General features: G+C 41.0%; 7 protein-coding genes across 8 annotated transcripts in view; 4 read left to right on the plus strand and 3 right to left on the minus strand.

The window, feature by feature from the left end:
• The first annotated feature begins 11,207 nt into the window (after positions 1 to 11,207).
• Positions 11,208 to 12,313, plus strand: LOC121983070. Its single transcript, XM_042536050.1, has 2 exons — positions 11,208 to 11,653; positions 11,741 to 12,313. The coding sequence occupies exons 1-2, from the start codon at positions 11,475 to 11,477 to the stop codon at positions 12,024 to 12,026; spliced, it is 465 nt and encodes a 154-aa protein (XP_042391984.1). The 5' UTR covers positions 11,208 to 11,474; the 3' UTR covers positions 12,027 to 12,313.
• An 8,272-nt stretch (positions 12,314 to 20,585) lies between these two features.
• On the plus strand, positions 20,586 to 23,351 carry LOC121981232 (syntaxin-71-like). The gene is made up of 9 exons (XM_042533655.1): positions 20,586 to 20,892; positions 20,970 to 21,095; positions 21,475 to 21,640; positions 21,962 to 22,047; positions 22,331 to 22,399; positions 22,478 to 22,522; positions 22,613 to 22,675; positions 22,771 to 22,847; positions 23,078 to 23,351. The coding sequence occupies exons 1-9, from the start codon at positions 20,737 to 20,739 to the stop codon at positions 23,091 to 23,093; spliced, it is 804 nt and encodes a 267-aa protein (XP_042389589.1). The 5' UTR covers positions 20,586 to 20,736; the 3' UTR covers positions 23,094 to 23,351.
• A 319-nt stretch (positions 23,352 to 23,670) lies between these two features.
• LOC121981231 (UDP-glucose 4-epimerase GEPI48-like) lies at positions 23,671 to 30,964 on the minus strand. Its single transcript, XM_042533654.1, has 9 exons — positions 30,699 to 30,964; positions 29,945 to 29,994; positions 27,621 to 27,756; positions 25,999 to 26,100; positions 25,687 to 25,914; positions 24,852 to 24,933; positions 24,136 to 24,218; positions 23,853 to 23,944; positions 23,671 to 23,766 (listed from the first exon to the last, which is right to left on the minus strand). Exons 1-9 carry the CDS (start codon positions 30,879 to 30,881, stop codon positions 23,673 to 23,675), a joined length of 1,050 nt encoding a protein of 349 aa, XP_042389588.1. The 5' UTR covers positions 30,882 to 30,964; the 3' UTR covers positions 23,671 to 23,672.
• Positions 30,965 to 31,954: 990 nt separating this feature from the next.
• LOC121981233 (60S ribosomal protein L37a-1) lies at positions 31,955 to 34,861 on the plus strand. Its single transcript, XM_042533656.1, has 5 exons — positions 31,955 to 32,075; positions 33,430 to 33,469; positions 33,567 to 33,655; positions 34,450 to 34,532; positions 34,622 to 34,861. The coding sequence occupies exons 1-5, from the start codon at positions 32,073 to 32,075 to the stop codon at positions 34,683 to 34,685; spliced, it is 279 nt and encodes a 92-aa protein (XP_042389590.1). The 5' UTR covers positions 31,955 to 32,072; the 3' UTR covers positions 34,686 to 34,861.
• A 3,004-nt stretch (positions 34,862 to 37,865) lies between these two features.
• Positions 37,866 to 42,914, minus strand: LOC121981234 (putative ubiquitin-conjugating enzyme E2 38). 2 transcript variants are annotated; one of them, XM_042533658.1, is made up of 8 exons: positions 42,645 to 42,914; positions 42,457 to 42,562; positions 41,123 to 41,257; positions 40,629 to 41,033; positions 40,005 to 40,068; positions 39,101 to 39,240; positions 38,704 to 39,015; positions 37,866 to 38,349 (listed from the first exon to the last, which is right to left on the minus strand). In XM_042533658.1, exons 1-8 carry the CDS (start codon positions 42,689 to 42,691, stop codon positions 38,059 to 38,061), a joined length of 1,500 nt encoding a protein of 499 aa, XP_042389592.1. In that variant the 5' UTR covers positions 42,692 to 42,914; the 3' UTR covers positions 37,866 to 38,058. The 2 variants fall into 2 exon arrangements, with proteins under 2 accessions (XP_042389592.1, XP_042389593.1); XM_042533659.1 differs by having other exon boundaries at positions 42,457 to 42,545; positions 42,645 to 42,835.
• An 8,227-nt stretch (positions 42,915 to 51,141) lies between these two features.
• LOC121979846 (zinc finger BED domain-containing protein RICESLEEPER 2-like) lies at positions 51,142 to 52,401 on the plus strand. Its single transcript, XM_042531834.1, has one exon. The coding sequence runs from the start codon at positions 51,142 to 51,144 to the stop codon at positions 52,399 to 52,401; it is 1,260 nt and encodes a 419-aa protein (XP_042387768.1).
• A 13,777-nt stretch (positions 52,402 to 66,178) lies between these two features.
• Positions 66,179 to 69,914, minus strand: part of LOC121981235 (putative ubiquitin-conjugating enzyme E2 38) — a 5,053-nt gene continuing 1,317 nt past the window's right edge. The window contains exons 3-8 of the mRNA XM_042533660.1: positions 69,515 to 69,649; positions 69,016 to 69,426; positions 68,391 to 68,454; positions 67,384 to 67,523; positions 66,991 to 67,302; positions 66,179 to 66,679 (exon numbers count right to left, since the gene is read on the minus strand). Coding sequence (XP_042389594.1) covers positions 66,389 to 66,679; positions 66,991 to 67,302; positions 67,384 to 67,523; positions 68,391 to 68,454; positions 69,016 to 69,426; positions 69,515 to 69,649 — 1,353 coding nt within the window. The 3' untranslated portion in view covers positions 66,179 to 66,388. The remainder of the gene's footprint in view (positions 66,680 to 66,990; positions 67,303 to 67,383; positions 67,524 to 68,390; positions 68,455 to 69,015; positions 69,427 to 69,514; positions 69,650 to 69,914) is intronic.

Genomic DNA, 69,914 nt, shown 5'->3' on the forward strand with positions numbered 1-69,914 from the left:
CTTGGCATTAAGTGGCCAATGATGAGGTGCCACATCATCATGTTTAGCGCATGTGTGTGCCACCTCATGGAGGTTACAAACTCTTTAATGGCCACACTTAATGCAAAATGGGGGTTACACTTTTGTGAAAGTGGCCGGCCACTTTTGTGAAGGGAATGAATTCATTTTTCATTCAAGTGTCATTTACATCATCTTCTTCCTCAAGCTCTCCCTCTCCTTTCTTGGCCGAACACCATAGGTGCTAGCACACCTTTGTTTGGTCCTCTCCACCTAATTTTGTTCGTGTGGATACTTCTAGAGGGTTGTCTACTTTGACAATCTTGAGATCCGGCAAACCGTTGAACTAACGGGATAGCGAAGGGCATCGCATCGAGGGTAACGCTCTTATCTAGTGTAGATCTAGACTTTAGAAACTCGTACTCGTATTTTGTTTTAATTTTCCTTCGCACGGATCCAGTGGTGGGGGTTTCGGGGTTTCCGCAACGCGAAAAAGCGGTTTTCGCAGTCCGAAAAACTCAACATCAATTTAGACTAAGGCCAAAATAATTTTGCAACACTAAAGAAATGGGAAAAATTTTTAAAACATAAGTAAAAAAGTTTTTCTTGAAATATGCAAATGACTTGAACAAGTATTCTCCCCCCTTAACATAAGGTCTTAGTTTTCAAGAAAGAAAATTTACTTATAATTATTTTACTGAGTTTGCAAATGTAACAAATTTAAAAAGAATTAATTACTAAGATAGAATAATTCTTTTATATTCATTAATATTATTTCTGAATTTTAATTAAGTTTGATTATTTAACTGGTATTACTTTAGTTACAAGTCATTTTAAATTAATCAATTACTAATTAATTAAGTTTTAAATTTAAGTTAATTAAATTGTTTAATTAATATTTATGATTTAATTTAGTTAATTTAATTAATTTAAGTAAACTTTAAGTTTGTCTTTAATTAAAGTAAGTTGAAGTAGTGTTTTAGATCTGATTTTAAGTTAGACTTAATTAATGTTTTAGTATAAGTTTTAGTTAATTTTAATTTTAATTTTAATTTTAATTTAAGTTTAAGTTTAATTTAATTTAATTTTTAATTTTTAATTTAAGTTTAATTTTAGTTTAATTTTAATTTTAGTTTAATTTAATTTAATTTAATTTAATTTAATTTAATTTTAGTTTAATTTTAATTTAGTTTAAATTTAAGTATAATTTTAATTTATCTTTATTCATCTCACAGCCTAAGTTTTCAGATAATGGGATCTTGTGGTTTTGTGAGATGAGTTAAATTGGATTTTAAGATTTGATTTAACTTATGTTATATTCAAGTTTAGTTTTAGGTTCAACAAGCAGATATTTTTTGGATGAATATCCAAGCTATGGTGAGTCACCTAGACATTATTAGAGTAATCACACCTTTGAAAATTTTCAAATAGGTCCACTAAACTTAGTACAAAATTTTGGTCTAACCAGCTATGATTAATAAGTTAGTTCCACTAAAACAATGCACCAGGTCGAAAGCATATCTTCCTAGGCATGCATAGTAAGAGTTTCCCTAACTTACTATATCCAAAACTTCTCCAGTGTTGTTTGTCAAGTTAAACTTTTATCCCTAATTAAGCTAGTCCTAATTACCCAGCCTAGTAAACTATTATTTTAGAGATACCAATTAATACGGAGCCTCCCCCTGAATTATTAAATTTGAAGTTAAGTTTTAGGTTTATGTCGATTGATTTTATAGTTATAATAAACTTGATTGTAACTTGTATTTAAATTGAATTTGTAGTTACTTGATTTAAATTTAATTTTTCGATTTGATTTGTTTAATTCCATTTTACATTTTAGATTTAGGTTTGAATTAGTTAGTTTATTTTGATTTAGTTTTAGATAGTGAATTTTATTTTTAGGTACATAAAATTGATTGAGTCCTACTTACTTGGTTAGACAAGCTTTCAGAAGCCAAGCATTAGTTAGTTTCTTATTTTGGCTTATAAGTGATATTAATGCTTTGTTTGTTGAGCTGGACTTGTATCCGAGTACGGATTTATTATATACAACTCGTTGAGATCCAAGTATCATATCTAGGTACTTAGATTTGATTGTGAATTTTTCTAACAATTCTTTTATATTGACTATTTCAATTTTTAGTTTAGAGTTTTCTTTCTCAAGTATTTTGACTTGAGTTGGATTAGTGTTTTTTGTTTGGGAGTTAAGTTGTTCCTTAAGGTGTTGATTTTCCTTAAGGAGTGTGTTAGTTTATTTTTCAAATCTAATTAATTTTTTATTAAGACATGTAATTATTTTAAAGAATTTAGCAATTAAGATAAATGGTACCTCGTTCAAACATTCAGAAACGAGTGTGGACTCATGGGTTGATTTGTATTCGAACTCGTAGTCTTATTCCGTCATACTTTCTTATTCTAGTCTGGATGCTATCAGCGCAAGGTAGTTGTGTAGCTTTGATTTGTCATAGTATGATTCTTCGGATGACGACTCATCCCAAGTCACTTTGAGTGTCTTCTTTCTTCTGGTTGTCTTGGGTTTGTCCTCTTTCATTTTTGGGCACTCGTTCTTATAGTATCCTTTCTTGTTACACCTGTAGCATGTGATCTTCATCTTCACGTCATTTGATTTAATTACCTTTTGTAAGTCCTTTGTGAAGTTGTTCTTCCTTTTAGTGAATATTTTTCTGACCATGTTCACTAGTTATTCTTCTTCGTCGACTTCTAAGTCAAATTCATCTTCCGACTCAGGCTTGACTCGAGCTCTAGTCTTCATTTCTTTTGATGGACCTGCAAGAAAAGCCACGCCTTTCTCGACTTGCTTTGAGTTAGTCTATTCGTAGAGTTTAAGTTCACAAAATTGCTCATCTAATTTTAATTTATTTAAGTTCTTTGAAACTTTATAGGCATCTACTATAGATATCCATAATGCATTTTGAGGAAAAGAGTTCAAGGCATACCTGATTACATCCCTGTTTTCTAGTTGGTGATTGATTAGGTGGAGTTCGTTCAGAATATCTTTGATTCTTGCATGTAGCTGAGTAGCCGTTTCTTCATCTTGTATTTTAATATTAAATAAACTATTCAAAAGTAAATCCCTCTTGGTTACCTTTGAATCGATTGTGCCCTCATGTAATTCAACCAGCTTATCTCATAGCTCCTTCGCATTCTCGTATGGGTCGACTCATTTTAGTTCTCCCTTTGTAAGTCTGCACTGGATTGTGTTCATTACCTTCGAGTCAATCTGGGCCTTTTTCTTATCTTCTGGATTCCATCTTTTTGGGTCGATCAATACTTTTATTGCTTCATCTACCGACACCCTGTATCCTCGTCAGATGGTGAACCATTGATCGATGTCAGTGTTTAGGTACATTTCCATCTGCTTCTTCCAATATGGGATGTTGTCCCTGTTGAAGAGGGGGGGACTAACGGTGTTGCATCCCTCATTTTGGGCCATTAATTTCTGAAAGAGAAACTTAAAAATATTGTCAAGATTTGGTCTTGAGATAAGTAGTGTGAGGGAAAAGAAAAGACCTGATTGGTGTTGCACCAATTCAAGATATTTCAAAAAGAAACGAGAAGACTTATCCAAAAAGGTAATTGCACTAATTTGGACTATATCGAAAATCTCAAAATCGAAATGAAAAATTAAAAGAGAGTTTGAAAGTCACCTCCTGCCTGATTGGTGGTTGCACCAATTCATAACCAACTTGGCTCTGATACCACTTGTAGAAAAGTAAGTACGCTAGAGGGGGGTGAATAACATTAATATAAAATCACGATTTAAAACAAGTCACGTAGCGGAAAAGAGAGAGAACAAAAGTACACGCTAACACAAGTAGTTTTACTTGGTTTGGAGTCTTTGTCAACTCATACTCCAAGACCTACATGTGAGAGTTCTTTCGATGGACAATCATTATTAATTCGAAATGCATTTACAAGGTTAAGTACAATACCTAAAATGTAAACGTTATCGACAAACAAAAAGCAAATATGAAGAAGTCTTCGTTCTTCAAACTTCAGAGCAACCTTTCGTTGTCATCAGAGTCTTTTCAGAGCAGCGTGCAAATATGAAAGTCATAGCAAATATTGTTGTGAAGTTGTTGATCAAAGGCTCCTTTTATAGCCCCGTCTGGGCATCTGGATCCCCTCCTTAGCGCCTAGACTATGTTGACATAGCGAGCTCTTGTAGAAACTTCATCCACAAAGTTTATCCACCTCCAGGTGTCTGAACCCCCTCCGGATGCCTGGACCGTTGGCGTGGGCTCAGCCACTCGACGAGCTCCAATTCAGCTTCTAGATAAATTTTCTGGTACAGGCGCTTGAACTAGCTTCGAGCACTCGGACCACTCGGGTGTCTATCCAGGCACCCCGCTTGGCCAAGCACCCCGCCCGATGAAGCTGGTCCGGGCGCCCCAACTAACTACAAATGTGCAAAGTTTGGGCTCCTGGACAAGCCTTTTTTTATCCTTCTCTTTCCTGCAAAAAAGAGTTAGTCCAAACATAAAAATTATAAACAGAGTTAACACAATAAGGTAGTAGCATTAATTAGATCTTGTCTCCCCAAAATCAGAATCTAGTCAAGGTCTCAGCTTAGGTTTCTCAAATGGATTTAAGCTGGACCGACGCCTATTGTTTTCTCTACCGAGAACACATCCTCACTGGATCTCTCCTCCAGTTGCTTACTTTTTACTAATCAACTGTATTCGTTTGACTTGCCTTTGATCCACCAGTTATCAAATCCGTAGACCCAACTAGATTTCAACTGGTTGTCAAATCCCGCAGACCCAACAAGACTTCTTACCAGATATCGGGTCCTGCAGACCTATATGGACTTCGCACCAACTATCGGGTCCTGCAACCTAGCTAGATTTTAGCCTCATGTCAGGTCCTCCAGACCTGTCAATTCCTGCACACTTGGTAAAGAAATTAGATCACAAACACTCTAACTTTAATCCACTTGTCATTCATCAAAATCTGAGTTAGATCATTAGTGCAAATTACACCAACATGGACTTCCCTTTGCCAACGTGCGATCCTCCTTGACCCACTTGGACTTTCCTTTACCTAACCGTAGTTAAGTATTTACCCTTTCCTAATCATCGAGTTATGACTTTGCCTTGCCTAACCTCCACTAAGGATTTTTCCTTCGCCTAATCTCTCAGATGCACTGAGCCCATTGACTCTTTTCCCGTGTCACCATTCTCGCTAGCTGCGTCTTCCGCTCGACTTCTTATTTTCCTAAGCTTCTGCGCACTTAGACACAATGATCAAATACAACAAGACCTAGCTGAACTTGGTTGACCACATCAAAACCACCCCAGGGTTCTAACAGATTGGTCCGAACCCAGGGAGGCACCCAGCTAAGGTGGCAGATGTTGATAGGCGCTCGGACAAGTCCGAGTGTTTGGAGATGGATAAATTTTCGACGATAGATTTTCGCCAAGGTGGAGACACGTCAGCAATCTACGCCCGGAGGTGGTCTGAGCGCATGAAAGAGGATACGTCAGCGGAGTCCTAGGCCTTATTGGAGGTGTCTGAGGTGGTTCAGGCGTCCGGAAAGGATCTATAAAAAGGACTTCGATTAGAGTCTTCAAACATCACTCGCTCCAACTTTTGTACTTGTATGCTACTCCCAGAAGACTCCTACGACACCTAAAGGATGCCCCAACAACATGTAACCAAGCTTCGATTTCTTTTATTGTTGGTATAACTTTACTTTTCTTGCATTGTACTTAAACTTTTGTAATCATTCCGAGCTTATAGTGATTTTCCAATGAAAGCACTCAATGAGCGCGGACCTTGAAGTAGGAGTCGTCGAAGACTCCAAACCAAGTAAAATGAACCTATGTTAGCCATTGCTTCTTTCCATTTTGCTTCCTTTTTTACTTAGTTATATTTCCGCTACGTACTTGATTTTAAAATGAAAAGAAAGTTTTAAAAATCTCGTGATTCACCCCCCCCCCCCTCCTCTCACGTGCATCGATCGTATAGATTGCACCAAATAATATATTATATTCCACATGACTAATATTAGTAAATGATAAAATAAGGAATTAGATTCATATGTGAACTGATAATAAAATTGAATTATTGAACTATTATAGCGATATTTGGAGCAAAGGAGAAACTTAGATAGTTATTAAAGTAGGAATTTTACTAGAATAAAAAGAGATCAAGTTGAGTAAGCTAAATCATTTTTCATTTAATCACGCATGAAACTAAATCAACAAGCATCAAGCAAGAAAACTCTACCTAAATTGAAGTCTCGAAGAGTCTAAGCACGTGTACTACTATGTAGCGTCGGTGGGTGATTATGTTGTTGGTGCAATTGTCTATGGGTCAAAGTTGACCAATTTGATTCAAGCTTAAATTTTGATATTTGACAATATATGGAGATTACAGGTGTAATTGTCCATTTGTGAGATTGTTGGTGTAATTGTCCACTGGTCAAAGGTTGACCAGTTTAATATGAGAGAGAAGTCAAGTAGGTCAAGATTGATTGGATACTTGACCGAAAAAATCATAACTGGAGGTTAGAAAAGGGCAAGACCAACGGAATGGTTGGCAGAAGAAGAAAAATCAAGTGGATCAATGTTGATGGAACACTTAGTGCGGAAAGTCCTGGTTGTAGGTATAGGGTATACCAGAATCGAAGCTGAGTTTTGATATTATCAAATGTTCAAGTTAAGTCTTGTTGTAACCTGATGAATTGACTAAGTGTGCAGATTGTTTACACAACCGGGAAAGCCTTAGTCGTGGCTAGGCAGGGAAGTCTTAATAGATCGTGGAACCCAGGCAGAAAAGTCTAGATGGGTCAAGGGCCTGACACTTGGCAGATGGACTCAATAGGTATGAAGGATTTGATATCGAGGTGAAGTCCTGGTGAGCCGATCCGATGTTGAGCGAAAGTCTAAACAGGTCTAGTAGATCTGATGTTTAGCAAGTAGGTTGAGGTAAGCAATTGGAGTGGAGCAACGGGAAGGTCGTATTCCGGGAAGGAACAAATACTAGGTTGTTGGCTCAACTGAAGAAACCAGAAAATTTCTAAATTGAGGTCAAGACATATCTTACTGTCTTTTCTTACTCATGCATCATACCTCTGTGCTAACTTTATATTGCAAGAATATTTTTTATATATGTGGAACTAACCCTGTTTTACATATTTTGAAGGATCATTCGATTGAACAAGAGATTCAATCGACCGAACCAAGATGATGTGGCATGGTTTAGATCGGGTAGAGCAAAGATGGAATTTAGGTTAATCGGTCGACCAAACCTAAGGATCGGTCAATTGAACCTATTTTTGGTATACACAATGTTAGATTCAAATCTCAGTGAAGAAGGAAATTAGATTGGTCAGTCGACCGATCAAGGTGATTGGTCGATCGAACATTAAATACAATTAATGGAAGATCGGATCTCAAAGAATAAGGAAAGATGCATGTTCAGTCAACTGATAGGGAGATTAGTCGACCGAATGTGTTTTCAGTCGACCGAACACAGCTTATAAAAGAATATCTTGAGATCCGAGCCATGATCAACTTTTTCTGAGCAACATTCTCATTCTCTCTGTTTGTAATGTTGTTGCTACTACGCTTTATTTACGTGTGCAAGTTGCAATGACTCTTCTCCAACGATCCGTGCTTCAACTTTTCATCTTTGTCGGTATACTTTAAAGCTTATATTGCTTTGTTAAGATAGTAGCTTGTTACTATCCTATACATCATTTGTACAGGTTATTTCTTCTCTGAAATTTTTGGAAAGAAGACTATTAGGGATTGCTCAAAGGTGTGATTAAAGATTGTGGGTCTTGGAATAGGAGTCTGGTTTCGAACCAAGTAATCGAACTTGCCTATCTTTTCTAGTTTAACTTCCGCTGCTACTTTGATATTTATTTAACGAATCAACACAAAAAGAAAATATTTTTAAAAGAACGATATTCACCCCCTCCCCCTCTTCTTGATCCTTCACTGGTGAGTGAGTCTAGGCAGATAGAAAGCCTTGGTGAGTGAAGCCAAGCAATTGGAAAGTCCTGGTGAGTGAAGTTAGACAATTGGAAAGTCTTAGTGAGTGAAGCTAGACAATGAGAAAATCTTAGTGAGTGAAGCGTGTGAGAAAATTCTAGTGAGTGAAGCTACATGGAGAAAAGTCCTGGTGTGTAAAGTCAGATATTGAAAAATCTAGGTGGGTCAAAGTTTGACCGGGCACTTGGTGTTTGGAAGTCCAAGTAGGTCATGGAGGACTAAACACTTGGCATGAGGAGAAAAGTCTAAGTGAGCCAAAGGATTAACTAGACACTTGGTAGAGAAGTCCCAACAGGTCAAGGATGACCGGATGCTAGACAATGAGGAGTTCTAACAGGTCACGATTGATCGAATATTGAGCAAGGACTTAAGTCTAGGAGCTAGGGTTGCCAAATCGCTTAAACTAAGCAATTCAGCATGTGGTAATTGATTAAGGGATAATCTTAATCGATTAAGAGTTGTTCTTTTCGAAAGCACAGAATGGTACTGAATCAATATGGTGAATCGATTCAGCATGACTTAAACTATTAGAGTAATTGCTTAAGGTCTTTTCTGTTCAAAATAAAAGTTGTGGTAAGCAAGGAAGCTTAATTGCTTATGGCATTTCTCGTGATCAAGCAGAATGGAGTGGAATCGATCAGGCTAATCGATCCCGCCCCTCTTAAAAGATTGAATTAATCGCTTAAGGTTCAAAAATATAGTCGTTCTAAGCAGGTTATTGACGTGGTAATTGCTTAAGAATGTCTTAAGCGATTAAAGTACCCGAAGAGGCCTTAAAAGTGTTGACACAAGCACTGTTTCAAGTCTCTCTCGTTCACAATTTCTCAACTACACACGACAAGTTCTTGGAGACTTAGAGTGAAGTGTTGATGCATTTTCAAGTTTATCAAGAGGTGGTTTCAAGCAAAAAAAGAGCAAGTTAGGATTTCATTGTTGTAATCTTGTAAAATTTCATTTGTATTAGGTTCTCATCCTCTTCTTCTTATATTTTTTTTTTGTGTGAACTTGTATGAGGCTTCTCTGCCTCTGGATTATTTTTGAGAATGAGCTCTTTCATAGTATATGTGTGAAAGAGAGTCAGATCCTTAGATTAGTCATCTTAAGGAGGTGGATACCAAATAAATCAAGTGTTAACATTGAAGAGTTCTTCCCTTTGAGTATTTCATTGTAAATCATCCTCATCCAAATAAGTAAGTTATTCACCCCTCCCTCCTTCCCTTTAGCTCCCCTTTGATCCAACATGTGTGACAATGATGACATGATGATGCGATGATGACAACGCTGGAAATCACAACGTTAGAATTGGGATGGTGGCTGCCATGACTATTAACGTGGGTGAAGAATTTGAGGAGGATCAAAATTGGATTATGAAATATTAGAATTTGTAGAAATAGAAATAAAAAAAAAAAACAGAGAAAGATAAGGTAAGATAAGGTACGCATTGTGCCTGTTTTTCTCTCTTTTGGACACTTTTATTTTAAAAAAAATCATAGTGTTAATTTATAATTAAGTACTTTTTAATTTAATTTAATTTTTCTAAATGAACACGGGTTGTTTTGTTAGCTTTACATTTTTTAAAAAAAACATAAAACAATTACTTTAAAAAAAAAATTAGGCCCGCCATCGGTGGGCCCTAGTACGTCAATCCCATCTTGACCCCTAAAGGCTGACTCTGATCCCACGGTATAAATCATGAAGGGCATTGTGTTTAGCACAATATTCTTTTATATGAGGCAAGTCAAAAACGAAATATTTTATACCCGTTAAATATTAACCCTAACCTGTATTGAAATAAATACCAATTCTTGATCATTCATTGTTCACTATTGCATTGCTATATTCCAATTAAATAAATTTAAAATTAATAAAAAATTACAATAATATGAAATAAAATTAATCTAATATAATAAAGGAACATTTTTTTTTTGTCTTCGTTTGGAGTAAGTAAGCAAATTACATATCAGCCCTTAAAATTGATTTTTTTTTACTTCCGTTTGAAAGTTTCGATTTATCTCCCCTTGTCCTCTATATGTCATTTTAAATTGGTTGATAGGAGTTCGTCCACTCTGCGATTAGTTATTATTGTTGCTATTTCGATTTTCCTGTCACAATTTCATTCTTTTGTTTCATTTTAGATTCATTTGCTTGTATTGTTTTTCTGGTTCTAAGGACATAGACGAAGCCGAGTTGACGATACTCGACATAGGAAAATTAAAAACTCTTCCTTTATGTAACCTAAAACCTTAAATTAAGAGATGGTTTGTCAATTAGCCCTCACTCTTGAATTAAGATTATATGTCCCCAGGACATAGTATAGATTGTGGACCGATGCCCGATGGCATTTCTAACATAATGATTACAGGTCAATTTTTAGAAATTGATGAATTGAGATTTACTCCACCATATAACTAACAATTATATATCTATATTTATCTCCTTTATATATATATATATATATATATATATATATATATATAGTCAAGATCTCAGCTTTGCCCAGGTAAAAGAAATAGTCAGGGTAGCTCAATTGATACAGCAGAGGACTAAAAATCCTTTGGTCGCCCATTTAAATCTGGTTCCTGCATGTGAATAATGTATTAGATAGCGGATCCGGATACATTTTCATTAATAGCATAAAACAAACCGTTACTAATTTAGATCTATAGGCATATATTTTAAAGTATAAAGTGAGATTATAGTGCCATCTTTTTTTCTCTTTTTATCAAATTTTTTCGGAGAAAAGATTTTGAGGTTTAGGTTTTTGTTTGTTTTTATTAAAAAAAACAGTGCAAATTCATCAATTATGATTTAACACAGTCTGAAATCAATATCCTATATCATGTCTCCTATCTTCTGGATAAGCTCGCAAAGAATTCAAAGGCACAGTCATACATGGATCTGGTCGTTCAACGACTCTGCCCATTCATTCCCCGGCAGAAGCGGCAGGCAACATAATTTCACGTTCCATTGCCAACATCACCCACTAATTAACAAACAAATTCAGCCAATTGGACTGCATGCTGTGGTTTGTCAAATAGCTAGCCGGCCCTAACTTCTCAAAATCTTATGCGACCTATGCGATCTGTGCGGGATCCACCAAATCCACCGCAAGCAAAATCTCGTTTTGCTTCTCCAAATCCAATCCCCAGCTAATTGCAAAAGACCAGAGCATGCAGACAAGGGGGGGGGGGGGGCGGCTTGCCCGGTGGCTCGATTCCTCACGTCAGACTGTGTGAATATATCGACCATGGGAGAAGACTGACGTGCAGGCAAAGGATATGGATGAATGTGATCGACAAAGGGGACAATAATGGCGAAAGGGAACACCATCTCACTTTTCCAGATTCCATTTCTATTTCCACTTCCAAATAGTCATCCTTTCTCTATATATTCACCAAATTAGCGAATTTAGGACTTAAGTGTCCATTAGGAGAGATCGAAGAGGAATTAAGTATGGGTGAAGATCTCAAGCAAAGAGTACAGCAGCATGATGATGATGAAGATGACGAAGAGCTCTTTGATTCTGACTCTCTTTTAAGCAACTCCGACGACGACGGAGATCATGCGGAGACGAATCGAAATGAGCCATTGTATGGGTTATCTAGTACTCTGGTGGAGCAACTGCCCATCAAGTAAGTCCGACGCATGCTTCTTAATTAGCAGGCTGATCAGAAATTAAGAACGAAAGCTGATTGAACATGGATCGATTTGTGCTGCAGGAGAGGGCTTTCGAAATACTATCAGGGGAAATCACAATCCTACACGTCCCTCTCTGTGGTCAGGACCTTGGAGGACCTGCCGAAGAAGGAGAGCCCTTTCAAGAGAAAGACGATGATGAAGACTACGTGCAAGAGCTATGGAGCCAGCCAGGCTTGTGGCTGCAGGGTGATGTCGAGGAAGGCTCCCAGGGCTGCTTCTTGTGCTGCTTTGGCGGCGCAAGGCGGCGGCGGCGAGAAGCCGCCTCTTGTTCATCCTCTGCAGAAAAATTCATACAATTCGCATTGATTAAATATATATATAGTTTCTAATCGAGTTCAGAAAAATTTTGAGTTGTAGGTAGAGATATAAAGAAACACTTGATATAAATTAGAGAGAGGTTGATCAGGTCTTTTCCGAGTTCTCTTACAGCAAATCGTCTTCTTCGCCATTAGAATGCACACTGTCTGGAGGAAGTTGCAGCCCGTATATATCGATGGCAATTTACCAAAATAAGTGTTTTTTTTGTAAATATGAAAAATGAGGAACTATCTTGTATTCATGGCAATTTATCAAAAATTTTAGTTATATCAAAAGTCTAAAGAGTACAATAATCAAATACTAGAAATTATCCATATCTGACAAAGTGACAGATGAGAATATATTTTTAATGCCCTGTACATATGAATTTGTGTACATCTATAAATTTTCTTACCGTCCGTCCCTAATCAAAAAGTTACTATTTCTAGCTTTCGATATAAAATGTATCAGATAAACAAATCTATGTGATCAAATATGAGAGAGTGGATAATAATCATGTCAGGAATATATGAGAAAGTGGAATTATCGGTGATGATATAATTGAAATGTTGACTAAATCATTGTGACCCAGATGGGGTATGTTGAGATGATTTTTATGTTAATTAAGTCGTCAGAAGTTTCCTAGTTAACATTATCTGTAGTCAATGATCGGATTGTTCCGATCCCTAGTATGTAACGAATATATAATTATCTGAATAATAGTAAAATAATGAAATGAATGTAGAGTGAGTACGATAACGTATCCTGCCCCAGGGGGCGTCCTTTGGTGGATCGGTAACCTGGTCGGGATGTTGCTTGAGTTGTCGTGACCCGAAAGAGTAGATGACTCTGAGTCGGATGAAGAGCTGGATCTGATGACACCTAGTCGGGCGTGACCTGGATCCGACTAAAAGACGACACGTAGGTGGGGATATGACAACGACATACAAGTCGGGATACGACACACAAACTGAATCGGCACATGGGTTAGAACACAATAGTGACACAGAGTTAGAACCGGGGCGAAGTCGGCACGTGGAGGTTGCCGACAAGGGAGGTTGTGGCGCGTGGAGGTGCCGATGAACGAGGATGTGACGCGTGGTGGCGGTAGGCCCATTCGGCAGCGCTGAAAAGGGGGAGGAAGGCGATGCCAGGAGCAGCAGCGTGCATGAGGGAGAACCAGCGTGCGTCTTGGGGCGACAGAGGTAGCGTCAGTGCCCTACGGTGGCGTCCGAAAGCTTGTCCGGTAGTGGAGGCGGCTGCTAGCGTGAGGTGAGGCAACGAAGACAATGTCGGTGTCAGGAGGCAACATCGCATGCTTGGCGGCATTCATCGGAGGCGCGTGAGGTCCCTGCGACGGCGACGTCATATTGCAAGAGAGCGAAGCCAAGAGAGAGAAGAGGAGGGGGACAGAGGTGGCGTTGATTGGTGGGCTCAGACGGAGGTGGCGTCCCCCAACGTGAAGCGGCGGTGGCGGCGCGAGTCTGGCATCATTGGCGTCTAAGCTAGTGGCATCACCCCTGGCGATGGAACCCAAGCATGAAGAAGAAGCCTCCCCCCTTTTGCCCCCATGCCTCCTCTCCCCTCTTAAGCCCTAAACAGTGTAATGATAAAATTACCCCTCCTTCCCCTCCTAATTCCTCCTCTGCCCTTAAGACATATTCACATCACAAGCCTCCCCTTCAAGTCTAGTCGAAAAAGGTGCAAATCTGACTGACTAGACCAAGCCTAACGTAAAGAGAATGCAACGGGAGCGGTGTCAAGCAAGCGCCATCGATGCAACGAGCGAGGCAAGTACTGACCTAATGGCGAGCGCTTGGCAGAACAGTGAGAAAAACAAGTGCTGAGCAAATACCAAGCAAACGATCGAACGGATGCGGAGACGATGCAGAGCAAATGCATGGCTTGCTGCCAAGCGTATGCGGATCACACAAATCGAACGAGCACAGAGCCCGTGAGATCAAAGGAGAACAAAAGCGAAAGTCGTGAGCCGAGCGGGCGTAGTGTTGGTTGCTACTCGGAATATTGTACTAGTTCTCCTGTACAAAAATTTTGTATAAGTCCCGAACCTTTCCTAACAACCTATTGTGTTCTTTAGAAATTAAATTTGAAATCGCAAACAGAACTTAACATTATTGATTCCAAATTCAACTTATCTTTTCTTAGAGGTTTAGAATTGGATCGCAAACGATGCTTAATATTATTGATCCAAATCCATCCATGTTACAAAGTTGATTAAATATTTATTTCAAAGATCGACTTCCAGGTTAAACATGGCGAGGCACTAGGCCTTCTTGGGTATGAGATCATCCACCACTTCCTAGACAAAGTCTTTCAACGAAATTCAATATTTAATCTCCTTACAGTAACCCTAGGTTTAACCACCAAGAATATCGAATCACAAAAGAAACACAATATCGAAACATAAAAACCGATTGCCTAGAATTGTTAGCCTCTTGTGTTTGGTAATTCAAAATTTTTACAAAAAAAATTAGTATGATGCAGAATAAGACAACTGGTTATACCTTTTTTGTTAACAAAAACCTCTTGATCTTCTATTGTATTCCTCTCCTCTTGGGCGTCGTGTGGGTGACGATCTACCAAGAAGAAATCCACCAAAGTCTTCTTTTCCTTCTCCAAGCTCCGGCCACCAAAGGGATCTAGACAAGAGGGCCTCCTTTCTCTTCTTCTTCTCCTCCTAGTAACCGGCCACCAAAGCTCCTAGTAGACTTGATGTCACCGACCACAATGTGGAAAACAAAAGGAGAAGAGAGAAAGGAAGAGGGTCGGCCACCAAAGGAAAAGAGAGAGGAACAATAGAATAGAAGTTGTTCCATGAAGGCACCCTTTACCTCTCTTTTATAATCCTTGGTGAATCCAAAAAAGGAAAGTTTTATAACAAAAAAATAAAACTTCCTTTTCTATTCATGACATGGCCAGTCACCTCTTACAAAACAAACAAGGAAAGATTTTAAACAAAAATTAAAATCTCTATTTTAAAATATCTCTTTTGTGGTTAGCTATAAAAGGAATGTTTTATAAATTAAAATCTCTCTCTTTTAAATTCTTTTATGGATATCTATAAAAGATAAGATTAAAAATAAAGCTCCTTTTATATCATGGTTAAAAAGGGGAAGTTTTCTTAAAAATTAAAATATTTCTTTTAACATTATAGATATCTACAAATAAAGAAATATATCTAATATCTCTTTTAATCCTTTGTAGAAAATCTATAAAAGGAAAGATTTTAAAATTTAAAACTCTCTTTTAAAACCATGTAGATAAAAACATAAAAGGAAAGATTTTATCAAAATTTTATTTCTAATAAAATTCCCTTTCCTTTCCTTACTTGGTCGGCCACTTGCTTGGGCACCAAGCAAGGCTTGGCTGACCCTAGCTTGAGCTCCAAGCTTGGCTTGGTCGGCCCCTTGCTTGGGCTCCAAGCAAGGATAGAGGCCGGCCCCTAGCATGGGCTAAGAGGCTAGGCTTTGGGTGGATATAAGACTATATATAAGAGGCTACAATAGGGACCGAGAGAATGAATTGTTTTGGTCTCCCGATGATCTTGAATTTCCCATGTTCGCCCCGAACACCCAACTCAAGTTCATCAATAATAACTCATACCACTAAAGACCTACTATTAAACTACTGCACCAATCTCAAATTACATTATGGGCTCCTTCTTATTATGAGTGTGTTAATCTCCCTGTGTTTAAGATATCAAATGCCCACTAATTAAATGAGTTGCTGACAACTCACTTAACTACTAGCTCCAAGAGTAGTACCACTCAATCTTATTGTCATGTCGGACTAAGTCCACCTGCAGGGTTTACATGACAATCCTTATGAGCTCCTCAAGGGGACATTATCAACTTAGATTACTAGGACATAGTTTCATTCTATAATCAACAACACACCATATAAATAACATCATTTTCCAACTTATCGGGTCTACTGATTTATCGAACTAAATCGCACTCTTTGATAAATTAAAGAAATAAATATTAAGTATACGTGCTTGTTATTATATCATGATTAAAAGTACGCACTTCCATAATAACAGAGGTCTTGTACTTTTTAAAGAGTTAGTATAAAAAGAAACTACCTCAATTGGTCCTACTCAATACACTCATAGTGTACTAGTGTAATTTATTAGTCAAGATAAACTAATACCTAATTACACTACAACCACTCCAATGGTTTGTCCCATTCCATCTTTGTTATGAGCAACTGTTTATAATTTATAAAAAACTGATAACATAAACTTTTATGTGTCTCCTCACACCATATTATTTATAATATAAATTAAATGAACAACTACACTTAGCATAAATATAGACATTTGACCAATGTGATTCTTTTTTCAAAATAATTATTTACAAAAAGCTAGTCTTTTAGTATACACTCTAACACGTAGACCCCGTGAGATACTTTGGTTTGAGACCCGTGGAGATACTCCTCTCCGAGACCCGTGGAGACAACTCGACCCCGAACGAGGGAGATAGATAACTCAATAAACTGGTCCGAGATCAATGGCGACTGCTCTACCCTGAACGGGGGAGATTAGAGATCTGATAAGCTGGTCCAAGACCAGTGAAGACCGCTCGACCCCAAACGGGGGAGATAATGAATCCGATAAACTGGTCCAAGACCAATGAAAACCGCTCGACCCCGAACGGGAAAAATAAGAGATCCTATAAGCTACAGTGAAGATCGATTAACCCTAAACGAGGGAGATAAGAGATTCGATAAGCTGGTTCAAGACCAGCGAATATCGCTCGACTCCGAACGGGGGAGATAAGGAATCTGATAAGTTGGTCCAAGACCAGTGAAGATCGCTTGACCTCGAACGGGGGAGATAAGGAATCTAATAAGTTGGTTCAAGACCAGTGAAGACTGTTCAACCCGAACAGGGGAGATAAGAGATTCTATAAGCTGGGCCGAGACCAGTGAAGATCGATCGACCCCGAACGGAGGAGATAAGAGATCCGATAAACACCACCAGTGAAGACCGCTCGACCCCAAATAGGTGGCACGGGAGTCTCTAACGCTAAGCTCGTGGTTCAAATATAACTCAAACCCGGCCGAGCGGCTCAGGAGACTCTGACGCTGAGCTCGTGACTCAAATATATCTCAAACCTGGCCGAACGGCTCAGGAGTCTCTAACGCTATGTCCGTGGTTCAAATATAACCTCAAACCTGGTCAAGCAGCTCGAGTCTCTAATGTTGAGCCCGTGGCTCAAATATAACTCAAACCTGGTCGAGCGGCTCAGGAGTCTCTGACGCTGAGTCCGTGGCTCAAATATAACTCAAACATGGTCGAGCAGCTCAGGAGTCTCTAACGCTGAGCCCGTGGCTCAAATATAACTCAAACATGACCGAGCGGCTTAGAAGTCCCTGATGCTGAGCCCGTGGCTCAAGTATAACTTAAACCTGGTCAAATGGCTCAGGAGTCTCTGACGTTAAGCTCGTGGCTCAAATATAACTCAAACCTAGCCGAGCGGCTCAGGAATCGCTGACTCAAAGATTTATAGTCACCGCTCGACTATTGATTGGCATAAACAAGGGTTTATAGTCGCCGCTCTACTGTTGATTGGCGTAGACAAATGTTTATAGTCACCGCTCGATTGTTGATTAGCGTAGATAAGGGTTTATAGTCATTGCTCGTTTATTGATTGGCATAGACAAGGGTTTATAGTCGTCGCTCGACTGTTGTATAACTCAATCCCTCGACTCCCGAATGCCCATGGAGTCGGAGAGATAAATAACATCGATCTTTTGACTCCCAAATGTCGGCGAAGTCAATGAAAAAATAAACTAAACCCCAACCGTCAAAAGGAGTGAAGCCCCTAGCAATACGAGGGATTATAGCCCACAGCAATAGGAGGAAGCAAAACTCCCTGGGTGGAGGCCCTAGTCTCGGATCGGAGACTAAGGCCCCTAGCCCGTAATCAAAGATCGAGGCCCTTTGATCTAGATCAAGAAGTTGTACCATGAGTATCCGGTCGAGAAGATGTGTCACTAGTATCTTATCACGGAGTTGTGCCCCTGGTGTCTAATTAGGGAGTTGTGCCCCTGATACCTAATCAGGGGGCTACGCCCCTGGTCTTTGATCATGAGATTCGAATAACTCACGAGTGGTTTGGTTTATTTACATCCTTAGCCAAAAGGAAAGTATAATAATAAAAAAACTGACCTGCTGACCGGTTGAGAATCTGACTCGGTTCCTCGACTCCTGAATACCCATGGAGTGAGAGAAGAATATAATATGCTCATCAAAATCCACCATGATCATGATGATGGTAGAGTTTTCCGGCGTCGTCCCTCTTCACATTCCAGATCAGGCGGAGTTTCCACAGACGGTGCCAATATAATCCTGTCGAGAATCTGAGAAGACAGAACTGTCGGTGATGATGTGGCTGAAATACTAACCAAATTGCTATGGCCCGGAGGGGGGTATGATGAGATGACTTCTATGTTGACCAAGTCATCAAAATTTCCCTGGTCAACGTTATCTATAGCTAGATACTAGGTCGCCCCGATCCCTGGTACCCCGATGTTCGAGACAGATCCAACGAATATATAAGCAGCTGAATAATAGTAGAATAATGAAATGAATGTAGAGTGGGTACGGTAACGTACCCAGCCCAAGGGGCGCCCTCTGGTGGATTGGTGAGCTAGTCGGGACGCTGCTCAAGTTGTCATGACCCGGAAAAGTAGATGACTCTGAGCCGGATGAAGAGCTGGATCTGTCGGTACCTAATCAGGTGCGACCTAGATTCGGTTGGAAGATGACATGCAGATCGAGACCTAACAGTGACATGCAGGAGGAGATATGACATCGACACACAGACTGGAATATGACAACGACACGCAAGTCGGGATATAACAACGGCACGCAGGTTGGGATACGACAAACAAACTGGATCGGTAGAGGGGTCAAAACACAATATTGACATAGAGTCATTACCGGGGTGAAGTCGGCGCGTGGACTACCGACACATGGATTGTTGGCACGTGGAGGATGACGGCAAGGGAGGCTACAGCGCATGGAGGTTGCCGGCAAAGGAGGTTGTGGCACATGGTGGTGGCAGGCCCCTGCGGCGATGCTGAAAAGGGGGAGGAAGGCAATGTCGGGAGTAGCGACGTGCATGAGGGAGAACTGGCGTGCGTCGTGGGGCGACGGAGGTAGGTCGGCGCCCTACGTCAGCGTCGGAAAGCCTGCCCAGCAGTGGAGGCGGCTGCTAGCGTGAGGTGAGGCGACGAAGGCGATGTCGACGTCAGGAGGAAGCGTCACATGCTTGGCAGCATTCATCGGAGGTGTGTCAGGTCCCTGCAACAGCAACGTCATCTTGCGAGAGAGCGAAGCCCAGAGAGAAAAGAGGAGGGGGACAGAGGTGGCATCGGCTAGTGGGCTCAGGCGAAGGCGGCATCCCCCAACGTGAAGCGGCGGTGGCGCCACGAAAGCACGAAGAAGAAGCCTCCCCCCTTTTGCCCCTGTGTCTCCTCTCCCCTCTTAAGACCTAAACAGTGTAATGATAAAATTACCCCTCCTCTCCATACTAATTCTTCCTCTACCCTTAAAATATATCCACGTCACTATAGATACCTTACCTTGCGTCAGTAGGTAGATTTCTCCTATCTTTATATATAGTTAGTCTTTGATTCACCTACAATATGTGACCATTTAAAAATAAGTATTCTTACATCTCTGGCTTCTGTCGATAAAAGATATGGTGTTGATTTCTTCTATTTTCTGTGTAGTTAATCTTTAATTCACCTTTATGATAATATGTGGACATTAAAAAAAAGTATTCTTGTGTCTTCAGTTTCTGTTGACAAAAGATACAGTGTTAATTTTCTAAATAGTCTAATCTATCTCTAACGTAATTGAATATAGGATTTCACACGCTTCACACCCATAGCTTCTTAGGATTCAGATGTCTAAAGAAATTAGAAATCCTAACCACTTCATCCGGGTCAAACTAACCCCTCATCTTATGCATAGCATTCGTCGGCATCCTCGTAATTGATACGATAAGATCTCGGATCTATAATAGCTGCTTGATCAACATAAAATCCGCGTGCACTTGATTTTAATCTTTTATAATTATCGATTTGAAATTTATTCATTGATTATCTTAGTTAGGTATTGAACAAATTATATAATTTTAAAACTATTACATATATAATAATATACTAAAAAATTTCTTATTTATTGATAAAAATTATTGGAACTTGATAAAACTATTCGAACTTAAATAATTAATTTGATATTATTATAATAATTTTATTTTAAAATTAATATGATATGTAACATTTTTATTTAAAAGTGCTATGTGGTAAAAAAATTATAAATAATTTTAATTAAATTGTTTTATATTGTATTTTTTAAAAATAAAATTACTATGGATTAAAATTAATATAATAATATTTAAATAAAGATATATTTAGAAGAAAAATGAGATAATATACTATTTTAATATTTTTTGGCGAAAAATATAATAATGCCTCTTTTTGAATTATTTTTCCTCCAAAATTAAAATTTAATTAATTTTACCTCCTCTATAATTTTCGTTTCGGGTCGGTGCCACTTGCAACAGCCTGTGTTTGCTAGCATCTGTCGCTCTCCGAGAGCTGAGATCGTCGTCGTCGAGATCTGAGCGATCTGGAGAAGGGAGGTTTGGGAGGAATAGCACTCGCATAACGTGGATCGAAGATGAGCGTCATCGACATCCTCACGCGCGTCGACGCTATCTGCAAGAAGTACGAAAAGTACGACGTCGAGAGGCTCAACGGGGACAACGTCGCCGGTGATGACGCCTTTGCTCGCCTCTACGCCTCAGTCGACTTAGACGTAGAGTCCGCCCTCCAGGTCTGCTTTCCCTTCCTTTCTCTCTTTGATCGGGGTTCGATTGTTTGATTGATTCTCTGTCGTCGATCGGAGCGTAGAAAGCGGAGACGGCGTCCCAGGAGAAAAATCGGGCAGCGGTAGTGGCTCTGAATGCGGAGATTCGGCGGACCAAGGCTCGTTTGTTGGAGGAGGTCCCGAAGCTGCAGAGGTTGGCCCTCAAGAAGGTTTGGTCCTTTTGTTGTTAATGTTAGTATGTTGTGATAATCAAATTGAAGAATAGAAGAAAAATACTTTTTCCTTTTTTCTTTTTTCTTTTTTCTTTTTTCTTTTTTCTTTTTTCTTTTTCACATTCGCTCGAGAAGGGAACAAACAGTTTTGCTATCTTTTTCCCCGATTGATTGTATTTTGCTTCTTTCTGAAATGATAATGTTACTGTCACATTTCAATTCGTGGCATTGCGATAATCAAATTGAAGTAAAACACCTTTCTTTCCCATTCCTTCGAGAAGAGAAGGAATTTGTTTTGCTATTGATTAAATTTTACTTCTTTGGAAGACATTGTTATTAGTAGAACATCGCATTTTGTGAAATATTTTTGTACCAGGTAAAAGGCCTCTCCAAAGAAGAACTTTCCACACGTAATGATTTGGTACTTGCACTGCCAGACAGAATTCAGTCTATTCCAGATGGCAGTACAAATGGAGCAAAAGCAACTGGTAGCTGGACAGCATCAGCTTCTCGCACAGAAATTAGATTTGATTCTACATCAGGTTATTGACTCTTTACTCATTTTGGTTGCACTGCTATTAGTTGTTTGTTGGCAATTCTTGTAGTTATCTTTGGGGCCTTATTCCTAGTTTGGTAAAGATCTTGGTTATTTCTAGTTTTCTCCCTAGGCGGATGCAGCATAGAAATCCAAACAACAGAAGGTAGTCTAGTTTAGGTTTTTTGGTTAAAAGTTCAAACCAGTATGCCATGGTCTATATACCACATTATTTTCAGTCATATTTTTTCTTATTGAATGTTTTTTTTCTTGTATGATTCCTATTCACATAGCAAGATTTCCTCTAAAAGAATTTGATTTATTCCAGATGGAAGATTTGAGAGTGAGTATTTTCAGCAGACTGAAGAATCAAACCAATTTAGGCAAGAGTATGAGATGCGCAAAATGAAACAGGTACTTTCTAGTTCTTGTTTTTTCCCATAAGTTTCACCAATATCAGATATTGTCCCTTGTGTATAAGTTGCGCAAGAGTATGAAATGCACAAAATGCAGGTGGAGTTCATGGATAGGGACTATTGTTTCTTTCTATTTAAGTTGCCAATTATTCCATTCTATTCTGTTTGGCTTGCAATTATCTTGTTCATGGCTTGAGTGTTTGTAACTCCAAGCAATTCTTATATGGACAAAGAATATCAATGTTAACATCATAATGGTCGTATGTGGAATATTTTTGCAGGATCAAGGCTTAGACATTATATCTGAAGGTCTGGATACACTGCAAAATATGGCTCATGATATGAATGAGGTTGGATATTGTTTTGCACTGGGAACTGTGGAAATGTAAATATGATAGAATAAAAGGTAATTTTCTTGCATCACGCAGGAACTTGACAGGCAAGTCCCTTTAATGGATGAAATTGACAGTAAGGTTGGATACGCTATTTCCTATATATTTTGTTCTATTATAAGAAGTGAAGAATAGAATTATATGAATTTACAATTAAAATGTGCACAACAGGTGGACAAGGCTACTTCAGACCTGAAAAACACTAATGTTAGACTCAAGGAAACTGTTAATCAGGTATATTTTTAACTTTATATAAGATGTAGCATTGTTGATCTTGGAGGAACATGTCACCATTCAGCTCTAATAAGCTATCTCGATATCTTTCTCAGCTACGATCCAGTCGCAACTTTTGCATTGACATCATTTTGTTATGCATTATTCTTGGTATTGCAGCTTACCTGTACAAGTAAGTTTCACTCCCTGAATTAACTTTCACAATAACAAAATTTTCACATTGAAATTTCTTGATTGAAGAATGTATTTTTTTTTATGCTTAATTGTATAATTTGTCTTGGGAGTAGAAAGTAGGGAACCACAAAGTGTCGCAAATCACCTGCACTTGAAACTACTAAACAATCCTAGAAGTTAGTCGCACGATTATCTGTTGCTTATTGATTTCTTTTTAAACTTTTCCAGTGTGTTGAAGAAGTGAAAGTGGCGCACCATCCATTTTCCAGTTTATACTGATGCAATATATCGTAAGTGCGCACGCTGTCTCTGCTTTATTCAGTTTTTCTCGGTCTCATTGTACATGCAATATGGATAGAAACCTTGGTCGTTTATGTTCATATAAGATATCCTAGTCTGTACAGGCACTGCTTTATTGTGTGTCTTGTGATCTTATTGTACATGTGATATGAACAATGTGGTATGTGCTATGTTACTACACGGCCTGGAATCTTGTGTTCTACTGCATTTGTCAAAACAGAATTACCGATGTAAGTGTTTCTGAGTGAAAGGGGTGTTTGCTAGCATCATGCAAAGAACGATCTTACCAAAGTTTTCGCCATATTTCTTATTGATCATGTATAAGATAGTCATTTGTCCTGATGACAATTGGTATACCTATAAAATAAAAGTAAAGATATGCCATCACGTATTCAAGGATCATTGTAAAAGAGCCATACTGGTTGGACCTATCCACATCTATATGACGTTTTAGTTAGTAAGCTGTCAAGGTTTCCGAGGTTTCGGGTATTGTATCAGGAAGCTGTGCTTTTTTGTTTTTCTTTCAGTTTGGAGGTTCGGGCAACCCGTATCCCCAGGGATTCTTAATCGCCCAGTTCCATTGATCGCGGCACATCTCTTCGATGCCATACTTTGCCCTGCAAAAACCATAGTCTTATTAGAAGTAAAGAAAAAGGGAATTCATCGATGAGACAAAAAGAAGAGACTCTAATCTTGTGCATACTTCCACTTGAGTTCCTCCTCTGCTTTGGCAGTGCCAGCATAAAGTGTTTCAGCATCGCCAGGCCGTCTCGCGGTCAGGATCAGAGGGATTTTCTGAAATAATATTGTGTCAGAGACTAACAAGAAAGGCCAAATGAACAACTAATACAATGTGCATTGTATTCGCAAGAAGTTTGTGAATTTCTCTCTCATCAAAATTCGCAGTATTGAATTTCGCTCTGTCAGCGATCGCAATGCAAACGAGTTGTCAAAAAAACTGATGGACGTGTGAGATATTGTAGGACCTTGCCAGATGCCTTCTCGAAAGCCGTCACCATTTCGAACACTGATGTCCCCTTTCCAGTTCCTAAATTATAAGCTCCACAACCTGCAATTAGAACAACTTTGTCAGACTCAACAGAGCCAGATCTTTCCTGTATCAGATCTTCACAAGGAATGTCCCAATCTAAAATCGAACAACTACACTAATAAAATTTTTGAACACATCCAATACATCAATGTGTGACGAGTAGTTCAGCACACTTGCTAACCAATTCTATCGTTAAGAACTGTTCCAGCCACGAGGTCATTATAAAATGACTAAGAAACTACATGTAAGAAAAATGCTTCACTCAGACATTATAATGACTTTGTAACAGATTGTATTTATCAGAAGAATTCCTATTTCAGTAGTTATTCAAATCGATTCTTGAACTAGAATAACCATGCTTTACCAATTGACAATGTTAATCTGATAGCTCGAATCTGAATGTGAAAGTAAAAGTCAGTGCCAATTTGCAAACTATTCTTTCTAATATTCCTGGAACCTTTTTCTTTTCTCAATGAATAACAAAAAGATAGCTCAAGTTCATGGATTGCATGTTGCATACATAAAGTTAAACAACAGCCTAGCTATCCATGAAGGTAAATCGATAATCAGTGATTAAGGATTCGATGAAACCAAATTGGCCAACAAATACGAGAAATCAAGCTATGGATTCCAATTGCAGAGCATTCTCACCGGTGGTAGGATCGTCAAAGAACTTTTTTAAGGCAGCAATATGGCCATCTGCTAGATCAACCACATGAATGTAATCCCTCACCTACAGTCGTGAAGGTAAACTTTTAGCCCTTTATACGCCACGACAAGCAAGCTGTGTAATTAAGGTGCTTAGCCTCTGATATGAGAGGCAAAGGAATAAGTTGTAAAAAATAATAGAAAGTAAAATGTTAAACAATTGCGAAAAAATTGAAACAGCATGCTGGACAAACACATAGAAGCGTTGAAGAACTAAAAGATCTAAGCGTCGCTATCAGTTGACGATCATTACTCAAAGATCTAAATTGCTAGCAGAATTTAATAAATCCTATCGTAACCTGCACTATAAGTCACTAATCTGTTTTCATACTTTAATCTCATAGTGAAAGCACTTTCCCAAGAAAGCTTATAACCTAGTATATAAATGCCAAACACAATTAACATAACAGTTTAGTGCTAACTCGGCAGTGGTTTTACTTTTATCAGGGGAGATTATGCTTAACTCAGACGCCCCTCACAATCCATCTCCAGGTTATGTAAAGGGAGGTAAATCACGATGTCAGCTTATAGTCAATCGCCAAGTTGGCTAGGGGTTGAGAGGGATTTTTTTATCCGAGGACATGTGTCCGTCGGGAATTGATCTCTTGTCCTATTGTAGCAAGTCTGTCGCCCTCTAGCCAACTATGCATCCCGTGGGGACAAATGGTTTTACTTCTATCAAGCTGATGACAAGAGGATCAAATGATAAATGTAGTTGCAAATACTTAAACAATATTAACCATATAGCAAGACTAATATATTATTTGAGATACAATACCCCTGTTCCATCTTTGGTTGAATAGTCGGTTCCAAATACTGTTAGTGAAGGTCTCCTACCAACAGCAACTTGCTGGATAAATGGCATGAGATTATTGGGAATTCCACGAGGATCTTCACCAATATGTCCACTCGGGTGAGCTCCAACAGGATTGAAGTATCTTAGAAGCATTATCTTCCAATCATTGTCTGCATGATGGACATCACGACATATTTCTTCAATCATAAGCTGCAAGTTTATATAAAGACTATCAAATTAAACTGAATGAATGTAGTGAAACTGAGAAATCAGGACCAAGAAGAAAGAAGAAACCTTAGTTCGACCATAGGGGCTCATTGCATGCAAAGGGGATTCTTCAGTACATGGCAAATGCTTTGGCCATCCATATACAGTAGCTGATGATGAAAATACCAGCTGAAAAGTTTCAAAACGCAATCACCCAAATGTGTTAAATGATGAAACAAATATACAAGATCACAAAACCACGAGGCAAGAGAAGATTTCATCAAGTGAGAAGATGAATACATCTTTTTCCAAAAAGAAAAGAGCCTAGTCTGTTGTATTTCTATGTGATAATGTAGCACAAGGTCTATGTACACCATGTCTTCAAGATCAATGGTCGTTGTGACTGAACGATTCTGCAGCAATAAATAATCAGTAACCTAACTAATTCTGGGCTTTTCAAAAAAAGACATCTTTGGGTTAATATAGTTTTCCCACATTTCACATTCCACAAGCAATTACTGAAAAACACATTCTAAAATGCAAATAATTTTGTTGGAGAATGAGAATTACTGTGGATCATATGCAAATATTAATTTAGAATATAATAAATCAATTTCAACTTTGTATATTGTTGTTAGTATTGTGTTGCTTTGTCCACAGTTTACAAAAGTTATACAACTAAAAGACACTTGAAGTTCTAAAAGGTATGTACTCTAGTTACTCACTGGATAAAGCATATAATTATGTGAATGCATATATGAGTGAATATTTAGTTTATATATAATAAATACTCTGTATTAATCATAATCACAATAATGCATAGGTTGTGTATAACATGTATAAATGTACATTTACTCAATATTAAATCAACAACCTAAGCAATCCATGCAACGAAGTTGCATTCACTTACTGTATTAAACTAATCAACCTAATCAATTTAGAATTCATACAAAAAAATTTATGAACCTAAGCGAATCACATAACATGAATAATCACAAATAGCAATGTATGTTTTTAAGTATCAACCTATGCATACAATTTTATAAAATGGTTTGATTACTTTAGTAATGATTTGGGCTTGACTTGGACCTCAACCATCCAATGATTTGGTTTATGTTGTATAATCCTAAGCAGCCCTCATAGTAGGTTGAGGCCTTTTGTGTCACCTAACTGCCTGATGAGCCAAAATGCGTACTCATTGCAATCCCTTGCATAAATTAATGTGGTTGCATGATGCACGAGTATCCTTAAAATGGTCTTTTCTTCAGCTATATGGAGTAAAATAAGAAAAGAGAAGAAAGACAATGTAACAACTGGAATGTCCATATCAAAAACAAGGCTATAATCGCAAATGTCGACAAGAAATAAAAGAGAAATTTGATTGGTTTGTGAAGATCTCTAGAAGATACAAATTTGCCTCAGATATATAATAAACATATCATCCTTTAAATCTGCAGTCTCTTATTAAAATCACATAGCAAAATTTAGTTACTTTGAGATACCAATGTGAAGTATTTGACCTATCAGTTATATATCTGAAACTGGAAAGGAATCCCATAATTGGACAGATAAATATGAACATACAGCCACCATCACCAAGGAGACAAGATTCAACATTACAGAACACTGAAACTTTTTCATGTCTCAATTATATGAATTTCTTAGTCTTCTAAGCAAAATCTAGTAAAGAAATCTCATTGAAAAGCTACCTTCTTGCAGCCATGTGCAGCCATTACTTCCAAAAGAGTAATTGTGCCAATGATATTATTTTTGTAATAAAGCAAAGGTTTCTGAACACTTTCTCCCACAGCCTTTAGACCAGCAAAATGTATGACAGCGTCAAACCTGCAGATAGACACTAGAGCATCATTTTATGAAGTTGGTGTCCCTAATAGGAAATTCAAAAATCAGTAAGATATCTACTGGCATGTTAGATTCCATGATTATGACTCAAGGCATGGAAGAATACAGAGGTATAAAATGTTAGATCAGACTATAAATATTCACAAGACATGCAAAAACATTTAATGGCCATATTGGTAACTGGCTTACATGTGGTAGGGGTCTCCACTAGAGCAACTCATTATCACCCTTTATATTCGTACTGCTTACAAATTTTACTCCACTGCATCTTGGCTCATGGGCATTTGGCAGGGTGGACAAGTGGAATTGTCCAAAACTGTTATAAGTCCATTTTCCAGAATCTTACACCTAATCCTTTTTCAAAAGCAAATCTGACTTCCGTTCAGAATCTCCATATCCTTATTCTAGCATTTTCTGTATCCAGTGGATTAAGGATCAAGATGTAGACATCTTCCACCTCATGCATTGGTCCTTCAACTAATATTAGGGAATCACTTGCCAGCATCTCTTACTGCCCCTACAAACCCTTATCTATAAATTATTTGGGCTTTCAGTTTGGATTGCATTGCTCAACCAAGAAATATTTGGATTAATTGCTCTCTGGGGTCTCCAGACGATTACATTCTTATCAATGATGAAGCTCACCCTAGTATTAACAGTGTTCTTACCATGTTTTTCTACCCACTCCAGATATACCTCATTCCAAGCTGGGCAACCTACCAAATTGTTAGAAATCAACGGACTTTCCTTTGGTTCGCCTGTGATCAGAACTATAGTAGATCAATATATCTTGCTTCATGATGCATTGTTTCTATTCCCACTAAGTATGGAGGACTAGGCATTCTGGATATCAGGAAATCAATTGGCCATTCTTGGAGACTTGAGTTATTATCTTGAGAAACGGTGTTCATATTGCTAATATAATTTGTGAGCATTATTGGGAGGAGAATGAGGTTGAATCCAGCCATCATCTATCTTTTAACTGCTAAATGGACAAAGTAGGATGGCAAGTTTCTGGGGCACGTTTTCTGCATCCATGGAGAGGAATTGCCATCTATTTATGGCTGGATACAGTGGCTAGACAGTGTTCATCCTTATGTATTCGAGGTCATGGATACCTTTATTCATGCCTGGTTATTTTTTATCAGGACATAGAGGTGTGCCAGCATCTTTGATGGGCAGGTTACAAAATCACATGGTCTATTTGATAAGTGGTTAGATTTATCGGATACCTGCAAGCTCATATGAAATGGGAGGCATATGCTAGATTACATCCAACCTCTGCAAAAACTGAGGCAGCTAGTAATCTAGACAGCCAGTTGAACTCCAGAACTATCTGCAGTACTGGCTGTGAGTTGATCAGCTGAAGTCTGGTGTCTTGTGGTGAAAAATGCATCGATTTTTTGTGACTTTGCTGATCTTAGTTCGCACATGTTATGCATCAGATTTCTGAATCTGTTTACAGATATGCACTCTATTTACAAGGTTACTAATACTATCTGTGAGTTTCGTTCTGATCATTCAAAATCTTTTTTCAACAAAAGAAAGACTTTCGAAATTTTATTTACTTGACAGCAAGTCAAACTGATGACAATCACAAAAAGCACATTCCCATTTTTACCCAGAAATTTAAGTATTTAAACAGTAAGATTAATTATACCAAGTCCACCACAAAAATTCTAATATCTTCTAGAGTGTGCAACATAAATCAGAGGAAGATAATAAAATTAAGAGCAAGAATTCAGAAACTCAAAAGAGGAGAAAAAAGATCACAAAATTCAAAGAAAAACAGAAACTAGTAAACAAGGAGAGAAAAAAACAAACAACAAAAAAAAACTGAGAATCTAGTAAACCAAAAAAAAAAAAAAATCAGAAAACACAGATAAAAAACTGAAGTACCAGAGAAGGGGGGCAGCCCGTGAAGACTGAAGATTGAAGAGTGAAAAACAACTCTAAGGAACTAATCTGAAATTTGAAGAGAGGGATCTTTGAAGTTATTAGTGAAGAGATGCTCGCCTTTGTAAGAGCCTGTATGCCCTTTTAGCAACATTGCTCTTTAAAAATTGGCATATTATTATGTCACTCCGAGAACAAGTAAACAAACAGCTTTATGAAGGTAAAACAGATGGAAAATGAACATGCATATTCATCAGAAGGGAAAAGAACTTACTTTGATGTGTGAAAAACTTTTTCCAATGCTTCTTTATCTTGAATATCAATCTGCATATCATCATATTTTATCAATCAACAATATGCAAACAGATCAAAACAATTTGCAGTCACTCTGAAACTTGATCAAGAAACCGCAAAAATAGGAATTTAAATAAACATTAGTTGACTACAGCAAACATTCAGGAACAAGTAGAATGAATCAACAATTAAATCGGAGATAGTACTAGTTTTTCCATGGATAATTCCATCAATGATTATAAGCTCAATTGACGTTTGGATTCACTATTTGTTTTTCCCAAATAGTCTAGTTCTACTTAATCTAGTCAGGAAATTCAACATCGCATTAACCAATTTGATTTGTTTATCAAAAAAGAGACATGAGCAACTTAAAAATGATGCTCCACTGCCTAATTTGCGAAGGGGCCAATAACCCTAGCTATACAATTTCTTAGTTGTGAATCTGCAATGCAAAAAATCCAAAATTTTAGACGAGAAACCCTTTCATATTAGAAAAGGCTAAAAGTAAATGCGAATCCCCTCACCAAAGTTCAATTTTCCGAAGACTTTTAGTAGCAAAAAAAGCGAAAACCCAATCCCCACCTCCAAAACTCACCTAAAAATCGAGTCTTTTCACCACATAATTGTCACTGCCTATCTCAAAGCTCTAATCACGTAGAAAAAAAAATAACAAAAAAGGAAAAAAATCGAATATCCAATCCACGAACAATAAAGCAAGAGTCAATCACGCTTACGCGGTGAAACGCAAGGTTCTTGCCGAAACCTCCGGCAAGTTCCGCGACTCGCTGGACGGCAACCTCGGAGGAGTTGTCGAGGTTATCCACGACGACGACGTAGAACCCTTCGCGGAGGAGTTGCAGCACGGTGTGGCTCCCGATGTAGCCGGCGCCTCCGGTGACCAACACGCGCCTCGCCATGGCCGAGCAAGGTCTCAAAGGGGAGGAAGAAACGTTGTGGAAGAGAGGCTCGATGTAGGGAGGAGAGCGGAATCGACACGCTGGGTTTTATCGAAGAATTTGGCCGCCAACACGAGTAATTTATTATTCAGGGAAAAAAAACAAAATAACCTGCAAGACGGAGGTGGGCCCTTACTCCCAGTCAATGAAAAACAGGGTAAACACACGAGTAGACATGGACGGTCACGCGAAGCAATAGTTCTCAGGAAATGTGCCCGTTAATTAGGTTGACTCGTAATGCTTCTGTTAAGAGATTCAATGTTCCTGGTGAAACTTAAGATGGGACCCAATCTCATTACACCGTTTTTCTATTGGATACTGACAATGACGGCGAGCAAATCGCCTGTGGCAATTGGTGGCAATGGTAGGAAGCGTGAAGACTGGTAAGTTGACTTCGTTGGCAGGTGGGCCACCCGTGTGTTGACGAGCGGGAAGGAATGATATGTTATGGATCAAATTTGTTTTTTTTAATATAAAAAACTAAATATGATATTATATTTATTTTAAAAACAAGCGTGTTGGATTTGAAGATGCTCAAGCAAACGATGAGGACATGACTCAATCCTTATCCTTTTTTTTAAAAAAAAAAACTTTATTCATTTGATTATCTTTTTTAAACACTTTAATACAAAATAGTGTCGTGCAATTAAATGATCTGAATAAAAATGATATCTCTTGCAAAAAATTAACATTTAATTCCATCGAAGTCACATCACCTTTAAAACTCCTCTTTCCCTCCCTTAATGTTTCAGTCAATCCTCCCTAAGAAGCATCGTTTCACATCGCTGTCTCAGTGCTTGAGTTGAACCAATGCTGCTTAAGTCCTCATAAATATGACTCTCTGTTTCTTAAGCTCAAAAAAAAAATAAAAAAAAGTTGTTTAATATTTTATAAATCTTGATTTAAAGATGTAAATTAAATTTATATATTTTTTCCCTTCCTTTTTCTTCTCTTTTTAACAATTTAATTGGCATAATTCAACTGTCGCTGTAACTAAGCCCATTAATGGCCCATTGGCATGGCAACAAGGATTAGGGTTTTTTCGTGTTTTTTTTTTTTATTTGTGTATAAAGCGCAGCGGCGGTAGGAGTCGGCGAGCTCGTATTTTTCGTTAGGGTTTTTGTAAGATCAACCCTCTCGCCTCTGAAAAAAATGGTAAGCCTTTTGATCTCTTCTACCTTCTTACAGTTCCTGGTTCCTCGATCCTTTCGGATTCTTCATGTATCTGCCTATCGTTTGTTTGTTATTTTGTCTGTCTCTGAGGTGCTTGTGACTTTAGTTTGTGTATGTAAGATTGGTAATCTCATTTGAAGTTTGTTTCTTGAGGGGTTTAAGACTTTTGATTTATTATCATGAGATAACTGCGTTGGGTAAAATTTGATTTTGGAGTAGGATGGAGGTGATTGATTGAAAATGTAGCTTTGATGGTATTGTTTGATTGTATTTGAGAAGTTTTCTTTGCTGCGGATCTCTTGATCTGTCTGCCTCGGCAGTGGTTGTGTGTTAAAATGCTCATGACAGTAGCAGTTCAAATTATATTGGTTGTTTTAACATGGATTAGAGAAAGCTGGTGTGAAGAAATGTATACAGTAAGAGGAAAGTTTTTTTATTGTTTAGTCCGATTAAAATAAAATGAAAACTTGATCCAAATTTCACAAGCCTCTGGTGAATGAAGATTCAGCAAAAAACTGAAATTATCGCTAAGGTGGAAAGATATATACCTCCAATTGCTAGATGATCTCTAAGAGCATCCACAGTGGGAGCTCTGATCATCTAAGAGCATCCACAGTGGGAGCTCCTTTGGTCCTCCCACTGCGGATGTGGCAGTACGGAAGAACCTCCCTCCCATAGTGGGAGGGTGCTAATTCCCTATTTGGCAAGGAGCTAATTCCATACAGATGGAGCCGCTCCTTCACCATTTTTTTTTTATTTTTTTAATTAAAATAAGTTTTTTTAATTTAAATATAATATTAGAGATGTTTTTTTAATTAGGAAAGAAATATATATGGTTTTGAGGTTTAAAAAATATGGGATCATGAAGTTTCATGTTAGCAATTTATAAATTTAAATTTTATAAAAATTTAATGGTGTATAATGTAAAATATGGAGGAGAAATGGGAATTATATATAGTGAAAAGTGTGGGACCCATGAAGGAGTTGTTGAGAGGTTTTTTGATAGTGGAAAGAGGTATAAGGTTTTTTACTTTTGATGTGGCGTAGACGTGGCAACGAAGGAACTCTCAATGGGCTCTAACCGCTGTGGATGCCCTAACATAAATTAAGCCTGAATAATATGATATTAGATCGAATGCAATAAAATGAGTGGTGTTTTACCACATTTTTAGTTAGCTATCATCCACCCTTGTGTGTTTTTCTACTTTACTCCTCCCTGTTTTCAACATTTCTAGTATGAATTTCTCCATTGTTTGAACGGGCTGTATGTTGAGAGTTGGTTTAGTTCTTTCTCCTTGTAGTCATTTGGTAACTTCTTTTTTCAAATTGAATGTAGACTAAGCGAACGAAGAAGGCTGGAATTGTTGGCAAATATGGTACATTACACTTTGAATATCATCTTGTTTTTTTCCTCTGCTAAAGCGACTGGTCATATGTGCATATCATCCTAATTCTCATTACGCTCTTTTTCAGGTACCAGATATGGTGCTAGTTTGCGTAAACAAATCAAGAAGATGGAGGTTTCACAGCATGCAAAGTATTTCTGTGAGTTCTGTGGAAAGGTACTATACATTGGTAAACATGTAGTCTGATACACAAATTAAATTGGAAATGATTGTATAGGTTATGATCTACTATTGTTTACACCTAATTATTTGTATACTTACTCTTATTTATATGCTTATTAAGAGCTTAGGTGGAAAGTCTCCAAAACAAACTACAATCAATATTTTTATTTAAAATATTTATTTATTATAATATTTAGTTCCTTATTTTTTTTCTTCTCAAAAAATTATTAAAATAACTTTCCTCATTCCTTCTCTCCAAAAAAACAATGGGAAAGTAAGTCTTACGTATTTCTTTCCCTGCAACATTACATGTGGGAATTGCTCGATCATTATTATTTTTGATAATAATTCTTTACTTTCCAGATTCTTTCAATCTCAGGAAACATTAGGTAAGTTATTGGACATTAAGTTCGTGTAATATATTGGGCACCTCATGTTTCTGTGATGGATAATTAAGGCAAAACTTCATTTCTCCCTCTGGAGTTTACTCTACTTCTCAAAATGCTATCCACAATTTTAAAATAGTCAAATACCCTTCAATATTTACCCTACTTCTGTGATGTGGATGGCAGAAACATGCCCCAACCACTACTAACAGTATTGATGATTAGAGGGTGAAGTACAGAGTTTGAAAAAAAAATCACTTATTGACAAAGTGAGTTAGAAACAACTCAATTAACTTTTTGCATAATGTGTGGCTGGAGGCTCTATATATTGCGCATTTCATTGTATTGCATATCGGGCATTTCATTTTCTCTGTTCTATGCTTGATGCGCCTCCTCGCACAGTTTGCTGTGAAAAGAAAAGCGGTTGGAATTTGGGGTTGCAAAGATTGTGGGAAGGTCAAGGCTGGTGGTGCTTATACTTTGAAGTAAGTATTAGCGAGGCTTCCCATGTTAAGCTTGTCGACTCATCCTCTTTTGCCTTTATGTAATTTTGAACTCCTGGTTATGTTTACAGCACGGCCAGTGCTGTGACTGTGAGGAGCACCATCCGCCGACTGAGGGAGCAAACTGAATCGTAATGCACGACATGTAGTTTCGACTTGTAAAAGCTATTGAGGCAGGTTTGCCTGTTGCTTAGCTATGAAATTTGAGTGTTAGATTTGAGAATGGATGCTTGAAATCTGAGGGTTTGTTTTTGTTTGATTATTGTAGGCTTATCTTTTGTGGGAAATTTTAAATCTCATCTGTTGAATCATTATATTTGCATGATCTAGAACCTGGCAAATGAGCCCTCAGTTTAGTTTGAGCGTGGTTAGAGTTGCCTGAGCTTGGAATGAAAAACATCCTTCAAATTGAAGGAAATTTATATAATTGTACATGTGTGGGCCTGCCAAAGTAGGGGTGTCAATTCGGGTAGGTCGGATTGGGTTGGGTTATGTTATTTTTTTTTTAATTCAACTTGAATTTGATCCGAATTCGAGTTCAACTCAAAACACCTAAATCCGAATTTGAACTTGAACCCAATCAATCTGAACTTGATCCATATAATTCGAAAATCCGATTTAAAATGATTTTTTGGATTATTTTTCATATAATTTTTTATTTTTATTTCAATATTTCATCATTATCATACAAATATGATATTAATATATATAAAAATATCTAAATTTTTAAAATAAAAATTAATTTAATTCTAAAAAAAATCACAAAACTTTATATTCAAGTCAACTCAAGTTAATCCGAACCTGACTCAATTTGAAAATTTTTAACTCTTCAACCCGATCCGAATTTGAAAATTTCCAACTTGAACTTAATTTTTTTCGGGTCGACTCGGGTTGGGTCGTCAGATCGGATTCATTTTTTACACCCCTAGTCAAAGAATCAAAAATAAATTGATTCATAAAAAAAACCTTTAGAAGAAGATGAGTTTTTGTTATTTGATTCAAAAATTAAATACATATTTATCATTAAATATGTTTTTTTCTTTGAAGAATATAAAACATTTGAAATTTAATTGATCTTTTTTAGGTGAAAATTTTTAAAATATAAATATTTAACAAATGGATCAGATGGCAAACACATTTTATTGATATATGTGGGTATTATATCTTTATGTCCTAGTTGTTCAGGATTCATTCTAATAATTTTGGGAGGTGGGCAATACTTCTCTTAGTCTGTCTGACGGATGCATCTGGAAATGTGAATGATATTTTGCTGGCAATTGACCTTTGCAGTCTTGGTCGTTGATGTTGAATGAGTACTCTGCTCGTGACGGTAGAGACTCGTGGGATTTTTTTGGCTCAAGGTTACTCGGTCCACGCCCATCCCATTTTAAGTTTTCCATCAACTTCAATGTCGGTGTCTATCTACTTAATTATTAATTAAAAAGAGGAGCAATCGGGTCTCATTCTCCGACTAACTCAGTAAATTGCCTTTGGTTTAAATACAACGTGTGATAGTTAGGGGTTATATTTTTAAAGACTAAACTGATTTAAATTTTTAATGCATATTATGATTCGTCAATTATATTATAATCATGATTTTTTTTTAATTTAAATTTAGTGATTCTTAAAATTGATTATTTGGAATTGATGTTGAAATGGTAATAGCTATTTTTACTTGGGAAAGATGACTTATAATTAAAAATTAAATAAATAAATAAAAGTAAAGGAATCACGTGAAATGTCAAATGATCCATTCACTTCATCCTCGAACAAGGTATAGCCATAGGATATTTTCCTAGTATTTTATGAATTAATGGATGATCACTTCTAAAATTAATCGGCATAAATTTGATACCTAATGTCTTACCCATTTCACATATTCAACATTTATAATTTAAAAAACACATAACACATTCTTTTTATACCTTCCTTAATTCGGTAGGTTCAAATTTTCTCTATTTATTCCAAAATTCTCTATTCTTAATTTATTTACATTTCCTATTATAGAAATAAGGGTAATGAATGCGTTAAAAAGACTTAGATGATTATATTGATTTTGATTTCAAACGAAATTAATTGATAGACCTAAAATATTATGAAACACTTCAAATTAAAATTAATATACTTCTGAAAGCTTTCATCCTCATACCCAAATTCAACAACATAAATTTAGAGTGGTAAATTTTTAAACTTATATAGACTTGATAAAATTTATTACAAGCACATTATAATACCTAGAATAAAACTATTCAGGAATCAACACCACCAATGAAATTTTAGAATTCTCCTAATTCAAACGTTTAAATGATATAAGTCAATCAACTAATTTGATCCGAAACTGATTGGACTTAAGATATTCTCAATTATTTCAAACTAAAATTAATTTACTTTTGTAAGTCTTTTTAATCTATCTAAGTGTCCTCAGTATATCTCCTAAATCAATTTGATAAAGTAAATTGAGATTAGTAAAATTTTAAAACGGGTTAAGAAAAATTTAAATGTAAAAAGCTGACAAGTAATACGTATTTTTCAAATTATGAAAATTAGATGTTACTAAACTTCCCTACATGATAATTTTTTTTTTAAATAGTCACCTTGAGAATAAGTTCTACATGTAATTTTTTACAAAATCAATTAGCATAATTACCCTAAAAATTTTAGTACAAATTAATTGATTACATATTTGGATTTTTGTAGGGTTTTAATTTCAGAATGTCTTCCTAAAACTTAACAACTTTTTAAAAAATGTTTTAAAAAATCTTATTAGTGTAGAATACCATATAACATTTCCAATTTTAATATTAAAATATTTCAATCTTATAAATGGATATTTTTATAGCAAAATAAAAAAAAATTAGAGGGAAAGTTTCTTTTTCAATAATATCTTAAGATATTTACAAAATTCTATTAAATACTAAAATTATTTTCGTAGTTTACATAAAAAAAATCATAATGTTTAATTGGTGTGGAAGAAAAGTAGAAGTATTGTTAATCTTAGATTTTATAATATCAGCATTAATCAATAATAAAAAAAAAATCATAGATTCTTGGTCCTAAAGAAGACACATTAAGCCCTAGTCCTTGAATTCCACAGCGTGTAAATAACAAACAACAACTACACAGGGAGACTAATTGAATGTAAACTCGAAGAAAAATCAACCAGAAAGAAAAATTAAACATTGATGAGATAAAGAAATGAATTGCTAAAAAAATTCTCATCTCCTTAGAATGACTCATTGCTTTGCAAACTAAAACCATAAACCTGAGATGATGCAGATGCTGCGTTTTTTCACAAAATGAGAGCCAAGCCTAAAATATTTACCAAGCTGTTTGAACGACAATAAAACTAGCATCCAGCAGTATTTACATAAATTATTTACTTGTCGGACAAGTTAGAACATCAATGCATAGAGTTGATACTGTCTAATTTATCTACAGGACGAGGTTTAAACTAGATGATGCATTATGGCAAAATTATTTAGCAGCTCAATGTTACCTGAAGCCGAGTTCATAACCTTAGTGTAGTGTTTGCTCTTTTGCTCATCCCATCTTCGACCTTCTGGGCCAGAAATTCATCACAATCAGCTCCTTTAACAGTGAATTCCATAAGGAGGTCCTCAAATAGTTTCTTCAGAGATGCCTTGAATGTAGCTGAGCAACTCTTATCACCCTCATCAACATCCTGCACGCCTTCACCGACAACGCATCCAACTTGAGCACCATCCATGTAAGCTTTGCATGAGACTAGGATGGTTCGACCCCGGTTACGGAAATGTCCAGCCACAAAGTCACCAAAATGCTGTAAACAAAATGTTAATGGTCAAGTGTGAAAGAAGAACATGAGCATCCCCACAAATATACAAATAAATGTTAAGCTTTCAAAATCACCATGAATAAACAATCGCAATGATTATTATAGATAATCATCATTAAGCCAGTCAACCCCACCTAGTGGGATAAGGCTTGGTTGTTGTTGTATCATCATTAAGCCATGTTTGCTTCAACTATTTGAGATGGGTTGATCATTAAGCACAGGCATTTATAAATAGCAACAACTTTCTGCCATTTTCATCCAGGTTTGGCACCAATGTTGATAGTTTTATGGAAAATAAAAGTAAACAAGTAAAAGCTACGAAAACAACATGAAACTTACCATTGGTGGCTTCCGTAGCGAGTATAGCATTGTCGTGCAGGAAAAGAGAAAAGTATCTTCATTATAAGCGAGGGACTTCTGCTCCCCATACTGTGTATTAGCTGTTGGTGCATATCCTGGCTCATTAAAGTATGGCTTTGCATTTAGAACTAGAGCCTGAATAGAAACCAACACCTGCAGCATTGTTGAATTTGATGGATTCCACCTTTCACATCCTGTGCCAGACCAGGTATTCAGAAGGCTAAGACAAACCTTCCCACAATCATATAAGTTTGGGTTGAGTCTGAGCCCACCAGAGTGATAATGAACAATCTAAATAAGGAGAATTCTAGTTAATTTGGGTAACCTTGTGAGAGAAACATTGTTTCATAGAAATAGAGTGAGAAATGTTTCATACAGGAGGTACTTGTGGATATTGAGGAGGAAAGTATACGTCAAAGAAGAATAGACCATCGTGATAAGGAGTTCCTGCTGCTCCAATAATAACAGACCTCAGAATGTCCATCCTATCTTCATATACTCGAACATATATTGTTTCTGCTCAGGATATGAAAAGAAAGAAAGAAGAAAGACAATGTCAGATCCAAGAAGCATGGAAAAAAGAAACGACATGATGAACCTAACTACCAAATATTCTAGTTTAATTCTCTGGAAATCAAATAAGACCAGCTTACAAGTCAACATCTAAAGGCATTTGATAATATTGATACAACCAGGATACGATATTGAACTTGAAATATCTGAGTAACATGGAATAAATAATGCAAGAATTTGATAGCCACAATTTTGTAGTTTGTTTTCACAAGATAAAGCACATCGAAATCTGTCACCTAATAGAAAAGTAATATTTTGGGTATCTGAATCGAGATATGCAGAATTCTGCCAAATGCAGATGTAGATCTACTAACTGTAGTTACATATGAAATTTAAAAGTCATTTGGGTTCATAGAAGTCAATACAATTGCATAGACGATTAGATATTTCAACTTATTTATCTTTTTTTTCACTAGATCAGAAAATTAAGGAAACTTTATTTACATCTAAAATTCTAGTGTTTCCAACCTATTTGATTATAAACTGTTAATGAAGCCTAATAACTAAATAAAAGCATTTTGAAAGGAAAAAAAACGAACTCTTCATATGCAGTAGACTTATAAAAGCATTTGATACAATCAGAAAATTTAGTGTTAAACAATTGTAATAAACAAAAGAGTATATAATGTCGGAATTCAACATATCTAAATTAAATACCTAAAATATAATTAGAAACTCAGTATGATCAGAACATGGGATGATCTTACCAGGTAAATCTTTCTCTAGAACCTTCCACTCATGCTGAATCCTTTTTGCCCAATCTTTTGAAGGCTGTTAATAAAAAGTGATTAGGAAATGTATTTATAATTTATACAACCAAAAATTGAATCTCATAACAAGTGAGAAAGTGAGAATATATAGGGATCCGGATAGAGATGGGGTAAGGCGGGATAGAATCTCATTCCCAGTCCATGTCACATGTGGGACACAAGTGAACAGGGTGCAATGGTTACACAGTAAAATCTTGCTTCTCATCCTTACTTGCTTTTTTGTGCAAGCTAGGACTGAGGTAAAGATGGGGAAACACATGCATGCAGATACATAAATCCATATTGTATCACACCTACATTACGAGGTGGGCCTACAACCCCGACCATGATGGATTAGATGTGATCCCTCAAATGATTAAATATATAAATCCACCTGATTCAACTAGAGTAAAACAATGCATAGTGGGGCATCATTCATGGCCACATCCCCGCCCTACTTCCAGGTTATACTTCCATATCTAATCTACATCATGTATTGGGTCATATAACCCTCACCATTGTGGGTAGATGCGGGTTACCATATCAATGGTAATTATCATCCCTAAGAGTGATGGTACTTACATTAATTTTCATAACAGTCGGAACAGTTTTGAGAAGCTCAGGTCTGCTGAAATAATGATCTGAGTGTTCTCTAACAGTATCAAATTGCTTAAATGATTTGTAGTTCACATCAATCTCATCTTCAACAATGATCTTCTTGTTCTTTTTTGGCTCTTCAGCTGCAGGATTCTTAAACCAAGGTTCAGGTGCTTCAACTCCAGTTGGCAGGTCTATACCATCAAACTTAGCAGCCAAAACCAAATTGGAATCCATCACGCTCATGTCAGCACCATAATCATAATAATAATCACAATCATCTTCTTCATAATCATATTCATAATCATCAAGATAATAAAGATCCCCCTCAAAGCTTTGGCTGGAACCAATATTTGCACTTGAAATGGCAGGGTTAGCAGATAGTGGATCCTAGATTCAGATTAAAATAATAAGAAATGCTTTCATATTCCCATTAGGGCATGATAGAAAAAGAAAATCCATTCATTGAGCATTAGTACCTTTATTTGCTTTTGCCAGCTGTTATCATATCCGACAGGTTGTTTGTCCTTGTAGACGGAAGTGCTTTCACCAATTATCATAACACCATCAGTGTCATCCTCTCCATCAAGCTCAATTACCTCATGAGGAATAACCTTGAATGAAGAAAGGATAGCACATCAAATTTGGAATGTAGTTTGTGTAGCACATCAAATGAATGAATATGAGTTTGACAATATTCCACTGACAGAGAAGAATGATAAATAATAAGAATATATATAAAAAGAGAGAGAGAGAGAGTGAGATCAGTGACGAAAACTTAAATAGAAATCAACTTTATGCCGCTATTAATTGTCTGAATAATACATTACATTCACTATCCTGGAAAACAGGTACAACAAAATCTTGCCATGCAATATGCATGCCTCAAATGTTTCTTGTGTGACTGTTGGTCAAACTGAAAGGCCCCTCTTAAGCAATCAAAGGGACCTAAATGCCAAGAAAATCAGACATTCATACCACAACACACAACCAAAAAGTCATAATGATGAAGAATATCAAGGTATTATACAATGCGCACTAACAGAGTTTTCTCCCTGGAAATAGAAAGCAACAAATACATCTATGGCACAAATATAATATCAGGCCTCTTTTAGCCAAGCAAGTGAGTGTAACAGACACTAAAAACTACATAGTTTCATAGCAACAGCATGAAGCCCATTATCAGAGCTACATAAGGCATAATCACATGCAAAGGGATAGTTCCCTAGCGTCTAAATAATGTAAAAAAGCAATTGATAAAATTATCTCAGAAACCAAGTTCCATTCCCGAGATGAATAAAATTATTTGAGAACTTTAAGAAAAGTCCGGAATGGACCTAAAAACTGAGCAATATGGATCTTTTCACTCGTGAAATACCACATATCTTTCAAAACCACTGGCATACCTCCAAAGCGCACAATAGTATCGGAATCCTGCTTCATCAATAGATGAATCTAAGTCATACTTATAGTTACAGGATCAATTCAACCACGAAAAACTATAGTTACAAGATCAATTCAACCACGAAAAACACTAGGAATCACGCACATGATAAGAAGAAATTTTCATCCAAAACCACGACCACTAGGGTTTTAGTTTAGCGAAGCAGAGCCAAACGCTACACCGTGATAAGAAGATATAGATATCTACAAAGAAAGGCATCAAATCGACTATCAGCGCATCAAGATCGGATTGTTCCACAACCCGTGAAAACTCGCTGAAGCGACAGTTCAAAACTACGCGAAATTAAACAAGATCAACACATTAAACTTCGGCTCCAAAAGCAGAAGAGCGAGTAGGAAAATCCCGCACCAGATTCCGCTCCCGCTTCGATTGGCCGGCGGTCCAGGCCGCTGACTGCGAGAGTTCAACGATATCCGGGTCCTGGTTCGCTGAGCTGCCTGCGAGGAGGCCAAGCCTATAACGAAATCAACAAATCGTGAACAGACAGGAAAAAGAGGGCGATCAAAAGGGGGGAGCAACGAGGAAGGAAGGCTCACTCGGGATCGATGCAGACAGGAGGGTGCGACGGCAGCGGCTGTTCCATGGAGTCCAATGCCGATGGCGACGATGAGGAGCGATCCAACAAGTGCTCCCGCGATCGGCGAAGCGGAGGAGGAGATCGAAGCGACAAAAGGGATCGGAGATCGAAGCGACGACAATTCACAGGGTTTAATGGGTCGAGGAAACATGACGACGTAGTTGAGGAGCCGCGGGGAGGCAAATTGGCGTAGTTGAGGATCTTATCCAAGTACCGTAATCGATGCAATTTAGTCGGACAGGATTTGCTATTTTGCTTCGATTGTAGAGTGGCATATGCCAGCTGCGTGCGATGGGGAATTTGAATAATGACGATAAAATTATCTGTGTAGAGGATCGTCACGAGGCAGAGCACCTTTTTCCTTCCGCGTTTCGGCGAACTCTTTGCGCGGTTAACAACAATCTTAGTGCTATGCTTCTGCTATTTCCCCGTCTATTTTTGTTCTTAAAACGTTGCCTTGCTTACTTCGAAGGGGAAAAACAATATCTAGCCTAGTAAACACACGTCGACAATCTCCGAGTTATATGGGAATAATTTAACTTTAAAATTAAAAGTATATATGATGATGTCTGTAAGTCGAGACGATGGATGTTGGGATGTGATGCTCCTGTTGATCGTGTGTAGACTCCAATCGAAGGGACATGCAACCACAACTATGTCAGTGTCGAGCCAGGTAAGAGATCCCGGTGTTGGCCTTCCGACGTTCAAATCAATTGTCTGCTGTATGGAAGCAATGGAGCAAAGGAACAGTGTAACAACAGTAATGTGTGCGTACCTCCGACGAAGCTTAGACTCTCTTTATATATAGCCCCTATAACGCACATGCACACCTCTCAAGATGTGCACGATTCTCGAAGTTTTTCCTAAAAAGATGTATGAGTAAAATGTCTCTGACACAATATCTTAATGAGTCGAGCATATCTCTGAAATGATAGTGAAAACTTCTGACATACGATCTTATGTCTCCACCAGCCGTCGACCATGCTACCTGTCAGCGGTGCATGCTCCCAAAAAAATAATATCCAGCTAGTAGTGTCTTTTACTGGGCCAAGCGGGATAGTCACTCGGCTCAGGTTCTCACTCTCTGCTCGGATGAGTGTACTATTTGGCCGAGCGGGAAGACCGCTCGACCAGTGCTCCTATCGTCTTGGTCCATGAGCCACTTATCTAGACAAGCGGGAAAGTCGCTCGGCCACCCTTCTATTTCTGTGTAGCTCGGTCGTAAATCCGCTTCATTCTTATAGCTCTATATAAAGACGAACGAGGAAAACGCTCGGCATGCCCTTGTAGATACCTAGTCCTTCTGAGTGTCGGAAGCTCGGAACTCCGCCAAGGTGTTATGATGTCAGATCAGGTCTTCATTATCCCAATCGGGCGAGCGGAGTGGCCAGTGATATAGGGATGTTTAACCACCTTGACTCTGAACTCTACCATGGCACTGACCTTCCGAGGGGTGGGTCTCTCCTTATCATCGCATCACACATGTCTTTCCCTCAAGTCTAGTCAAAGGAAGCTGCAAGTCCAACTGACTGGATAAAAAATTATCTCTGGAGATTGGTCGCCAGATCGGCATCAGTATTGGTTGGGCTCCGATCGGCCTTCCGGAGAATGTCAATCGACCTTGGGGCTGATCCCTGAGGTCGTCCGGGGCTAGGAGTGTTTGTATCTGGATTTTTCCTTCGGTGTCCTTAAGCGAGTACATTCAACGTTGACGTCACCCAGATTTTTCGGAATTTGTGCAAATCCCCTCCATTAAGGTCGAGCCTGCTCCCATGCCTGTTAATGGCGTCCATTAAATGTTAACCCGTGGGAATGCGCCACGTGTCGTCACACGCTCGAATCGACAGGCACTGATGTGACGCCTGACAGTTTAAATTCTACGGTCGGATCTGCATCTTGGTTTCCGCACCCTAGATCGGACGGTCCCGATCAGCCAAGCTCAAAATTTATAAACTTCGCAGCGCTGACTTCCTCTCTACGATTGGGTCTTCATCGAGTGCTGCCGTCGACTTGTATCTATGCGATCCTCCGGTGACCTCCAGTGCTCCTTCTCCGACAACTTCCTTCTCCTTCCCCATAAGCTTTCCTCCTTATCTTGCTCATCCTCGATTCTCGCCCTTTTTCTTCGTTCCTAGTGACCCTCCCGTGGTCTTTTTGTACTTTTCAATCGCATTTCTTCCGCTATTTCCGCTTTCTTTTGTAATGGCCAGCTCTTCTCAGTCGCCGGACCCCTCTCCTGGATTCTGGTACACCACCATGGAGACTAGGTTCGATGCGGGTGACGCTGAGAGCCTCAAGAATGTTTTTTAGATTCCCCCTGATCATGAGATCATTTTAGCTTCCTCATCCGATCAGCCAAATGAACCGCCGACAGGCACCATCTGTCTGTTCAGGGACCAATTTGTGGTCGGTCTACGCTTCCCTATCCAGCCCTTCATTGTTGAAGTCTGTAATTATTTCCGCGTTCCCCTTTCGCAACTTGTGTAGAATTCCTTTCGCCTTCTATGCGGCGTTATTATGTTGTTTCGGCTGCACGACATCCCTCTGACTTCTCGAGCTTTCCACTACTTCTGTTACCCCAAACAGCCCGAACTGAGGACCTTTCTATTTCAGTCTCGGATCGGGCTGGTGTTTTTTTCACAAAATGTCAATTCCCAATAAACATTGGAAGAAATATTTTTTTTATACGCCTCCCTGAACGACCGAGCTTCCGGACACACTGGCAGGTCGGCCTACCACCTCAACCCGATCTGAAAAAATACAAGAGTCGCTCGGACTACCTCCATGCAGCTTGTATGCTAGCTAATCAGAAATATCATATTCATAAGTTATTGCTGGAGGGTGTATTATATATCTTTGGCCTGAGTCTGATTCGAGCCAGGCTCCCGACCAACCTAAGTAATAGAGCTACTTTACTTGCTTTCTTTAATTCTAACTAATTTTTCTTACTTTGTTGCAGCCGAAGTCATGTTGCGAACCTGTCTATCCGGCCAGACAAAGCTCAAGGACGCAGCAATCAATGCAGCTGCTGCAGAACTTGCGAGCCGCGACCTCCAGCCGGTCAACTCTTGAGAAGACCCGCAAGGCGGGGATGGGGTAACCCCCGTCGTGACGAGCGGGGGAGCAGCCAGCCGAACCGCCATCGTGGAAGAGGTTGGCCGACCACTTGCTCCACCTAAGTCACACCACCCCGCTCAAACTGAGGGCTCCGGTTCATCGGGCGAACCCCTCATTAGGCACAAGAGGCGCCGAGCAGACACTCCATCCTGCTCCGTTACCTCTGTCGTGGGGGTCATCGAGCGGGTTGAGACTTCTACCCCAGCACCAATTCCAAAAATTGAGACAGCGCCATCCGACCGGACACCCTCCCTCGTCGAGCCGTCGTAGGGCGCTGTCACCGCATCGCCTATGGCCTTCTTGCCGCCTCCCACACAACCACCAAGGGTTATAAGGTATGGCATTCGTCCAGCGACCGCATCCCGTGCCTCCGGTCGGGCATCATCGGCTCACTCTGCCCCGAGTGATAGGTGGTCAATTACCGCGATCCTCCATCTGCCAACGGAGGACTATAGCGAGTCGAGCGCCCAGTTCAAGACCCCTAAACATTAGATCCTTATCAGGGGTCCACTCGTCGACATCTGGGAAGAGGCAAGAGCCCGCGTGGCGGTGATGCCTCCGGGCACGCTTGCCAATAGTCACACTCAAATGGCCACCGAGTAAGTATTTTAATCGTAAATTCATGGGTTACCTCCATTCGGCTCTAACCTTTTTTCGCTTGTCCACAGTACTGGGTGAAGAGTCTGGTCATGTGCCACAAGCTCACATTTCTAGAGGATGAGTTCAAGAAACTCCAAGTCTCGAGCGGCCCATCCTCCTCCCAAGGGTCGTCAGCCGCTGAGGTCGATAAGTTGAAGGTCGACCTAGAGAAGACCACCAAGCTCCTTGAAGCCAAGTGGGTGAAAATCGCCGATCAGGAGGTGATGCTGAGCCGACTCAATAAACAAGTCAGCACCTTCGATAAGAAAATCGAGTCGGCCACAACAAGGAAGAACCGGGCCATTGCCGACTTAAAACAGAAGAACCAGGAGACCCGGGACCTTGCCTAGAAACTAAAAGAGGCTGAAGATTTTCTTGTGATTGAGCGGAGCAGTCGATTGAGCGGAGCACCTTCTTGTGATTGCTCGGAGGTTGACACTTGTCTTTTGGTAGCCTTTGCTGCTCCCGAAATGGTGTACGAAGGTCGTTCGGAAGTCCTTGAAGCTTCGTATTGATCCGTCCGACAACTTTCTGAACCAACATTGCGTCGATCTGGAGAGTGTGGTAAGGAAAACTCGGCATTTTACTTCATCTGTGTACTAGTGGAGTGTGGCTTCATTATCGAACCTATCCAAATGATCATCTGGATCGGTCGACCCGTTTTAGGACCCGATCGCCAATGGGGTGTAGTGCCTAGGAAGAGGATCTCTCAATATGTCTTCGAAGAACTGGCAGTTGATCCGCTCGTGAGATGTGTTGCCCCGAGGCGCCTTGCCCTTCCGTGCGTCCGTAACGGGCGCTTCGTCTGAAGAAGATCCCCGCTCTTGGTTGGCTTGGGCTATCTTCGAGGGTGTTTGGAATAGTGCTCGATGAAAAGGTATGGGCGTAGGTGGCGCCTCTCCCTGCGTGCCAGTTGGCAACCTATTCTGCCCCCAGATAGAGAGTTGCTCTGAGCTATCCTCCTGTGCTGCTCGGCCTCCTGCTGCGGGCGTTGCTTGTTGTGCTTGCCGATCGGCTAGCGCCTCCTGTTGTTGCTGCTCGACTATTTTCTGCGCTCGGGCTTGCATGAGCAGGTCGAGCTCTTCTTGGGTGAGCGTCACTGTGTGAAGTCGTCTAGCGTCTTCCATCTTCTCTGCTCGGATACAGGTTGTGTTTCCACAGACGACGCCAAATTTGATCATATCCGTAAGTCAAGGTGATGGATGCTGGGGATGCAGCGCTCCTATTGACCGTGTGTAGACTCCGATCGAAGGGACCTGCAACCACAACTACGTCAGTGCCGAGCTAGGAAAGGGATCCTTGGCGTTGGCCCTCCGACGCTTAAGTCAGTTACCGGTGGTATGGAAGCAATGGAGCAAAGGAACAGTGTAGCAACAGTAATGTGTGCGTACCTCCGGCAAAGCTTGGACCTCCTTTATGTAGAGCCCCTATAACGCACGTGAACACCTCCCAAGACGTGCATGCTTCTCGAAGTTTTCCCCTGAAAAGATGTATCAATAAAGTGTCCCTGACACAATACCTTAACAAGCCGAGCATATCTCTGAAGTGACATTGAAAGCTTCTGTTGTACGATTAGGGTTGTAAATGAACCAAGCGTTCGTGAACAAACTTGGTGTTCGGCTTGGTAAGAGCTTGTTTATGTTCATTCAATATACATAAGATTAATTAAACAAACAACCTTGAATGGCTCGTTAAGCTAAACAAACAAGCTTGAACACATATGTGTTCAACTCGTTAACGTTCGTGAACAACGTTCGTGAACAATGTTCGTGAACAATGTTCATGAACCATATTTATTAATAGAACTCTTTTCAATATGCTAAATAAACAATAAAATAAAAAAATAAATTTAAATTATCAATCTTAATAACTGATCCGATGGTAAGGACGGGGGACCCTCGTTGGCGGAAGGTCAACGACACGTGGAGGTCAAAGGTCAAGAAATTCAACCTTGAGACCCGACCGACCGGATTGAGAGGGTTGACCGGCATCGATCGACCGGAATGAGATGGCTGACCGGCCGGGAATCCCCCCAATCCGAATAAAAGACAACCCGACCAGGGGTCGGGTTTCCGACGCTCAAGGTAAAAAGGTTTCAGGGCCGAGCAGGCTGTCCTTTTTTGCCGGGGCACAAGGCAACAAAGAGGCAAGAGCAATCTCATCCGAGCATACGACCGAGGCAGAAGTGATATGTCCGCCGAGCGACCGAACCGCTCGGCCCTGGAACAGACAGGAAGCGCAAGAGGACAAAGGGGACAGGGGATAACATCATCCTCGAGACGTCTGCCGCCGACAGGTAGCAGAGTTGGCGGCCGAGCCGTACACAGGATCATACGGTGGAAGCTTCCACCGTCACATCCGGGATATGCTCGGACGATTGTGGAATGACGTCAGAGGTACTTTTCTGACATGGGCTCGTTAAGGTATGTTTGGGGAAGCGTGCACGCATCGAGAAGCGTACCCACGCCTCCCCGGGGTCCTATATAAGGACCCCCAGACGTCGATGAAGGTATGTGCAAATCTTCACTGTAGCCACAGTTACGCTGCCTCTCTCATTTCTCGTTGCCTGACTTGAGCGTCGGAGGGTCGTCGCCGGGAAACCCCTCCCGACTCGGCTTCTTTGCAGGTTCGCGGGAGATCTACACTAGGGCTGCAAACGAGTCAAGCCGCTCGTGAGCCGCTCGTGAGCCGCTCGTGAGCCGCTCGGTCAAAGCTTGGCCCGAGCTTGATTTTGACCGAGCTCGAGCCGAGCTCGAGCCGGCTCGTTTAGTATTCGAGCCGAGTTCGAGCTGTTATAATACTGGCTTGATGGCTTGTCGAGCTTTTTCGAGCCAAGCTATATGTATAATATATGTTTTTTATTTATTCATGTTTATTAATAAGTTTGGTGTCACATTAATACTGGGTCGTCACAGTATATTTTATCTATTCTATTAATAGCATATTAATGTAATTAATGGTAAATACTGGGTAAAACTGTAAATTTCAAAAATTTATTTTTAAAATCTAAATTCAATTCCTAAATTCTAATTCTAACTTCTAAGTTTGCTCAGCCCTAATTTCTCTCAACTCGTAACGCTCAACCGGCCCTCACCCTTCACCGCCACCATCTCAACCCTCACCCTTCGCCGCCGCCATCTCAACCATCGCCGCGACGCCGCCTACTCAGCAGTCACCATCGTTCCTACTCAGGAGTCGCCGCGCGTGCCTACTCAGGAGTCGCTGTCGTGCCTACTCAGAGTCTCAGCCGCACCCAACAAACCTCTCGCGTGCGTTTATTTTTTGGTGAGTTTTCGGAAAACACTGTGTTCTGTGCATTTCTTGCTTCTTCTTGTTTCTTATGCCATAAATGCACAAACTTGGTTGTTCAAAAGATTCACAGCCCCAATTTAAAAAACTAGGGTTGTAATAGTGGCTTCAAAGTGGCATCATTCATATTATAAGCTTTTGGCATGGTGATGTGGTAGACAAAGCTGTCATCATCAGGTAACTCGTTGACATCATGCTTGATGAATTTCACACTGACATGCTTGATGAATTCAGAACCACTAGTGCAGTCTCCAATTATATTATGCCGACTAATCCTCTTAGTTTTGTAGAATGGCAAATTTTTATCCTTAAACGATATATATCCCTCATGATCACTTACCTTCCGAAAGAGTCTAATTGGTTGTCCAGACTCCAGAAATGTAATTTGTTCCGATAGTCCAGAAATACAATTTGTTCTCCTTAAAGTTTAATTGGTTGTTATTTTTATTTTTTTTTAAATTCTAACAAATTCTATGCACTATAAATTACAAAAAACATATTGGCGTGAATCCTGCCTTTGTTTGTAGATTATCTTTCTCTTCTTATTATTGTTTGAGTTTTTTATAATTTATTTGGTAATTTTTCATCTCTTGATCAGTTATGTCTATGGAAGAGTCATCTATTCCACTTACCGTAAATAGTGTCATAGATGAAAGTAATGAGGTTAATCTTGAGATCAACAAGCAAATTGACACAGCTGGTCAAGAAACACAAGAAAATGCTGAAGAAAAAGAGGAAGAGGGCTTCCAAACAAAGAAAAGAAAAAAAATTTCAAAAGTATAGAATGATTTTGATACAGTGGATGGATCAAAGAAAGCAAAATGTAACATTGTCAATCTCTTTTTACATTGGGTAAATCAGGGGCCACATCAAGTCTTTTGAGACATAGATTAAATTGTGTGAAGAGAAAAATTAATTTGCGAGCAGCTGAACAACAAACAAAGTTGAGTTTTTTGCCCACTGATTCAGCTTCATCATCCATTCTTACTTTGCATTCTGGAAAATTTGACATGGAACAAATGAGGGAGGCAGCTGCTCATTGGATCATGATGCATGAACACCCATTCACCATTCTTGATGAAGAGAGGTTCAATTTAATGATGAGGCGTGGAATGCCGGAATGGCAAAAAATTAGCAGGACAACATGCAGAGCAGATTGTATGAAAATTTATGAGATTGAGAAAAAGAGGTTGAAGAAAAGTCTTGAGTGTGTTGATAAAATAAGTTTAACAACAGATTGTTGGAAGTCAAATACTCAAAAGATTGAATACATGGTTGTCACTGGGCATTGAATTGATTCTTGTTGGAATTTACAAAAGAGAGTTTTAAGTTTCATTAACATTCCACCACCAAGGGGAGGTCTTCAAATTTCCGATGCCATTTTCAAGTGTATGAAAGAGTGGGGCATTGAAAACAAGGTTTTTACTATTACAGTTGATAATGCTTCAAGTAACGATTTGGCTATTCGATATATGAAAGATACCATTCAAAGGTCCAGAACATTGGCATGTGAAGGAAATTTATTTCATGTTCGCTGTTGTGCACATATCTTGAACTTGTGCGTTCAAGATGGATTGAGGGAGATTGAAGGTATTATTGGTAATATAAAGGAAAGTGTAGAATATGTAAATCGTTCAGAGGCAAGACGTGTGCAATTTGCAGAGTGTGTGCAACAATTACAGTTGAAGGATAAAAAATTGATTCGTGATTGCAAAACCAGGTGGAACTCGACTTTTGAGATGTTAAGTTGTGCACTCAAGTTCAAAGAAGCTTTTAAGATGTTTAAAGAACGTGATCCCTTTTATGGTTGCTGCCCTCAAGAAGAAGAATGGGATAAAACTCAAAAGATTTGCTCACTGTTGGAGGCTTTTTGGACAGCCATACACATTATTTCAGGTAGCGAGTATCCTACTTCAAATTTATTTCTTCAAGAAGTTCAAAAAATAAAGTCAGCATTGGATATTTATGCACAACATGAAGATTTGTTTCTTAAGCAATTAGCTAGTAAAATGAAAAAAAAATTTGACAAATATTGGGGTGATTGTAATTTATTGATGGCTATAGCTGCTGTGTTAGATCCAACCAAAAAAATGCTTGCAGTTGAATTTTGTTTTCCTAAGCTTTATTCTGAATTGGATGCCTCTAAGCATATCTCAAAAGTTAAGGAGATAATTAATTCTCTTTATGAGGAGTATGTTGTTGAAGAAACTAATAAAGGAGTGTCTCATTTACATGAGTCTGAGAGTTTTGGTTCTTCAAGTGTTAGAAGAAGTCAACAAAATTCTGTGTATAATTGGGATGATTTTGATGAATATTGTGCAAAAGTTGAAACTTCAGAGACTAAGAAATCTGAATTGGTAGATTATCTTGAAAAGGGTCGTCTAAAGAAGAATGAGATTCCTAAAATTTTTTCATGTTTAGAATGGTGGAGGATGAATAGAATGCAGTATCCAATATTGTCAAAGATAGCAGCTGATATTTTAGCTATTCCAGTGAGTTCAGTGGCTTCAGAAGCAACATTTAGTGCAGGGACAAGAGTTATTGATTCTTATCGTTCATCTCTCTCTCCAGACACAGTGCAGACTCTACTGTGTGGGGGTGATTGGCTTCGACATATACATGGATTGAAAAAGAAGACTAAAGTAAGTTAAATTTCATTATTAGCTTTCTATGTTACATACTAATGAATTTAATCGCTTATTTATCTAATTTTTACTTTTTCAGAAAGCTAAAACTTATCAAGAAATTTTTCTTCCAGTATCTACCTCTTAAAGTAAGTAAGATTTCAGTTCTTTGTTTATCATGTTGTTTCTGGTGTAATTATTGTGGTATGATTGCTGCAGAAATTTGATATGGAATTTTGGAAACACATGTTAAACAAAGAAGAAGATATGGAAATTGTTGCAGAATTTTGATATGGAAACACATATGTTAAACACATGTTAAAGTAAGTAAGATTTCAGTTCTTTGTTTAACATGTGTTTCTAGTGTAAGATTTCAGTTAAGCTTAATATCACTTCGTATTATTAAATGCAGGTTGCAGTATAGGTGGTATGATTGAGAATTTGATATGGAGAAGAAGATATTGATTGCTGCAGAAATTTAATGTTTTGAGTAGTTTGGGTGGTTTGAATTTGGAATATTATGTTTTTGGATTTGGTTAATTTTGTTGGGAATTTGAGATGAAGTTTGGTATTTTGGCAACAAGAATAGTGTTTTATCATATAATTGTGTTTTTGATTTATGTTTTTTTTATTATATATTTGTGTTGTGACTTGTGAATTTGTGATGTTCAACAGTTCAAGTAATTTTTTCTTTTACGAATAATTGGTGTTTTGATGTTTAGTTTTAGTCTTTTAGAGAGGAATTTGGTCATTTTTTATTTAAAGTTGTTATTGTTTGATATTTGATTTACAGAAAAATTGGCTTAGGTTATGAATATTTTAGTTTTTAAATTATGACAATTTTAAAATTCTATGGATTGTTTTAGAAAACTGATAATCTGCAATTTTGTATTCTACATTGTAGAATTTAAAAAATGACTTTGGCTCGAGCTCGAGCTCGAGCTTGAAAGCTTGAATTTAATTCGAGCTTTTCGAGTCGAGCTCGAGCCTTGGATTAAATGATCGAGCCAAGTTCGAGCTTAAATTTACAAGATTGATCAAGCTCGAGCTCGAGCCAAGCTAACTTAAATCGAGTCGAGCCGAGCTCGAGCTTGACTCGGCTCGTTTACAGCACTAATCTACACCACCAGTCGGAGACAGCGGAGCGTGCCACGTCCCCAGCGTCCGTCGACTCAGCGCTCGGACAGGATCAAATTGGCGCCGTCTGTGGGAACGCACCTGAATCCGAGCCAAGAAGATGGAAGAAGTTGGACGTCAACTTCTGGTAACGCTCTCTCCTGAGGAGCTCGAAGCATTCATCCAGGCGCGAGTAGCAAAAATCGTGGAGCAGCAGCAGAAAGCTCAGGCCGAGCGGGCAGCGCAGCAGGCGACATCAGCCTCGGGGGGTCGAGCGCCACCCGAAGACAGGCAGGAGCAGCTCTCAATATGGAGGCAAAATAAGGGACCGGCCGGCACCCAGATGGGGGCGCCGCCCGCCCCGATCCTTTTCATCGGGCTCTGTTCCAAACGCCCTCGGAGGTAGCGCAAGATAATCAAGACAAGGGATTTTCATCGGACGAAGCACCCGTCCGGGACGTCAGAAAAGGAAAGGCGCCCCGAACGGACGTGCCACCCGAGCGGATCAACCAGCAGTTTTCAGATGTCATTCTGCGTGATCCACTGTCGAAGCATTATGTGCTCCCTGCGATCGGGGAATATAACGGAACAACCGACCCAGACGACCATCTGGGTAAGTTCGACAGCACTGCCACCCTACATCAATACACAGATGGTGTGAAGTGCCGAGTATTCCTCACCACCCTCTCAGGGTCGGCGCATCGGTGGTTCCGAAGGCTGTCGGACAGATCTATCACAAGTTTCAAGGAATTCCGAACGGCATTCCTCCATCATTTTGCGAGAAGCAGACGCCACCAAAAGACCAGCGTCAATCTGTTCGCCATCAAGCAAGGCACGAGGGAGCCGCTCCGAGCGTACATCCAGCGCTTCAACCAGGTGGCCATGGACATTCCAACAATCACCTCGGAAACAATGATGAACGCGTTCACGCAAGGGCTCGTGGACGGTGATTTCTTCCTCTCGCTCATCCGGAAGCCGCCTCGAGACTACGACCACATGCTGCATAAGGCCAACGAGTACATCAATGTGGAGGAAGCGCAGGCGACAAGAAGAAAGGAAGCCTTGAACGACCAACCAGCTTCTGCCGAGCGAAAGCAGCCCGTCAGTCACCAGCCCCTCAGAGGACCGCGAGCCGAAGCCGCCCGTCCTCATCCTCACACTCGGCCGCACGCCGTCCAGCAAGTTGCGGCTGATCGGCCCAAGCCCAAAGGGAAGGTATGGACCCCGATGTTTTGTTCACTCCATCAGTCTGCTACTAACAACACTCGCGACTGTCGGAGCCTCCCCCCCATCGCTCATCCTGCGCCAAGGAGCTACCACCGCCGATCACCTTCACCAGACCGTGCGACATCGACAACGAAGCCCCATTCAAAGACTAGAAAGGAGGTCCCCCGAGCGGTAGCATCGTCAGCAGCCCGGAGCCCACCATCGGGTGTCGCATGAACGACCTCGACCATCCGCTCGGGAGGAGGAGAATAGGGGCAACGCATCTCGAGGCGAGATCAACATCATTGCCGGAGGCCCGACCGGAGGAGATTCCAATAGAGCGAGGAAGGCACACGCAAGGTAGCTAAGGATACATGCAGTCGGCTGTAGCCAGGAGAGGGCGAGCGGACCCGAGATCAGCTTCTGGCCCAGGGACCTCGAGGGAGTCGAAGTCCCACACGATGACGCCCTGATCATTCGAGCGGTAATAGATAATTATACTATTCACCGCATTTTCATTGACACAGGCAGCTAGGTCAACATAATATTCAAGAAGGCCTTCGACCAACTGCAAATCGACCGAGCTGAACTACTGCCAATGACGCCCCCCCCCCTCTACGGGTTCACTGGGAACGAAGTCTTGCCGGTCGGTCAGGTCCGGCTAGCTATCTCGTTGGGCGAGGAGCCGCTCAGAAGGACAAGGACCACCACCTTCATCGTGGTTGATGCTCCTTCTACGTACAACGTTATCTTGGGACGACCGGCTTTCAATGAGTTCCGGGCGGTCGTCTCTACCTTCTGCCAGAAGATCAAGTTCCCGGTGGAAGATCAAGTAGGGGAGGTGCGGGGAGACCAGCTGGCAGCTCGAAGATGCTATGTGGAGATGGTCCGAGCCGAAGCCAAGTTCGCTCGGAAAGTGCCGCGAGTCGAGGTAAATGCTATAACTGAAAAATCACCTTCTTTGGTTTACGAAGAAAAAGAGGAGGTGCAGATTGACTCTTCCCGACCGGAGGCCACCACCTTCATAGCGTCCGACCTGGAGGATAAGCTGAAGGAAAAGCTGATCAAATGTTTACAGCGAAACTGCGACGTCTTCGCTTGGTCGACCCATGAGCTGCCAGGGGTCTCGCCAAGCGTAGCGTAGCACGAGCTTCACATCCGGCCAGACGCTCGGCCAGTGAAGCAAAGGAAGAGGGACTTCAGCGCTGAGCAGAATGTAATCATCCGGGCGGAGGTAGAGAAGCTTCTGGAGGCCGGCCACATAAGGGAAGTGCAATTCCCGAGTTAGCTCGCAAATGTGGTTCTGGTCTCCAAGTCGGGCAACAAGTGGAGAGTCTGCATCGATTTTCGGGACTTGAACAAGGCATGCCCGAAGGACTTCTACCCCCTGCCCCGGATCGATCAACTGGTGGACTCCACAGCCGGGTGTGAGCTGATATGCATGTTGGATGCATACCAAGGCTACCATCAAGTGACGCTCACCCGAGAAGACCAGGAGAAGGTCAGCTTCGTCACGGCGGACGGCACCTACTGCTACAATGTAATGTCGTTCGGGCTGAAAAATGCAGGAGCCACCTACCAGCATCTGATTAACAAGGTATTCAGGGAGCAGATCGGACGCAACTTGGAAGTGTACGTGGACGACATACTTATCAAGTCCTTCTAGGCGGCCGATCTCTATGCGGATATGGAGGAGACCTTCCAAACATTAAGAAGGTACAGAGTCAAGCTTAATCCTCAGAAGTGCCTGTTCGGAGCAAAAGGCGGGCGCTTCCTGGGTTACATCGTGATTGAGCGGGGCATAGAGGCGAACCCCAGCAAGATAAAGGCATTGCAAGACATGCCGCCTCCCAGAAATCTTCAAGAGGTACAACGTCTCACCGGTCCGATAACGGTGTTGTCAAGGTTTATCTCTAAGACCGCCGACCGGAGCCTGCCGTTCTTCAAGATTCTGTGTAAAGCTACCAAGTTTCAATGGGACAAGGAGTGCGATCGGGCATTCGAGTAACTGAAAACTTACTGAATTCCTTACCCGTGTTGGCAAAACCAGTCGTAGGTGAGCCACTCCGCATTTATTTATCTTCAACTGAGCATGCTGTGGGCTCAGCATTAGTAAGGTCGAGCGGCGAAGAACAACCAGTGTACTTTTTAAGCCATATCTTAAAGGATGCTGAGTCTCGCTACACCGGTCTCGAGAAGTTGGCCTTCGCCTTGGTTGCGCCTTCGCTCGGAGGTTGCGCCCTTACTTTTTGGCGCACACCATTATTGTGATGACGAACAGCCCGTTGGGAAGGGTACTCCTGAACCCTGAAGCATCCGAACGGCTCATCAAGTGGACGACGGAGCTTAGCGAATTCGACATCCAATATCAACCCCGCTCGGCGATCAAGGCACAGTCCTTGGCAGATTTCGTGACTGAGGTACAAAAGCCCGAGCCCGAAGCTACATGGAAAATATATGTGGACGGATCGTCCACTCGGCTCGGAAGCGAAATTAGGATCCTGCTACTTTCGCCTCAGGGAGAGCGGATGCATTTGTCCGTCCGGCTGGACTATCGAGCAACAAATAATGAGGCAGAGTACGAAGCCCTCATAGCTGGACTGCAGGCCGCACGACATGTTGGAGCCAGCCGGGTGGTGATCCACTCAGATTCCCAGCTAGCCGCTCAACAACTCATAGGCACCTTTGAAATAAACAATGCAAGACTCAGGCTGTACGCGGAGGCCTTTGAAAAACTCAAGACCAGCTTCATCGAAGTGGTGGTCCAGAAGATACCTCGAACGGAGAACCAGACGGCAGATGAATTAGCCAAGCTAGCAAGCTCAAAATCGCCGGTCGTCATCCAGCAACCAATTGAGCAAGTATCCTTGGTAGCGCACGTGGATCGGATGGAAGACCTCACATTCCCGAGCGATTGGAGAACAACCATCATGGAGTTTTTGCGCTCAGGGGCCACGCCGTCCGATCGGGCGGAAGCCCACCTACTGAGGAGGAGAGCCGACCGGTTCACGCTCATCGGAGATCAACTTTACAAAAAGGCGTTCTCTCGACCTCTGCTGAAGTGTGTCAGTTCGGAAGATGCCGAGTACATTCTCCAGGAGGTACACCAAGGATCTTGCGGAGGTCATCCGAGCGGCCGGTCTTTGGCTAGGAAAATCCTGCTAGTTGGATACTTCTGACCAACTCTGCATGAGGACACCGCTCGAACCATCGCAACATGCCTTTCTTGTCAGAAGTACCATAGTTGTTCTCATAGGCCAACGGAGGAAATGAAAGCGTCCACAGTGTCCTGCCCGTTCGACCAGTGGGGCATGGACATCGTAGGACCCTTCCCTATGGCGACCGGACAACGGAAGTTCCTATTGGTGGCAGTCGATTACTTCTCCAAGTGGGTGGAGGCCGAGCCATTGGCCAAGATAGTCGAGCAGATGATCATGAAATTCATCTGGCAACACATCATCTGTCGGTTCGGCATCCCGCGTCGGCTCGTGTCGGACAACGAGCGACAGTTCGTCGGAAAGCAGCTCGAGAAATGGTGCAAGGGATATGGCATTGAGCAGCACTTCACGTCTGTGGCGTATCCCCAAAGCAATGGTCAAGCCGAAGTAGCCAACCGGGAGATCCTCCGAATTCTTCGGGCTTGACTCGACCACATGGGAGGAAGCTGGGTGGACGAGCTGCCGGGAGTCTTATGGGCCATCCGCACGACCCCTAAGGAGGGAACGAGAGTAACACCGTTCCACTTGGTGTATGGAGGCGAGGCGGTCGTCCCAGTCGAAGTTGGCACATAGTCCATCCGGATCCAAAACTACGACGAGGATAATTCCGAGCAGAGGCAGCTAGAATTGGACTTGATCGACGAGGAGCGAGCCAAAGCGTCCGTCCGGTTGATGGCCTACAGGCAGAGAATGAAGTAGAACTACAACCGTCGCGTGATTCCCCGAGCATTCCAGGTGGGTGACTTGGTCTGGAAGAAATTGACGTCGGTCGGGGATGTAGGCAAGCTGGAGGCTCCCTGGGCAGGACCTTTCAAAGTCGTCGAGAAGCTCCGATCGGGAGCCTACTACTTGGAGAATGAGGATGGACGGCGGCTGGATAGGCCATGGAATGCAAACCACCTCCAGCCCTATCGGGCCGGATGAAAGGTGCGCCTATGTAATATATTTCATGAATATTCCGTTCGGCTGTATCCTTGGGTTGCAGGAATAAAAGTTATAAGAACGAAGCAAAGACATGAGCATTGTGCGCCCAGCGGGTAGCTGTATGAAGGCATGGCGAAGACCCCATGCGGTTGGCCGGGCGTATAATATCCGAGCCACAGGCTCGATGGTGAAGACCCCATGCCGTTCGGCCGGGCGTATATTATCCGAGCCATAGGCTCGACGGCGAAAACCCCGTGCTGTTCGGCTGGACGTATATTATCTGAGCCATAGGCTCGACGGCGAAGACCCCGTGCCGTTCGGTCGGGCTTATATTATCCGAGCCATAGGCTCAACGGCGAAGACCCCGTGCCGTTCGGACCGGCGTATATTATCCGAGTCATAGGCTCGATGGCAAAGACCCCATGTCGTTCGGCCGGGCGTATATTATCCGAGCTGTAAGCTCATCGTTGAAGACCGTCGAGCAGCGACGTTAAATCTTAGAGTCGAACCGGCAACTATAAACCCTCCGGCTTGAAGACCGTCGAGCAGCGACGTTAAATCTTAGGGTCGGACCGGCGACTATAAACCCCCCGGCTTGAAGACCGTCGAGCAGCGACGTTAAATCTTAGAGTCGAACCGGCGACTTTAAACCCTCCGGCCTGAAGACCGTCGAGCAGCGACGTTAAATCTTAGAGTCGAACCGGCGACTATAAACCCTCTGGCCTGAAGACCGTCGAGCAGCGACATTAAATCTTAGAGTCGAACCGGAGACTATAAACCCTCCGGCCTGAAGACCGTCGAGCGGCGACGTTAAATCTTAGAGTCGGACCGGCGACTATAAACCCCCCGGCTAGAAGACCGTCGAGCAGCGACGTTAAATCTTAGAGTCAGACCGACGACTATAAACCCTCCGCCCTGAAGACCATCGAGCGGCGATGTTAAACTCTAGAGTCGGACCGGCGACTATAAACCCCCGGCTTGAAGACCGTTGAGCAGCGACGTTAAATCTTAGAGTCGAACCGGCGACTATAAAACCCCCGGCTTGAAGACCGTCGAGCAGCGACGTTAAATCTTAGAGTCAGACCGACGACTATAAACCCTCCGGCCTGAAGACCGTCGAGCAGCGACGTTAAATCTTAGAGTCGAACCAGCGACTATAAACCCTCCGGCCGGAAGACCGTCGAGCAGCGACGTTAAATCTTAGAGTCGAACCGGTGATTATAAACCCCCCGGCCGGAAGACCGTCAAGCAGCGACGTTAAATCTTAGAGTCATGCCGGCAATTATAAACGACCTGGACGTGACAAGTCATGCAGGCTTCGGCTCGGTGGTAAACACCAGCAATCGACAAGCCTTGTTCTTAAAGGCAAGAAGAAAATAATAATGTACTTCCGTCCAGGTCGATCGGCAAGGAGATAGCGAAAAGGTTGGCTGATGAGCCGAGCGGCCAATCGGCCAAGTTGCCAAAGGTACTTCGCGAACATCTAACGGGAATTCCATTTAAAGAGGTGGGTGTCTGCAGGCGAGCGGCCTAGTTACAGAAAATACTTCGTGGAAAATTCCTTTCGAGGGCGCGGAAGGCAGGACGAGAGACGATTAACGAGAAGGAAAGGGGGGGACGTGAACGACGGTAGGTCGCGCTCTGATCGAAAGACACAGGTAGGGGCGATTTAACGAAAAAAGAGTAAGCTAACAAAAGGACAGCATATCTTCATTAAAATTCAGGCCATTAGAGCCGGTCGGAGTGATTACAAGAAACACTTCATTCAAGGACGTCAAAGATTGGCTCGGGAATGAGCTCCAGCAGCCCGGCCAGCTCCAGTAGCCGAGCGGCCCTTTTGCTCAGCAGAAAGCAGGTCAGCTAACTCCTGGACACGCAGCTCCAGCGCTCGAGCCTGGTGATTCTTAGCCTCTAAATCGGAGATGGCTGTATTCTTCCTATTGGTAGCCAGCTTCATCTCCCGATCGTGCGACTTTACTTGAGACTCAAGGCCGGCTACCCTGGTCTCCAAACTAGAAGACTTGTGTCGTTCGGCCTGCAGTAGTTTCTCCGATTTGCTCAGCTCGGCTCGGAGTGTTGCATATGATGGGCCCTGAGCTGGCGCCCCTCCAGAAATTTGAAGCTTTTTCAATTCTTCTTCCAGGGCGGCCAGACGATTGCTGACCGCAATATTTTCCACCCAGTACTGTTCGGACGGAATAATGTCAAGAACCAAGATTAAGCAAAAGTAGGTTAACGAGCATACCCCGGTTGCTTGTTGCATATGGCTATCGCCGAGCTGTCCGGGGGTCATCAGGGCAACGCGAGCCCTCGCATCTTCCCATACTTTGGCGAGCGGTCCTCAGATGGTGATCTGATGTTCCGGAGCAGTTGGCTGATCGGCGCCCAAAAGGAACTCTTCGGTGGGAAGATGGAGGACGACCTTGATCGTTCGGCGTCCGCTCGGATCGGATTGAGAAGAGGTGGATCGACCTGACGACTCGCCGACCGGAGCAGAAGCTATTCCTGAGCGCCTAAGCCGGAGACGAACCCGGGGCAGGGAACTAACGGGTCTTGCTTCGAGGGAGGCCGCTAGTTGGTCGAGCTGGGAAGGAGTGCGGTCCGAAGAGATGGCCTCGGTTGGAGCAGGAACTGGGTTGACTGCTTCAAAGGGGGCGTCAACTGGCTCGGTCACCGGTTCCACAATTGTGAGATCCGTTCGGCGCCGCTTGCGTGTTATCAAGGGGGAGTCGCCGGCCGACTGCCCCGCGTCTTCGGAGGTAGGCTTACCAGCTGATGATATAGCATCGCCGATCGCTCCGGTTGCAGGGATCCGACTGGTAGACTCGCGGGCGTCTGTTGGAGCTTCTTCGCTCTCGCCCTCACGCGACCCGACCGGCACTATCCCCAGATCGGCCATCTCTTTAGCCGCTGCTGTTTCTATTTCGGCAGCCTTCAATTTCATCCGCTCGGTGGCCTTGGCGCGCCACATGATTTCACCTACATAAAAGAAGAATAAATCAGTTAGACCAAAGGGAGTGGGAACAGAGAAAGCACTTACCCATGCTGCTCGAAAGCTTCGTTCGGATCGGGCTCAATCCGAATATGTATAACACCCCCTTGTGTAGTAACTTATTGATGCTGAACCTTTGGCCGGCTAATAGATTGGCTGCATGAAGATAATCCGGCTGGCTCTTGTATTTACCGAGATCCGACGGGCTCGGCACAGTAGTCTGCCATTGGGTACGAAAGGAGGGTCATTCGGGAAGGCGAAGGTAAAAATAATTTTCCTTCCAGTTCTTGTTCGAGGTCGGTATCTTGTCGAAAAAGACAAGACCGATCCGTGATTGGAAGAGAAAATTACCCCACTCGGATTGTTTGGGATAGTAGAAGTAATGGAAAATTCTGGGGACTAAGGGAATGTCGTGCAGCTTGAAAAGGATTACTACGCTGCACAGCAACCTAAAAGAGTTGGGGACAAGTTGGTTGAGCGGGATGCGGAAATAATTACAAACCTCATGGATAAAAGGATGTAGAGGGAAGCGCAGACCGGCCACAAATTGGTCGTGAAAGAAGTAAACAGTGCCAGTCGGCGGATTGTGGGGCCGATCGGAAGAGGTGGCCAAAGCTAGTCTATGGTCAAGAGGAAGTTCGAATTCGTTAAGGAAGCGTCCCGCGTCATTCTCGTCAAACCGGCTTACCATGGTCATATATCATAGGCCAGGAGAGGGATCAGAAGGCTACGAAGTGCTAGCCATCGCCGGAACAGTACCAAGGAATAAAGGACCGAGGAAAGAAGAATGAAAGGGTTGACGGAGGAGACCGAAACTATATTGAACGGATGTAAAGACCACCAGAAGGGAGAAAACGGAAGAAAGTAGAGATAGGAGAAGGCTTACTGGGAACAAAGCGTGAAGGAGGAGGTCGAAAGTTCGTCGGAGCACCGAGACAAGCTAGTGTCGGGAAGCTGGACACGAGAGGAAGCACCAAAGGCACAAAGACAAGAACGATGGAAGGGAAATCTGCGTCGGCGCTTCATAAACCCCGGACTCGGTCCACCACAACTGTCCGATCCAGGTCATCGAAACAAACGTTAGCATCGGACCGTCAGATTTGAACCAACGCCTGTCCAATCAAACCTGACGCCCTCGCCGTACAATGACGGCGGACTTGCCAAGTGGCGATCAGCGATTGGGCGGCATTTAATGAGCGTCATTACTCGCACGTGGGCAACTTAATGAGGATTGGCACGAATTCCGAGGAGACCCGCCGACTCCGACCGTCCTTAGAAGTGGTAGCGCGATAAGCGGCAAATAGAAATCAAAACTACAAAGGCACAGCTATCAACTCGCCGGTCGGCTGGGTGGACCTCCCAAGAGCCGAACGGAGGTACACTTTCAGGAGCGGCAGAGTGGATGTCGTTCGATCAAACTCATGGTCCAGTCAGTCGGACTTAGCGCCTCCTTCGACTAGACTTGAGGGGGAGGCATGTGATCCGGTGGTAAGGACGGGGGACCCTCGTTGGCAGAAGGTGAACGACACGTGGAGGTCAAAGGTCAAGAAATTCAACCCTGAGACCCGACCGACCGGATTGAGAGGGTCGACCGACATCGACTGACCGGAATGAGATGCCCGACCGGCCGGGAATCCCCCCAATCTGAATAAAAGACAACCCGACCAGGGGTCGGGTTTCCGACGCTCAAGGTAAAAAGGTTTCAGGGCCAAGCGGGCTGTCCATTTTTGCCGGGGCACAAGGCAACAAAGAGGCAAAAGCAATCTCATCCGAGCATACGACCGAGGCAGAAGTGATATGTCCGCCGAGCGGTCGAACCGGATAGGAAGCGCAAGAGGACAAAGGGGACAGGGGATAACATCATCCTCGAGACGTCTGCCGCCGACAGGTAGTAGAGTTGGCGGCCGAGCCATACACAGGATCATACGGTGGAAGCTTCCACCGTCACATCCGGGATATGCTCGGACGATTGCGGAATGGCGTCAGAGGTACTTTTCTGACATGAGCTAGTTAAGGTATGTTTGGGGAAGCGTGCACGCATTGAGAAGCGTGCCCACGCCTCCCCGGGGTCCTATATAAGGACCCCCAGACGTCGACGAAGGTATGCGCAAATCTTCACTGTAGCCACAGTTACGCTGCCTCTCTCATTTCTCGTTGCCTGACTTGAGCGTCGGAGGGTCGTCGCCAGGAACCCCCCCCCCCCCCCAGCTCGGCTTCTTTGCAGGTTCGCGGGAGATCTACACCACCAGTCGGAGACAGCGGAGCGTGCCACGTCCCCAGCGTCCGTCGACTCAGCGCTCGGACAGGATCAATAACCAATCAAACAATTAATAGTTTCAAACAATCAAACAAGCTTGAATTGAAAGCTTGATATCATCTAAATGAACCAAGCTCAAGCTAAACTTGAATTGAGAGCTTGATAACATCTAAATGAATCAAGCTTAAGCCAAGCTTCAAACAAACTCAAGCTCATAAAAGATAAATCAAACCAAGCTTGAACACTAATTTCAAAAGTTTGGTTCATTTTAAGCTCGGCTCGGCTCGGTTTGGTTATCTTATCAAACAAGCTTGAACACCCCAAAGCTCGGCTCGGCTCGGCTCGTTTACAGCCCTACGTACGATCTTCTATCTGCACTAGCCGCCGACCATGCCGCTTGTCAGCGGTGCATGCTCCCAAAAAGAGAATATCCAGCTAGTAGTGTCTTTTACTGGGTCGAGCGGGATAGCCACTCGGCTCGGGTTCTCACTCTCTGCTCGGATGAGTGTACCATCTGGCGGGGCGGGAAAGCCGCTCGACCAGCGCTCCCACCGTCCTAGTCCATGAGTCACTTATCTAGACGAGCGGGAAAGCCGCTCGGCCACCCTTTTGTTTCTGTGTAGCTTGGTCATAAATCTGCTCCATTCTTATAGCTTTATATAAGGCCGAGCGGGGAAGACGCTCAGTGTACCCTTGTAGATACCTAGTCCTTCTGAGCGTCGGAAGCTCGAAACCCCGTCGAGCTATTATAAAGTCGGATCAGGTCTTCATTATCCCAATCGAGCGAGCAGGCTGCCTGAGCGGCCAATGATATAGGAGCGTTTGACCACCTTAACTTTGAACTTCACCATGATATCTCTTTCGAGGGATGGCCCCTCCTTATTATCACATCATATATATTTATATATATAAAAGTCAGACTTATCTGTCGATAGCTTGACGCACTTAACTCACTTAAGTCTTAAGTCTAGACAATGTCGAAGCTCTACAGGAAAGCCGAGCGGAGTTCCCAAGTGGCCTGAGTGTCGAGTCAAGAGACCGAGTGGGAGGTCAATGTCGAGTGAGTCAGTGCTGCCTTAGTGCTGTGTCGAGAAGTTTAGTAGCCGACTGGCCAAGCTGCTGCCCGGTGGTTTGGGAAGTTGAGTAGCTGACTGACCAAGCCACTGCCCAGGGGTTTGACCTACCGAGTGGCCTAAACTTCCGAGTGGGAATTGCTGGCCAAATGCCAAGTGGTCGAGCGCTAAGAGGTCCGAACAGCCCGAGTCTGATTTGGAAAGTCACAGGAGTTGCCCAACAACCAACTGGAAAGAGAGATGTCAAGGCTGGTGTTTGACATCGTTTTCATGAAATAGATTTATCGCCTCTGGCGGTGTTTCGAAATTATGTTAAAATGTTATTCACATAATACAATCATGAAATCACAATCACAGCCAAACACTATTTTCGTGGCAAATTAAACTTGTGCCCAAATGCTATCGCATAAGAATTGCCGAGCGGAATACACAGCAGGGAACAAAGGAGCAAGTGGAGGCGATAAAGGATGGAGCTTTTTCTCTCTTCTGTCTTTGAGATGGAGGTAGTAGCTTCCTTATAAAGTAGCTTCAACCCGGAAGAATTGCCAAGCAGACTACATGGCAGGGAGCAAAGGAGCTTCGACCCTCGGCTGCATTAAATAACCAAATAAAGGCTATTTACAGCCTTTGTCTACCCGGCTTAAAACAAAACATTGGCTTAACCGTTGAGCAATGTTTGCTCTGATCGGTCAGATTTGATGCATGCAAATTGCACTCGCACACAAGTCTCTGGGCTCAGGATTTATACTTCCCTTTCACGACATCCACATTTCATTCTAAATCAGCCTTAGTGTTGGAAATAACAAATAACAAGTGCACTGGGCGACTAATTGAATGTAGACTAGGGGAAAAAATCAACCTGGCTAGAACAAAGATGAAGCCATCGAGAACGAACACAAACATTGAACCAAAGAAATGCAATGCAAATAAACTTCTCCTTTCCTTAGAATAATTCATTGCTTTGAAAACTAAACCCATAAACCTGAGATGTTGCAGTTGCAGTGTTTTTCACAAAATGAGAGCCAAGCCAAAAATATTTACCAACTTGTTTGAACGATGATAAAACTAACATCCAGCAGTATTTACATAAATTATATACATGTCAGACAAGTTAGAACATCAATGCATAGAGTTGATACTGTCTAATTTATCTACAGGTCGAGATTTAAACTAGATGACGCCTTGTGGCAAAATTATTAAGCAGCTCAATGTTTACCTGAAGCCGAGTTCATAACCTTAGTGTAGTGTCTGCCCTTTTGCCCATTCCGTCTTTGACCTTCTGGGCCAGGAATTCATCACAATCAGCTCCTTTAACGGTGAATTCCATAAGAAGGTCCTCAAATAGTTTCTTCAGAGATGCCTTGAATGTAGCTGAGCAACTCTTATCACCCTCATCAACATCCTGCACGCCTTCACCGACAACACATCCAACTTGAGCACCATCCATGTAAGCTTTGCATGAGACTAGGATGGTTCGACCGCGGTTACGGAAATGTCCAGCCACAAAGTCACTAAAATGCTGTAAACAAAATGTTGTTGGTCAAGTGTGAAAGAACAACATGAGCATCCCCACCAATATACAAATATGTGTTAAGCTTTCAAAATCATCATGAATAAATAATCTAAATGATTATTGTAGATCATCATCATTAAGCCATGTTTGCTTCGACTATTTGAGATGGGCTGATAAGTTTAGATAAATTTTGGCACCGGCATCTACAAATAGCAACAACCTTCTGCCTTTTTCATCAAGGTTTAGCACCAATATTGATAGTTTTAAAGGGAAAAAAAGTAATCAAGTAAAAGCTATGAAAACAGAATGAAACATACCATTGGCGGCTTCCGTAGTGAGTATAGCATTGTCGTGCAGGATAAGAGAAATGTATCTTCATTATAAGTGAGGGACTTCTGCTCCCCATACTCTGTATTAGCTGTCGGTGCATATCCTGGCTCATTAAAGTATGGCTTTGCATTTAGAACTAGAGCCTGAATAGAAACCAACACCTGCAGCATTGTTGAATTTGATGGATTCCACCTTTCACATCCTGTGCCAGACCAGGTATTCAGTAGGCTAAGACAAACCTTCCCACATTTATACAAGTTTGGATTGAGTCTGAGTCCACCAGAGTGATAATGAACAATCTAAATAAGGAGAATTCTAGTTAATTTGGGTAACCTTGTGAGAGAAAGTTTCATAGAAATAGAGTGAGAAATGTTTCATACAGGAGGTACTTGTGGATATTGTGGAGGGAAGTATACATCAAAGAAGAATAGACCATCATGATATGGAGTTCCTGCTGGTCCTATAATAACAGCCCTCAGAATGTCGATCCTATCTTCATATACTCGAACATATATTGTTTCTGCTCAGGATATGAAAAAGAAAGGAATAAGAAAGACAATGTCAAATCCAAGAATCATGGCAAAAAGAAAAGACATGATGAACCTGATTACCAAATATTCTAGTTTAATTCTGGAAATCAAATAATACCAGCTTACAAGTCAACATCTAAAGGCACGAATTCTCTCACAGAGGTATTTCATAATATTGATACAGACAACCAGGATACAATATTGAACTTGAAATATCAGAGTAACTTGGATTTCCACGCAATCTGCCAAAGAAACAGTACCTAACTGCCCCTAGCGGAATTGTCCAAAAGATTTTGATGTGTATCATCATAAATAATGCAAGTACTTAACAAACACAATTTTTGTACTTTGTTTTCACAAGATAAAGCAATCACAATCTGTCACCTAATAGAAAAGTAATATTTTGGATATATGATTCCTCTAGATATGAAGAATTTTGCCAAGTGCAGATGCTGATCTACTAAATTTTATTTACATATGAAATTTAACAGTCATTTGGGTTCATAGAAGCCAATACAATTGCATGGACGATTAGATACTTCAACCTATTTGGGTATCTTTTTTCCCTAGTCCAGAAAATTAAGGAAACTTTATTTACATCTAACTAGTGTTTCCAACCTATTTGATTGTAAACTGTTAATGAAGCCTAAATAACTAAATAAAAGCATTTTGAAAAGAAAAAAAAGAACTCTTCATACACAATAGACTTATAAAAGCATTTGATACAATCAGAGAATTTATAGTGTAAAACAACTGTAATAAACAAAAGAGTATAAAGTCAGAATTCAACATATATAAATTAAATACCTAAAATAGAATTAGCAAATCAGTATGATCAGTACATGAGATGATCTTACCAGGTAAATCTTTCTCTAGAACCTTCCACTCGTGCTGAATCCTTTTCGTCCAATCTTTCGAAGGCTGTTAATAAAAAGAGATAAGGAAATGTAGTCACAATTTATACAACCAGAAATTGAATCTCATCACAAGTGAGAAAGTGAGAATATATAGGGATCATGATAGAAATGGGATAGGGCAGCCACTGAATCTCATTTCCAGCCCATGTCACATGTGGGGCACAACAGAACAGGGTGCAACGGAGTAAAATCTCACTCCCCATCCTTAACTGCTTTTTTGTGCAAATTAGGACTGAGGCAAAGGTAGGGAAACAATCATATGCAGATACATAAATCCATATTGTGTCACGCCTACATTATGGGGTGGGCCTACAACCTTGACCATGCTGGGTTAGGTGTGGTCCCTCAAATGATTAAATATATAATCCACCTGATTCAACTAGAGTAAAACAATGCAGGTAAATGCAGGTAAGTAACTACATAGTGGGACATCATTTGTTGCCACACCCCTCCCCTACTTCCAAGTTATACTTATGTATCTCATCTACATTATGTATTGGCTGGTGAGTAAATGCAGGTAACCATGTCAATGGAAATTATCATCCCTAAGAGTGATGGTACTTACATTAATTTTCTTAACAGTTGGAACAGTTTTGAGAAGCTCTGGCCTGCTGAAATAATGATCTGAGTGTTCTCTAACAGTATCAAATTGCTTAAATGATTTATAGTTTACGTCAATCTCATCTTCAACAATGATCTTCTTGTTCCTTTTTGACACTTCAGCTGCAGGATTCTTCAACCAAGGTACAGGTGCTTCAACACCAGTTGGCAGGTCTATATCATCAAACTTAGCAGCCAAAACCAAATTGAAATCCTTCTCGCTCATGTCAGCACCATAATCATAATCATAATCATCACAATCATCATCTTCGTAATCATACTCATCATCATCATCAAGATAATTAAGATCAGCCTCAAAGCTTTGGCTGGAACCATTATTTGCACTTGAAATGACAGGGTTAGCAGATAATGGATCCTGGATTCAGATTAAAAAATAAGAAATGCTTTCATATTCCCATTAGGACATGGTACAAAAATAAAATCCATTCATTGAGAATCAATACCTTTACGTGCTTGTGCCAGCTGTTATCATATCCAACAGGTTGTTTGTTCTTGTAGTCCGAAGTGCTTTCACTAATTATCATAACGCCATCAGTGTCATCCTCTCCATCAAGCTCAATTACCTCATGAGGAATAACCTTAAATGAAGAAAGGATAGCACATCAAATTTGGAATGTAGTTTGTATAGCACATCAAATGAATGAATATGAGTTTGACAATATTCCACTGACAAAGAAAAGTAAGAATGATAAATAATAAGAATCTCAAAAAAAAAAAAAAAAGATCAGTGACAAGAACTTAAACACAAATCAACTTTATGCCGCTATTAATTGTTTGAATAATACATTACATTCACTATCCTGGAACCTTGCCATGCAATATGCATGGCTCAAATGTTTCTTG

The sequence above is a fragment of the Zingiber officinale genome, chromosome 5A (assembly GCF_018446385.1).
Source record: "Zingiber officinale cultivar Zhangliang chromosome 5A, Zo_v1.1, whole genome shotgun sequence".
NCBI lineage: Eukaryota > Viridiplantae > Streptophyta > Magnoliopsida > Zingiberales > Zingiberaceae > Zingiber > Zingiber officinale.

What these genes read in the sequence shown, in the direction of transcription:
- LOC121981232 (XM_042533655.1), top strand. Translation starts at nt 20,737, where the DNA reads ATGAGCGTCATCGACATCCTCACGCGCGTCGACGCTATCTGCAAGAAG. An exon ending in ACGTAGAGTCCGCCCTCCAG is followed by an intron (nt 20,893 to 20,969) that starts GTCTGCTTTCCC and finishes ATCGGAGCGTAG; the next exon opens with AAAGCGGAGACGGCGTCCCA. An exon ending in AGATGCGCAAAATGAAACAG is followed by an intron (nt 22,048 to 22,330) that starts GTACTTTCTAGT and finishes ATATTTTTGCAG; the next exon opens with GATCAAGGCTTAGACATTAT.
- LOC121981234 (XM_042533658.1), bottom strand. Translation starts at nt 42,691, where the DNA reads ATGGAACAGCCGCTGCCGTCGCACCCTCCTGTCTGCATCGATCCCGA. An exon ending in CCTGTCTGCATCGATCCCGA is followed by an intron (nt 42,563 to 42,644) that starts GTGAGCCTTCCT and finishes ATTTCGTTATAG; the next exon opens with GCTTGGCCTCCTCGCAGGCA. An exon ending in GCTGGCAAAAGCAAATAAAG is followed by an intron (nt 41,034 to 41,122) that starts GTACTAATGCTC and finishes ATCTGAATCTAG; the next exon opens with GATCCACTATCTGCTAACCC.
- LOC121981231 (XM_042533654.1), bottom strand. Translation starts at nt 30,881, where the DNA reads ATGGCGAGGCGCGTGTTGGTCACCGGAGGCGCCGGCTACATCGGGAGC. An exon ending in AGAACCTTGCGTTTCACCGC is followed by an intron (nt 29,995 to 30,698) that starts GTAAGCGTGATT and finishes GATGATATGCAG; the next exon opens with ATTGATATTCAAGATAAAGA. An exon ending in TCGAGAAGGCATCTGGCAAG is followed by an intron (nt 23,945 to 24,135) that starts GTCCTACAATAT and finishes ATATTATTTCAG; the next exon opens with AAAATCCCTCTGATCCTGAC.
- LOC121979846 (XM_042531834.1), top strand. Translation starts at nt 51,142, where the DNA reads ATGAAAGAGTGGGGCATTGAAAACAAGGTTTTTACTATTACAGTTGAT.
- LOC121981233 (XM_042533656.1), top strand. An exon ending in TCTGTGAGTTCTGTGGAAAG is followed by an intron (nt 33,656 to 34,449) that starts GTACTATACATT and finishes CTCCTCGCACAG; the next exon opens with TTTGCTGTGAAAAGAAAAGC. An exon ending in GGTGGTGCTTATACTTTGAA is followed by an intron (nt 34,533 to 34,621) that starts GTAAGTATTAGC and finishes TTATGTTTACAG; the next exon opens with CACGGCCAGTGCTGTGACTG.
- LOC121983070 (XM_042536050.1), top strand. Translation starts at nt 11,475, where the DNA reads ATGGGTGAAGATCTCAAGCAAAGAGTACAGCAGCATGATGATGATGAA. An exon ending in GTGGAGCAACTGCCCATCAA is followed by an intron (nt 11,654 to 11,740) that starts GTAAGTCCGACG and finishes TTTGTGCTGCAG; the next exon opens with GAGAGGGCTTTCGAAATACT.